Source organism: Corythoichthys intestinalis, chromosome 14, assembly GCF_030265065.1.
Source record: "Corythoichthys intestinalis isolate RoL2023-P3 chromosome 14, ASM3026506v1, whole genome shotgun sequence".
NCBI lineage: Eukaryota > Metazoa > Chordata > Actinopteri > Syngnathiformes > Syngnathidae > Corythoichthys > Corythoichthys intestinalis.
This window is the reverse complement of record NC_080408.1, coordinates 23,765,416-23,818,634: the sequence shown is the minus strand read 5'-3', so window position 1 is coordinate 23,818,634 and position 53,219 is coordinate 23,765,416. Positions and strand designations below refer to the sequence as shown.

General features: G+C 39.0%; 2 protein-coding genes across 3 annotated transcripts; both read right to left on the bottom strand.

The window, feature by feature from the left end:
• Positions 1-604: 604 nt before the first annotated feature.
• mmp14b (matrix metallopeptidase 14b (membrane-inserted)) lies at positions 605-33,431 on the bottom strand. Of its 2 annotated transcripts, XM_057857467.1 has the most exons (11): positions 33,375-33,430; positions 32,994-33,169; positions 11,233-11,381; positions 10,262-10,384; positions 8,803-9,110; positions 5,715-5,876; positions 5,419-5,576; positions 5,213-5,351; positions 4,972-5,122; positions 4,767-4,882; positions 605-1,976 (listed from the first exon to the last, which is right to left on the bottom strand). In XM_057857467.1, the coding sequence occupies exons 2-11, from the start codon at positions 33,099-33,101 to the stop codon at positions 1,507-1,509; spliced, it is 1,884 nt and encodes a 627-aa protein (XP_057713450.1). In that variant the 5' UTR covers positions 33,102-33,169; positions 33,375-33,430; the 3' UTR covers positions 605-1,506. The 2 variants fall into 2 exon arrangements, with proteins under 2 accessions (XP_057713450.1, XP_057713449.1); XM_057857466.1 differs by having other exon boundaries at positions 32,994-33,431.
• A 3,507-nt stretch (positions 33,432-36,938) lies between these two features.
• On the bottom strand, positions 36,939-52,557 carry sall2 (spalt-like transcription factor 2). The gene is made up of 3 exons (XM_057857465.1): positions 52,234-52,557; positions 38,523-42,249; positions 36,939-38,286 (listed from the first exon to the last, which is right to left on the bottom strand). Exons 2-3 carry the CDS (start codon positions 41,973-41,975, stop codon positions 38,002-38,004), a joined length of 3,738 nt encoding a protein of 1,245 aa, XP_057713448.1. The 5' UTR covers positions 41,976-42,249; positions 52,234-52,557; the 3' UTR covers positions 36,939-38,001.
• Positions 52,558-53,219: the final 662 nt, after the last annotated feature.

The window sequence follows — 53,219 nt, the reverse complement described above, 5'->3', positions numbered from 1 at the left end:
AGGTCTTTGGAGATGGACTTGTAGCCTTGAGATTACCCATGCTTCCTCACAATTTTGCTTCTCAAGTCCTCAGACAGTTCTTTGGTCTTCATTCTTTTCTCCATGCTCAATGTGGTATACACAAGGACACAGGACAGAAGTTGAGTCAACTTTAATCCATTTTAACTGGCTGCAAGTGTGATTTAGTTATTGCCACCAACTGTTACGTGCCACAGGTAAGTAACAGGTGCTGTTAATTACACAAATTAGAGAAGCATCACATGATTTTTCAAAGCGTGCCAATACTTTTGTCCAGCCCATTTTTGGAGTTTTGTGGAAAATGATCATGATTTCCCCCCCATTCTCTTTTGTGTTTTTTCATTGCAAGCAAAATCAATAAAGATATTCCTACCAAACCATTGGTAATCTCAATCATTTTCTGGGAGAAATTGAGCAGTATCTTACAGAATTGTTGGGGTGCCAATACTTTAGGCCAGCAGTGTACTGTATGTTCTGCAATGTGGTTTCTGTATAATAGTTTCTATAATTGCAATTGATGTTAAAAAGCATTATTCGAAGTGCCTAGTGAAACTCACACCACATAAATACTTTTGAAATGTCTTTATTTTGTAGGGAAATGTCCAAAAATGTCAAGGAAACAAATACAATCTGTTCGAGAAAAATAGATGATCATTATCATCATCATCACTAGTATCATCATCATTGCTGTGAACCCTGACTAGGAAAGCAAGCACCATATTGTAAAGTGGTAAACGAGTACAATGAAAAATGGAAGCCATTTTTTCAAATTTCAGATTTATTTTCATTTGAAGATAAAATAAAAACATTCAATTTTCAATAACAAAAGAAAATAACCCGTGTTCACTATTCCCACATATAAAATTAAGGCCAACTTTCAAAACTGTATGTCACTGTCCAGCAGGACTTTTTAATGACAATGTACAAAAACACATTCATTACACAGTCAACAACAATAATAGTAATAGTCATAATAATAATGACAACATCTTTTATATAAAAAGGGGGAAACACACAGTTTATTGCTCATGCTGATGGTTTCTTTCCCTTTTCTGGTTCACACTGGCTCGGTTATGTTTTACTGGAATGTTAAACCAACACAATGACTGCGGTTTAAAAAAAATGTGCTTTTGCATGAGAGTGTGTGTGTGCAAAGGAACTGTGCGTGCGTTACAGTAAGTACTGTATACTGGTAGTTTGGGCGAAGGGAGAGAGGGGGTTGAACACATAATTTGCTTACACCAAGAACAAGCTCTGTGAAGAGGCCGCAAACGCTGACAGAAGATGTCAACTTGACAACAACGCATTGAAAAAAGGCTAAAACAAACAAACAGCCGTGAGCTGGCGTCAGTGACCGCAAGGGCAGAGAAGCAGATGGAAGGCCGGAGTGGTTGAGCGACAGAGCAAAATGAATTGATCTCCGCATTTGATGAGATAGCGGAGAAAGTCGCCTTCCATTTGTTTCTCTTTCTTCCTCGCTTGTTCCAACTACACCTTGTCCAGTAAGGAACGTTGGCAGTAGAGGAGCCGGCGAGGAGTACCGTAACGACGGAGAAAGACCAGAGCCGCTAGCGTTGCGATCACGCACACCAACAGGAACAACGGAATGACCACAGCGGCCGCCCCGCCGCCGCTTCCCCCCCTTCCTTCTTCGTCCACCTCGATGATGATCACCTCTGTATCCTCGACTTCCTTTTCCCGCTCCACCTTGGTCTCGGTTTCTCTGTCCCTCTCCCTGTCCTTGTCCGTCTCCCTGTCTCGGGTTCTGTCCTTGTCGTCGTCATTGTGGTCCCTTTCCTTGTCTTTGTCGTGGCCGCCTCTTCCCCCGTCTGTCTTGGGGTCTTCGTTTGGACAGCCCATCCAATCTCGCAAGGCGGACTTCGGGTATCCGGGCTCCACGCGCATCATCTGATTGTTGAACTTCCAATATTTGTTGGCTTTGTAAAAGTAGGTGTACGCTGAGAAGGAGAAGAAAAGTCATTAATCATCGGTATATCTTCAATTGATTTAGGTTTGCTTCGTTTTTGCGATTCATTATTGTGTTTATTTAAACTTTTAACCTTTTAGGGAAAGAATCACATCCCCCAAAATGCTAAGCATCAAAATAACGATGATTCCACTACAATGAGCCCACCCCTGACATTTTTGAGTCATATTAGGGGAAAGATCTTATCTTGAATGGGAGGTTGTAATTCGACAAAATAATATAAAATTAGGGCTGCAGCTATCGCATATTTTACTAGTCGATTAATTGATGAATTATTTTGTTCGAAAAATCAAGTAATCGGATAAGGAACATTAAAAACAAAAAAAAAATACCCGAGCTGAACCTCAAACGGTATAAAAAAATTAATAAATGAGGATCTCAGTACAACAAAAGAACAATTGGCTAACTTACATAGCAAAAGTCCGCTAGCTTAAATGCTATAAAATGCTAACTCCCCCCCCAAGGCTCTTAACAAATGGTTCAAACACATACACCCCCCCCACCCACAAAAAAAGGGCTAAATATACCTATAAACTAAATTACGAATGCATTAAAAAAGAACATTAGCTCAAACAAAACTTATATTGGTCTTAACAGGGAGCAGCTGGATTCAGCCATGTGAAATGTCCCAGTTATGTTAAATTCACTGTTGCCACTAGAGGGCAGTGTATCCACCCAAATCAATAAAATTAAATGCAAACACTTTAAAAAAAAAAGTGCCACACGGTTACTAACTGTCATATCCTATTGCTTAGCCACAACTGGATCCACTACCTTATTGCTTTTCATCTTTCACACAGCCGCTGGAAACAGGAATATTTAATTCATCTGCAGGCGACCGTCATGATTTTACGACCTTATGCCGGTGTGCACTGGTCCTTATGGGAAATGCAGTCTTCCTTAAGGCAAACACTACCGCTTTTGTCCACCGGCGTTGCAAAAATCGACTAAAACTGAAAAGTTACCAAGTGTTGCTTTAAAGCTATTATTTAAAACTCAGTTAAAAATATTGTATTTATAAGAAGATTAAAAGGATTCAGAGGCTATAGTCACTGTACAGGGCGAAAATGTTTTCCATCTTTGGGATGATTTATGATTTATGTGTTATTTATGAAAAAGTAATACAAAATTCGAGCAGAATAATCTGTTCATCTGTTTTATCGTCAAACATGGTGGGATGATTTTAGTATTTCGCATGTGGATTATTTACATTTTAAAGAGTGGACCTAAAATGTCCTGTAACTGCGTAAAACAGTTCAACACATATTCTAGATTAGGGTTCACTAAATCCGGACCTCGGTGCCACTTTTCCTGCCGTGTTTTCCATGTCTCTCTCCTCCAACACACTGAATCAAAATAATCAGGATCAAGGGTGTAGGTTTGGTCTCAACATTGGTAGGGACGATATGGCATAACCTGCACGTACACTTTTTGCTGGGGACATTCTTAATGATCAATGCAAAATAAATCTGTATTGTCTTGTACTAACTTTTATGTGTATTAGTTCAGCCTACAGCGTTCAATTCAAACCTTTGTTTTCAAAAATTACTAATGAAACATTTTGAAAAAGTTCCAGAAAAAATGTCCGGATTTTATGAGCAAATTTAAATTGCATTATTTGAACATAAATTATATTAACATACTGTACACAATGTATACAAGCTTGTTAATCATCTCTTAACTATCCAGGAATGCCAAAAAAATAACAACATTTGTCTGAAGACCACTCAACATTGTCTACATAAAGAAATTAAATATAACTGAAAAAAACTTCATTGTCAGGGAATAACAAAAAAAAAAAAAAAAATGGAGCCGTCCTTCATGTAAAACACTACTGCTTTTGTTCACAAGCACAGCCAAACTCAAAAAAAAATGAAAGCTCCAGTCAGCGGCTTTAAGACCACATAAATCAAATAATAAGTAAAATTGGGGTAAAACTCGGTTCACTACATTTCTCACAGTTTAATTAACGTTAACAGTAATGGTAAATGGTGTTACACTTGTATAGCGCCTTTCCAGAAAACACATAAAGGAGGACACTTCTCTCTAAGCAGCTATCTATACTCGAGTTTTGCAGGTTAGCAAGTTCACACAGTTTAATGTTATGCTGACTCTGATGCAGGTCAGACTTTCAATAGCAAAATTAGGGGTGTGTTCCCCACTTCCACAACATTGGTGTCTTTTACATTTCTTACAGTGGCTGCTGCTGGCTGGGAAAAAAAATCTTACCTAAGTTTGTGTGTGTGTGTGTGTGTGTGTGGGGGGGGGGGGGGGGGTCAGTCATCAGCCAATCAAATGTGCATTTAGGAGGAAAAAAATGGACCGGCACATTCAGCAAGGGAAAAGAGTTACATGTAAGTCTGAACATAAATCACTTAATAATGGTGGGGTTAATTACAACAATTAAAACATATGGGAAGACAATCTAAAGGACCTATATAACTTAAGTCATTATATAACACAAATAAAGTTGCTTAAAAGTTGGTGGGGACAATTTGAGCATCCTGAAAAGTTGGTAGTGTTTTGTCCCTACCGTCCCTATGTAAACCTACGCCCTTGATCAGGATCATTATCAGGCTTCTGGTGAGGTTGCTGATGACATAATAATTTGATTCAGGTGTGTTAGGGGAGAGAGACGTGGAAAACACGACAGGAAAAGTGGCACGGAGGTCCGGATTTCGTGAACCCTGTAATCTAGATGATTTAATTTGCATGTCAAAATTGCTAATGTCTGAATTTTGGCTGCAAGAACTCCACTTACCTTGATCTTTGCTCATGAAAGCTGCCTTGATATTGTCAGGCACTCCTTGCCAAACACTTACAGGCCTTGGGTAACCACTGTCAACACTTCGCGATGCTTCGTTAAAACGGTAATACCTACACAAACGAAAAAAAGTAAAAGGACGTTATGGTATGCGTCCGTCTATTGTTGTCCCATTGATCTGAAACACAAAGTTAAGACTGACTTGTCTCCTCTGAAGTAGTACGTCTGTCCAGTAGGGGTGTAATAAAGTGCGGCGTCTATTCGATCTTTGGGGAGACCAGTCCCCATTTCCTTCAGCTTTTTGGGGTAACCACCATCGAGAACAGATTCAGTAAAGACCCAGTATCTGTCACCTATCCAGAGAGAGGCGATACAAATAATGATGATACTGTATTTCCTTGAAACTAGAAACCACTAGATTTAAGGGCTAAAGCTGAATTCACCTTTAAAGAAAGCAAAAGTTCCATCCTCCCGTTCAAAAGCAGCATTGATGAGAGGAGGCAATCCCCTCCAGAAGTGACCAATAGGCATGGGGTATCCATCCATCACGTGATTGTTTCGCACTCGCCAGAACCAGTTATCCTGAGTGGGCAAAAACAGATTTTGAATCCTCTGAACCCCAAATGTCATAAAACAAGATCTGCTTTACCTTAAAGACAAACATTTCTCCTCTGAGGATGGCGATGGTGTCGAAGTGTCCCTCGCAGATGTTCGGCCCAAAACGAGTCTTGTCTGGTACATAGCTGGGAGTTGTGTCTTCTGGCGTGCTGGGTGTCACAAATGGCGGCTGAGGGCCTGATCCAGAGCCTAAAAATGAGGGAAAACATAGCAGTGAGTAATGCTTCTTCTGTGGCATTTCTTCATTTTTATACCTGATCTCACAAAGTGGTTGCGGTATTGTGTTTTATGTGAGGGATAGTTTCAAGATGAACATCCATTACCCACCGTAAAGTTGCTGTATGCCTCTGAGGTCATCTTCAGGAAGTTGAAAGTTCTCAGTGTCCATCCACTGGTAGAAGGGAGCCATGATGGCTGAGGGGTCACTGGAGTGCTCCATACCGAGAGCGTGACCCAGCTCGTGCACAGCAACCAGGAATACATCATTGCCTGTAGGCAACAAACCATTACAGAAGGTGACTGAGTAGGAATAGGAAAAAAAGGGAAACATTTTATGTACCATACTACAATTGAATTTGTACAAACAAACACACTGTAAATGTATTTGTGTACAAATACAAACACTGCAAGCTGTGTAGAATATGAGTGTGACAATATCTCGATATAGCGATACATCGCGATATTTTGCAACCCGATCGATTATCGGTATGCTCCCGCCAAATATCGATACTTTTATTTGACATATTGGCGATACAATGGGAGTATGGATGCTGTAAAGTGCTCAATGTTTGTTGAGCAATTCCTTGGTGGTCCACTAGTGGCGCTCAAGAGTGGCGGTGAAGGTAAAGTGCGCACAAGTCGCCTAAAGAAGAAGAGAGGAAGCTCCAAGTAGTTTGAAAAAAAATAAAAAAGCTGAGAAAAATATTGCTACAAATCACACGTGTGGACACACTTTAGATTTTACACCAACAAGAAAGGAAGTAAGGTGAACAAAGACTTTGCTGTATGCAAGAATTGTCTAAAAAAATAAGGTTCACCGGCAGCTGGTGACGAAGTGGACACCGGATTTCTTCACTGCTTCGCTTTCATCACTTGAGGTAAGAAAGTTTTTGCAATGTAATTGATTTTTTTATTTACGTGTATTATTTTGATGACATTTGGTGTTGAATGATATAAAATAGGGCTTCAGCTATCAAATATTTTAGTAATCGAGTAATCGACTGAAAATTCTATCGATTAATCGAGTAATCGGATAAAACATTTTTTTTTTAGGTAAAGAGCAATTATAAATATACATGAGAAAAAAAGACATTTAATCCAATATTGAACCATTTTCAGTCAATCAATGTCTTTATTTTCGATGTACATTGTTGAAAACAGCCAACAATTGCATCTCGGATGTGACTAGAATTTTTTTTTTACTGCTTTCACTCAAAAAAACTTCAAGATCTTATAAAAAAAAAAACATATTTCTTACCTAAAAATGTAATTACGCTTGATAACACACATCACTTGAAAGCTACGTGTTTTTTCCCTACATGTTTCAATTTAATTTCCATTTGTGTCAAGCTATTTTTAAGTTTTAGTTAAGTTTTAAGTTAGTCTAAACTGTAAGTACTGATAGGATTTTGAGTTTTTGCAGTGTTCAAAATAAATGTATGATACCTGCTGTATTGGAGCACATTAGGGACCAGTGCTACTTGGTGTTTTATTCAGCAGTGACTACTGAGCTAAAATTGACAGTTAGCATTTTTATTTTACACACCCATCACTCTACAGCGCTATGTTTTCACAGATTAAATAAAGCCTGCATGTAGGACACGTTAGCCACGCATCGACAGTGGTCATAATCAATAGAAACCTAGCCCTCAGAAGGCCTAACGTTATGTGAGTGAGTGAGAGTAACGTTAAATTTATTAGTGCTGAGAAGTCTACTGCTTTAAGATGGCGGCTGTTTACTAACGCCGCCCAGACGCGGCAGAGTGTCATTTCACATCTAGTTCTAAATGCATGCGATATCTAAGAGACGCATCAGATACTACCAGCTACCACACTAGCATCATGCGGGCGTAGTTTTTAGCAAAGTCGGCGTAGTTTGTAGCGGCTGTCGGCTGCAGTAACTTTTTTTAAAAAATTATTATTGCTTCTTCCTCTACGCACGTGACGTCAGCGCGTTGTCCAGCATTAAAAGTAGTCCGGGCAAAACGTGATGCTTAGAGCTGGCAAAATTAAACGATTCCTCAAGGTGAATAAAATTACTCGGATCAGTTTTTAAACTCCAGTTGCTCGAGTACTCATTTCAGCTCTAAAGTTGACTGCACAATAATCAACAACACATAAATGAATTTCAATGTGCAATAAACACATAGGTGGGGGCGGGCGCAAATGCGCGCGCGCAACCTGGTAGTACACCGTACACACAAAACGTGGCAGCAACTTAGCACTTTACACAAGAAGATGCTAAACAAACATGTCACCTCACGGCATAAATGTGCAACACGATTATGATGTAAAAAATGCCTGCCGACTTGGCGCAATAATTACCCGCCGTTGCAACGGCAAAGCTGCTCAACGGCTGGGCATGTAGCGGCTACAACCTATCGCTGGGACCCTCCAGAATGAAGCTATACTCACTTTCATTCATGGACGCATACAGATCAACATTCCCTCGCACATCTTAACAGGTGGCTGCACTCTGCTCAATTGTGCACCCGCGCTGGTACACGCCTTCCTCAGTCCCAAAATACTTAGCGCGTGTTACTTGAAACCAAAACAGGAAGTAACTCTGAGCGGTTACAATGGAAACGAACACGTAGTAAGTAGATGGGAACCTTTCTAACAAACTCTTCTTACATTACTACAATATTCTTCATTCTACATAGATTATGAGGCAATAACAAAATAGTATCGCACAGACATTAAAGAAACTAATCAGATTACTGGTTTGGCACGATGAATGAGTTAGATTGCTTGTTACTGAAAGAAAGTGATCAGATTAGTAACGCATTACTGACAACCATGGTCTTGAACGCAGCCAATATTGTCGCAGCTGAGGCGGTGTGAATTACCCTTAAAGAATCCTGGAACAAATTGTCAAATGACCTCCATCAGAGAGACTTTTTTATGGGCAAATTGTATTGACTAACATGTGACGCACACGCATACCTGAATTTTCCATAATTCAAAATTGAGGAAATGAAGGCAAATGTTTGCATGTCGTGTGAATGCTAAATTTAGGACGTGTCTGTCAATCCCCAAAATAGTGTTTCCTCATTTCTATAGCATGACTGTGTAAATGAGCTACTTCATACCAAGCAGAGACAGGACATGCCAACACTTGTTCAATGCATGCACTAGCAAAACAGTAACAGTCACATTTCCAAGAATTTAAACTCTCAGCAAACAACACCCTTACCTAGCAAATCCCGGTTTCCAATAGTCCAAGGCTCGGCTGCATCAAAGTGGGTGTCACCCCCGATGCCATGGGCCGGGAAATAAGCATGAGCCAGGAAGCCTCCCTCGCCATCAAAGGGGCTGCTGTCACCGTGGAAACCCTCAGCGAAGAATATCATGATATCCGCAAACTCCTCCACCTTATCCCGTATGTAATGGTAGGGGATCTCCCGGAATCGCAGCGGGGTAACGCCTTCCCACACCTTGAAGGCCTTCCTGATGGCCTCGTGGGTTTCGTACTCGCCCACCTTTGGTGTGTAGTTCTGTATTCTGAGGAGGGTCAAACATTAGGTTATTAAAGTTAGGAAATTATACACTAGGTAGAAGCACTGTGGAAAGACAGTTACCATTTTAAAGGGAACTTCGGACTTAAAGTCTTATAAGCTCTAAAAGCCACAATTGTCCTCTTTTACTAAAATATGTCATTAGAAACATAAAATATTGCCGTTGATTTAAAAATCTATATTTCGTACCCGCTTTGACCTATGGCGAGCGCCATGTTTTCTGCGTCCAATGGACGTTCGAGGTGATGACGTTTTTTGTCACTGTCACTGGACAAACACTAACGGTGGTCTGCAATTCCTTCCTACGCTGCGAGAATTCCAACACATGCGCACATTGATTAAAAGCGGCGAGTACTAACCATTTGTGTTTTTATTGAGTCTTTTATTACCATTTTTAGTGCCTCAAAATACTTTTTGCATGTGTTTCCCTCTCACACTTTTAAGCATAGTGTTTTCTTGTGGTAGCTTTCTAGCAGATTGTTGATATGTTGACCACATTAGTCATGTAGCGTATTTAAACCATCCTTATTTGATATTACAACGTCTAGGTATTTCCTTAAGGCATCTTTAATATATTCTGTCTGTATGCATCTAAACAAAAGAAGCTGAAAGTGCACGGTAGTACTTTAGGTGTCAAATTTGCCTTTTGTAGGACATTTCGCCGTTGTAACACATTTTGGCAGGACACAGGTTTTGTCCTACTCTCGTCTCGTCTCATCCTGTCTTTCCTGTTAATTTTGCTTTTGCTGCTCATTTTGTGACAGCCCTGTCATGCTCATTAATATTCCTCTCAGGTTCAAATTGAAAGGGCTGAACAGATGACATGTTAATGTCGCTAGAGTCATACTATGGAAGCCCGACAGCATAACCCAGTGACGTCAACGCCCTGCGACGTCAACAGCAATGGCGACCTGCTAGTTAAACTAATTTTACAAATTGTATAAAAACAAAAACTTCAAGAGTTTTAAAAATTATTTTAACTCATAATAACATTTATCTTTTAAGAACTACAAGTCTTTCTATCCATGGGTCCCTTTAAGAGACTGATGTTAAAAATGATCCACAACTGACAGATAGATTTGTGCTTTAACAAATGCAGGGTCATACCAGTCCAAAAAATACATGTGGATAACTTACGAAAACGTGATTTCGTTCTTGGGCCACTTCAGGCCCTGGATGGCGTAACGCTTTCTCCTCAGGTTGGTCTTCAATTCAGCGCCAAACTTGTCTGGTACGCCACAGCGAGGTCGCTGCATTGCCCTGTTAGACGACACACAATTTTATGGCAAGTATTCTCATTGTGTATTAGGGCTGCCACGATTCATCGACTGATCGGCAGCTAATCGACTATCTATTTAATCGATGACTATTTGATATTCAATTAATTGTTTGGAGACATTTTTGACCTAAAAATGCAACACTGCTCTTTAGGCTCTTAATAGTAAATGCACTTATTTATTGTATTTTTTAAATAAACCTAAAAACAAAAAGGGGAAAAAACTTTTTAATTTAATTAAAAAATACCAAGAAAATAACAGTAAATATCTTTTTTTTTTTTTTTTTTTAACTATGACAAAAGACTAAAAAGGAAAAATTAAACACATTTTTAATTCACATTTTGAATTAGTTCATTTGTTAAAACAAGATCAAATAATAAAATGAAAACTGTAAATATTTTTTAAAATTTTATATTCAAAACAAACAGTAGCTCTAGTCTGATTTCTCTAGTTAGCAATGAAAGCAGATAGTAATCCTCATTATAAATACAAGTTAAATATTTTAAGACATCTGAATTTGCTTTAGAAAAATATCAGATTAATATAACATGATTTCCCCACGAGCTAATTTGTTGAGTAATTGCAAAAACAACTGGTGATTACTCAACTATTAACTCTTCAATGCCATTGACAATGATAGACGTCAAATCATGTGGCTCTTTTCATCCTGCTGTAAATTAAAATTAGTTAGCCACTAGTAGACATGCAACCCAATCGACGTCTACAGCCGTCAACAACAGCCAATGACTTCAAATAATCGTTTATGGCAGCCCTATTGTGTATGTAAATGAACTGAAAATCAACTTTGATATGCAATTGAAGGCTTCTCACTCGATAGTGTTTGTGTCAAATGAGCCGGTGACAGTGAGGCCGTAGAACCTCTGCATGGCGGCGATGGCTGACGAGACAGAATGTGGGGAACGCTGGGTGTGCGTCCGCATGTCTCCTGGGGGAAGGTAACCATATTGTTGCAGCCATGACTGCGGGAAAAAGAATCACACGAGACAATATGTTATGTTACTTGTTAAAACTATTACAAAACCAACAGAGAAAATTGCTCAACTCCAAACAGACGGAAAACTTCTTAACAACACTGACACAACACGTTTTGAACTTTTTGAACCTTGACCAAGATAACAAAAAACAGAATGTTTTTGGACTCACGCAAACTCCATGTTTAAGTATTAAGTGCAGCTGTTATGGAAAAAAAAAATCCACACTGATGCACAAAATAAGCTGTTTTAGTGTCTTGGTGCCAACAAAAGCAACATCATCTGAAGCCCCTCTGGCAAATCGCCATTCAGTGACTTACTCCAAAAGCCATTCAACCATCAATAGTCAGTTTAGAACTATGATTCCCTGAAAGCAGAAACAATTCCAAAGAAATACTCCAACAACAAGGACAGCTCAGGTTTGGACAAAACCTCCGCAAGCCAGGATACGAATGAGGAAATTCCCTCTGTGGCTGCTCGGTACTGATTTGGTGTCAGTACTGCAATGGTCATTGAGTTCTTCAGTTCTCTCAGGCTGAACTTGACCTTACGTTCCCCTGGAAAACCCATTCCACCGTGGCGCTGGCTTGACATTCTGGACAGATGCCAGCAGCTTTGCTCAGCACCGCTCCTATGCAGCTTCTTTCCCTCTGTGACCCAAAGTCGGAAAAAATAAAGCAAAACACTGAGGCTATTAAAAAAAAACGACTCAAACTAAACCCACTTGGATATTCTGTTGGAAAAATTCACTCAGAGAGTAAAGTGACCCTTTTTATTACCGGTATTAGATGGTTGAAATGTAACATGACATGACCGTATACAATAAAATTAGACATTATTGGAATACAACATGAGGTTCTGCTTCACAGTATTGTCAGAGTTAATGCAACAATTCCTTAACAAGCATAAATTGCCACGGTTCTATAATAACTAACTTGTATTTGACAATATCTGAATGTAAGCATCTTTTAGATTGTTAGTTGTAACGCAGGATCAAAATATATGAACTGAGAACCACACTAAACAGATTAAAATGTAACCTCTTCATTGTGTAAAGGCAGATTTGTATGGGTTGTACACAAGGCCCAATGTCCCTTCTTTCAAAATAAAGTCCTGAAAGTATTTGAAAACCCTGCAGTACCTGACATTAGCCACTGGGTCCGGCTCTATCTGACAGAGTAGTTCATATTGACACTCCATTCTAAACAGCCTGATATCACCATCAAAATAAACCTATTTAAATCCTAGTGAAAATTTTGAATTTGGACTGCATGGTTGCATTAATACTTCACAACAACTATATATGGGGTTGGGGGGGGGGAGTTTGTACCATAATCTTTAAGTCGTAATCTATCTTTAAACAAATTTAATCAGAGTGCAGGGTTATTGCCACGTTTCTGGAATCTCTCGAGCAACCTTGGAACCTTTCGTGACCCTCCCCAAAAGCACGGCAACCATGCCTGACGAGCAGCTGTAATGTTTAATTAGAGTGAAATAGACTAAGTTCAGTTGACTATACTTGAAGAACTTCATAGACTTCTTGGACATCTTTATTCTAGTATCTTACACGTTGTTTTGGGTCATTTTTACGTTGGTGACTGCTATCAAAGCAAAGAGCTTAGCTTCGTTGTCTTATTAAGTTATTACTATTTGTATTTCCCCAGCAGCTGCCTGGCGATGACATCCATAGACTTTGCCTGTCTGCCTAAAACAAAACACCATAAAATAACATTTAGGGTGCTTTCACACTGGCAAAAACGGACCAGAGTTCTTTTTCTCATAAGCCACTTTCACACACTCTGAAACACCGGGAATATCACAGGATTTAACCGCGCAGCAGTTGTTTGTGAAAACAATTTCCCGGGTAGACTGACACGGAGATTTCACGGACATTTCATGGGTCGCGTATTAGTATAATGTCCGGGACTTTCCTGGGAAGCGGTGTGCGTAAAAGCAGGCGTTAAATTCCCGGGTCACAGCATGATGGCTGATGACGTAAATATCATGATCGTCACTTCCTCCCTCTTTGCAGTAAGACAAAAAGTGGTGAACAAACATCGCAATTATCAAGGTAGCAAGCAGGAAATAGCTGAATTAAACTGAAAACATAACGAAATTAAATTGCTCCGCTATCGTACAGCCAAGGAAGAAAGTCCATCTTCCATCTTTGGAAATGTGCGGTTTATTTTCTTGCAGATGGTAGAGTCCGCTACTGGGGAAACAAGGTTGTACTTCAAAGCAGAAAACAACGGAGGGGTGCGTTCAATTGTTTATTAAATACAAAAAATACACGCGATTGCTTCAAAGCGGGTATTACACAATGCATCCGTAACAGTAGAAACGAGGGAGGGAGTCCATCGTCCATCTTTGGAAATGTGTGGTTTTTTTGTTGCCGATGTTAGGGTCCGCTACTGCGGAAACAAGATTGTACTTCAAAGCAAAAAACAACAGAGGGATGCGTTCCAGGGTTTATTAAATACAAAAATACACGCGATCGCGGAAAAGGGGGAAAAACACAATGGGTCCGTGACAGTAGGTCGACGGGGATCAATAAAATACTAACCTAAGCGGTAAAACAGCCGGTTAGATAACAAAACAAAGCCAGCGGAATTCTTCCTTCCCAAGCCAGTGGGATTCTTCCTTCCACCCATCTCTTGGATCGCCTGGGCTTAAATATGATGAGCTTGAATTGGCTGCAGTTACGACATCGAGAACACTCCCTTTGGAACAAAACACGATTTGAACAACATTGTGACAGCCAATGCCGACCAAAAATGACATAATGGAAACTGCGCCAGCAGCCCTCCCCGCACAGAGAGCGCCAGTGGGCAACATGGGACAAGACTGTGAAAGTGTCCAACCAGCGTCATTCCCGGGACATCTATACATGCGTGAAAACAATGACGCGAGTAAATCCCACGTCACTTTACATGGGAATTTCCCTTGATATGTGTGTGAAAAGGGCAATATAGTCCACTAATGTGAATGCGCACCCAAACTCTAGTTTGGACCAGACAAACAAACTCTGATCCTCTCAAAAATCGTAATTCTCGGTCCGCTTTAAGCTTTCCAAATTGGATGCAAAAATATGTGATCGGGACTTTTCCAGTCCAAACTATCCTCAAACTTGTCCTCAACTAGAGTCAAATGTGACCTAAATTCTATCCCAGCTGACAGGTTTACAGCCGATTACAGGGCACAATCAAATAAACAACCATTCACGCTCTGTAACATTGTCTCGAATTCCCCTACCATGAACATTTTTAGAATGTGGGAGTAAAGGGGTAAAACCTAGTAAAAAGCAGACATAGAACAAAGGAGAATTGGCAGAAATTCGAAACCGAGACCTCAGAACTTTGAGGCGCATGTGTTAACAATGAGGCCACAGGAGCAAAAAGAGCGTCCGAGGGTGAGACTCGCGCCTCGGGCAGACCTCAGCAGATGGCTTAGTTCTAGCGTCAGCCAGTAATTTCACAAGGAATTCTTACTTGTCGCATCCAAACCTCAAAGTCACTGTCTTTGCCTCATCACTCCACCCTTTCTCCTCTCTGCCCTTTCTCATGGAAAACCCAGAGACTCAGGACCACACCCAGAGCCTATCAATCATTGTTCCAAAGCACATCTGCTGCTGATACTTACTAAATACTATATTCAAGGGACGACATGCTTATTGAAGGGCTTCACCTCTGAAAACATTCAGTATACACGATTTGTGCACATGGGTGTGCTTACGTTCATAAATATATGTTCGGCCCTTGTTGGTTTACAGTAGACTAGTATGAAAAAAACTGATTCTGATCCAACTTGACCGACATTGGCCTGAAGATTTAATTTCTGACTCTTGGACTGTCTGTCTGTGACTTGGAGGTTTCACTGTTTACACTACTTTACCTTTGAATGAGCTCTTTCTGGTTGTGACTCAGACATTGGGCAGCAGTGAAGATGCAGAGACTCAAAGTCTGACGGTTACGCTTTATTGCACATGAGCAGGGGAAAAAGAAGAGGATACATGGCAGACATTTTTAACGTAATTCTGGATGGAGTATAGTAAGGGTGTAACGGTACATGTATTTGTATTGAACTGTTTCGGTACGGGGTGCTCAGTTCGGAACGGAGGCGTACCGAACGAGTTTCTGACGTAATGTAACCCTTACTTTTCGAGGCTGTGAGTCGATCGGGTTACAGTTTCTTTGTGTTGATTATATTTACTCTGTCTTCTCTACTATAATGAGGACCAACACGGTAGGACAGTATAAAACCCAGAAACGTCAACGGCGCGAGAACGTGGCCGCCGCGAGAACGCAGTGAAACGTGGGCGTCAAAGTCAATCAGCCAATGCACACCAGTCGCAGTGCAGCCCTGTGTTAAACGCGTCCCAGAAGCAGCTCAACGTGATGCACACGAAAAGAACGGCAGAGTTTGTTATTTGACGCGAGACGCGGCCCTCCTGCATCAATACTACTAGCTAGGATCGGGCAGACCAGAAGTCACTCGTGTAAAAATACGGTGGATCCGGTCGATTTTCAAACTAATATGCAATCGTAACCCACTTTTTGAGTCCATCAGATCTCTTGAGTGGTAGATCTGGGCACAGTCAGTTGACTTGTCTTTGTTGATTTACAGCTGTCTTCTCTGCAATAATAATAACCAACACGGCCCGGTGTTCAATACAAAACCCTCCTACCAAAACAAAACAAGTAGGAACTAATATTCACAAAGGAACTAAAGTTATACAACATAAAATATACAATATAAATGAATACTAAATCACATTTGTAAAATATAAACACTTAATAAAATAAATAATAGCCCATTTAAATAATATAAATTGAAATGAGCTAAAACACCTGTAAATAAATAATAACACACAGATCCTGCTTACACAATTAAATTTATTAATTTCTGTGTGGCGCTTTAACTTGAGAAAATCCCCCAATAAAGCTTTTGAAAATCGTTCATATGAAAAAAAAAAAATATTCAGTGGGGCATTTCATTTGTAAAATACATCTTAAAATCTTTGTCATTGGGATTGCTTTTCTCTTTAGCACAGGATTTCTTTTTTCTTCTTTCTTTCAGAAAGAAAACTGACCAATACGCGGGGTCTGAAAGGCAAATTGTTGTTGGATTATTGTCTTTAAATACCCGCTACTTTTTGAGCAGAATTCTAGCTTTGTATAGGCTAATGTTCCTATTGTTGAAAGCACAAAAGTGTGTAATAAAGAAGTAGCACATTTATATTTTGCATTTTGTTTTCTTACTGTACCGAAAATGAACCAAACCGACACCTCAGAACCGAGGTACGTACCGAACCGAGATTTTTGTGTACCGTTACACCCCTAAAAGATAGTAATACAATCATCGATTAGCTGATCTTTAAGAATTCTGTCGATCGTGTGGAATTTTTTGTTAATTGAATCTGAAAGTCATGGAGGGAAAATAAACGGGAGTTCAGTCCTGTAGACTCCGTTTCAACGGATTTATGGTTAAACAAGAAACCAGTTTCAGCACTGTATTTATGCTAAAATGTGTTGTTTAAATCAAATGTGAATACATGAAAAACTATATTCTTGAAATAAAGCTACTTGTTTTTTCCCTATTATCTCAAATTGATGTAATACAAAATATATTTAAAATATATATTTAAAAATATAAAAGAAAAAATGCTCCAATACCAGTGACCGATAACAAAGGAGTAGGAGCCACGTCAGTCAGGTTATATGTCCTCAAGATGTTAAAATCATATGTAAAATAACTACAAATAACTTTTAAAAAAATATATGGAATATCACACCAGACTTTGCATCTCACGAAACCTGTTTTGCAAGGAATTGTGTGCGATCTGCTCTTTGCCTTTTTTTGCAACGTGAAATAGAATATTTAGAAAAAGAACAAAGCGAAAAGAGAATATTAATAGAGGAGCAGCTTTCACAATGTTGTATTCCCGGTAATTTGTCGCCTCAGAGGCAACAGTCGATCCGCGATTTATTTGTCTTTCTCTTTAACACAGAATTTTCCAAAGAGGGATATTACATAAACTCTCCTTCAAAAGTTTAGGGTTAACAAGACAGTTTCATATGTTCCAAGGAAACACCACTGTATATACAGTACAGTAAATACATAAATCACTACAAACAGGAAGACTGTTTTTTGCCCAGCATTACTATTCGTGCGGTCCTTTGCTTTATAATTTAACGTGAATTGTTTTTTTTTTTCAGATTTATAAATAAACTCCTTTTCCAATATTTTGACATGTAGGAATTTCTAAAAATTAGAATGTCACACAAGTTTTGATTGAAGTTTTGTATCCTGGTTTGAACAGTTTTCGTGTTTTTGATAGTACTTACCGTAACTTAATTTCACGACTAACAAACAATTAAGAATGTAAAGCAGTTTGTTAAAACATATGTACAATTAACACGGTTATCAATTTGACATTGAAAATAGTCAAAGTAAGCCCCTTTTCATCAGGAGAGGTTATTTACCAGTCCTACCCACAATAGGTAAAAAGCTGTGATACAGAGACAAATGCATTCCCTAAAAACTCATTTAGAACAATACGATTAAACACAGTGGCCATTTCCTGAAATAGACAGATATAACTGAAGAAAAATCAGCTATGAAGTGGGATTGCAGTAGTTGTTTCCATTATCCCTAGTAACATATTTTTTTCGGACTATAAATTGCACCTGAGTAAAAGTCGCACAAGCCAAAAAATACACAATGACGAGGAAACAAACATTAAAAAGTCCCACCCGAGTATAAGTCACATTTTGGGGGGAAATTTATCTAATAAAATACAACACCATGAACAGACATGACATCTTGAAATGCAATTTAAAATAAAGATAGAACAGAGCAGTGCTTTTCAACCGGTGTGCCGTGAGAAAGCGTCAGGTGTGCCACGAGAAATTATCCAACATCGAATTTTTTTTTTTTTTTCACGTCGTCGGGCAGAGTTGCAGTAGTATGAAGGAAGGAGTAGGTAGAAGGTTCTCGGTCGTGTGCGGATGGATGAGCCATCAGCAACCTTACTGTCCGTGACAATGTGGACAGCAGCACGTCTACTATACATCATTTGATTAGACTTGTCAAGTGTCAATACCCATGAAAGTCTTGCTTCCATTTTATCCGTATGTGAAGATCGTCAATCGTCCCCCTGTGTTTTATTCCAACACATTTTCAAGGAAAACAAGGTGGCTGATGGCTAGAAATACGAGCAGTTCCTGAATGCGACACGAGAAATGCCTAGCTCAACTGCACGCGACCGAGAACCAATTCCTTGTAATGCACACTGAGGTCGTGGTGGCAGTCATGGATAGAATTTTAAAATGACAACTTTGAAATCCAAACTGAGCCCAGGACAAGATTCTGACCCGGATGAAAGCCCTATAATGAGTGGTAGTAAAATAAAGGCGAAGACTGAGAGCTCATTGGCAAGGCAATACAGTGAAAGCTATGTTTCGTTCAGATTTGCGTTCATCGGGGATGAGACGAAACCTACTCCAATATGTCTGGTCTGTGGAGAGAAGCTATCCAACAGCGCCATGGTGCCAATTAAGCTTAAACGTCATCTCAAAACGAAACACCCATCGCTTCGCATCGAAACAAGCAGATGGACTATTTTTTTCGTCTTTGTGAAAACAGATAAACAGTAAAATTTTTTGATAAAAACTAAGAAGGTAAATGAGAAAGCCCTCAAAGCCATTTACCTTGTTGCTGAACTTGTTGCTAAATCCCAAAAGTCTTACATTGTGGAAAAGACATTAACACTACCTGCTTCCAAAGCCATTGTCACTGAGATGCCTGCCAGGATATCAGCTTTGTGTTTCACACTGAGTAAGTATAAATATTGAGAAATTATTTTATAATTAATAATTAAAAAGATATACAATCAACAATACAATACATAATTTTAAAACAATAAATAATTTTGGGTTTGTGGTGTGCCACAAGATTGTTTCCAATGCCGTGACTCAGAAAAGGATGAAAAACACTAGAATAGAGAACAACAGGTGGAATAAGTTTATGATATGCTAACGTTACATGATGCATAAACAACGAACTGAGTACCCATGTGCGAACTCCTTCCTCTAGCTGTGGCCACCTAGCTTTGAACCAACAATTGGCTTTTTTTGTGTTCTTCATTTCAGAAAGCGTAACCTCCGCATTTCGCCAGTCCCTTACAACTTTCTCGCCAACTCCAAACTTTCTTTCTGTTGCTCAATTACCGTTTTCGTTTTAATTGTTTTTATAAGTGAGCGCCAATGTTGAAACACACTTGAGCGCCCTATTGTGGTTTAGTGTGAAAATAACATGTGAAATGATATGATGTGTTAAAATTTCACACAAAAGTCGCTCCAGAGTTTAAGTTGTACCCCCGTTAAGTTGTATGAAAAAAAAAACTGGTAATTATAGACCGAAATATGGTAATTCAAAAAACTGAAATTTTGCAATAAGCAACTGGTAATGGAAACGCCTGCATTTTGGGAAAAAAAATACAGATTCATTCATTCATTCATTCTCCATGCCGCTTTTCCTCAAGAGGTTTTCATGGATAAAAAAGGTCACCCAAATATATCCAAAAACATTTTAGGCTTTAATGAAGAGGTTTTTCAGATGTTTTTGCATCAGCTTCTTTCAGTGAACTCCCACGAGATGAAACTTGATGAACAAGAATTATGGGGGCTTTTCAAAAAAAAAAAAAAAAGCCTTCAATGCAAACAAGCTTAAGTCACAACTGTATTTTGTCGAAGTGTTTGAAATATTACTTTTATTATGTAAAAAACTGAAGTGGAACACAAAATGACACGGAAATCATTTTGCATTGGGAAAAAGGGATCCCAATGTGAATCAGAAGCTGTTGTGTTCGACTTCATAGGTTCTAAAGCATAGGAGAAAGACTTGTTTCAAGTCCAGTTTGACCAATGTTTGAGATGCACTTCCCTTTTTTTAAATTATAAATTTCAACTCACTCAAAAGACTGCTGTTGCATGACACTGGGAACTTGTTTTAGCTTTTTGGCCCCTAGCATTCTTCCATCTATCCTTATAAAGGCGTCTGCAGGTGACATGACAAAGCCTTATTCACTTTAGAACGAGGCTGTTTTTACACTACTAATAAGCTGAGTAACTTAAGAGGTGGTAGGAAGTGGAAATGGTCAGTATTTACGCAGACGATGACTGTCAACGTAATGCGGCTTTTGAAGTACAATAAGTGAAACTGCTGCTTGGAAACTTTTTAACTCATTAACTCCCAGCCATTTTCACCGGAGCAACCCCGTTCGCTCTCGGCCATTTTACTGGGTTTTGACTGATTTTGCAAGGCCCACAGAAAATTCTATCTATTGCTATATCAACATGGAACCCACCAAAAGAAAGATTACACTCTCTTCTTTCAGCAGGAAAAAAAGGAAGTTCATATCTTTTTCCATTCTTTAGATATCATCATTAAAAAATAGCTTAGTTTGAGCAATTTTCTCATTTCTGATGAAAAAAACAGAGAAATTGAACTTTTTGTTAAAGCATACATTTCAAACATAACTTTGACTGTAATACAGCTATTTTTTGCTTTTGTGACATCCCAAACATCTGAATAATGTTTTCCTTCTACAAAATAACATAAACAACAAGACAAATAGAGCTTTTGACAGCAAAGTAACAATTTATTTACACATAGCTAAACCATTGAACTGAGAGATGACACTGTTGTGGCCGCGGCTGTATTGGCAGATGGGGTAATTTTTTCCCCTCATCAACGCCTGTCTGTCTCATCAAGATACATTTTTTTGAATCTTTCTTTTGTAGTGACCACTACCTCAACAGAATAAACCTAGGGAAATTGTGTGGGGCATGTGCCTTGTGTTTACATCGTTCTCCACATTTTTCTCACACTTCTTACTTCTTCCAACTTCTGTTTACTATTTCTCTTCATTCATTTCACAATATCCAAATTAGTCAGAAGTTTTAAATTTGTTGATTAAAATTAACTGTCATAGACACTCAAATGCTTAAAAGTATAGCTATAAGAGTATGAAAGAGGAGCATAGGAAGGGTTAACATGAGGGACAGTGTGTCAGTACTGGGAGAGAGTCAGTTGTTCCATTCAGGCCGAGCCAATGGGGAGAAAAATGGGTCCACACGCTGCTAACCCTCGGATGTCATAAACGGATTAAAATTCTTTATTACTCCCATCAATTGTCATAGTGTGTTATAGGCTGCCTGCAAGAGGCCAAAAAATTGCACATTTTTTGGGTGCATTAGCCTTCAAATGAAGTTAAATGAAGTTAATAAAACTTTTCCAATTCTAAAAAAAATGTGGAGATCATTGCAAAAGTAATTTTTATGGTAACAACTCCTATTATTGAGGTTAATCCTTTGGCTATTACCTCATTTCCTGTAACAACATCAATCGCTCCTCAGGGATAGTACCCTGAGGCCACCCACTGTTCGACTCGGGTGTGTCTTTGTCTAGCAGTAAAAAAAAAAAAAAAAAAAAAAAAAAAAAACTGCCGTCCTTCCTTTCTTCCTGTCTTTCTTTCTTTGTTCGTGCAAAGAATACAAACTGTGGACCACATACGTACATTTTACACACATGCATATACTGTAAACATTTGAGCCTATTTGTATGTATACTTAAAGGTTCGGTTTCCGCAAAAATAAAATAGCACAAAAGGAAAACTCGAGACTTACATTATTCTACACAAATGTGAAAAAGGGACTCACTTTCATATTTGGCTTTGTCATCAGGTTTGATTAGAACTTAAATTGTCAATTTAATATTTAACAGCTATGTTATTTAAAATCTGTCTAGAGCGTTATTAGGTTTTTTTTTTCATTGCCAAAGTTGCACTTTGCAGCGCTTTAATTCCTGTTAAGGTACTCTTATTGTTATGCAGTGTTTATGTTTAAAATGTATTATTTGAACTTAGCTTTTTTTTTCCAATAACCACGTGACAAAAAGTGTCTGTTATTTATTTATTTGATTTTGCCGCAGTACATAGAAATAGAAAATTTACTTGTATTTACTCAGTTACTTAAGAAACGTCATATTTGACTTTGATTAAATTGCATAAATAAATCTGGATAGTTCTTTTAGTCCATTTCGCCCAGCCCTAATACGAATGACCCCAAACAACTAGGGCTGCAACTAATGAAACTGATGGTTAATTAAATGATTAATTGGATAAATGTTAATTTTTTTCACCTAACTTTACAATTTAATTTGAAGTTGGTTAAGGCATGTTCTAAGTAACAATGTAGACAAAATGGATGACTATTTCATTCAAAAATAATACTTTATTAAAGTCTGTACTGTTGTAAGTACATAAAATAAGGGTTCTGAGTAGAAAGAATTTCTCAGTAGATAAATCAGACATAAGTCCTGTTCACTCAAATTAAAAAAACTGCTGCTGATTGGCATTTTTTTCTAATGGAGAAAGCGCAGATATAAATTGTGTCAATGACTTATTTATTTTCTTACAACAAACTAAACAAAATCGTATTAGGAGGAGGACGACTGTAATGAATCAGTTTTCTTTATCAAACAGTTGTTCATAAATACAATTCAAATCCAATTTCAAAGCACTCTCTTGTATTACAATTTACAGTTTGAATGGGAGTTTGTGTTGAAGGGAGACTAAGCTGTTATATGAATGGGTTTGTGTGTGTGGTTTCTTTATAAAAAGAAATTAGACACATTTACTATCTAACAAATAACTCAAGTACTTATATGTTTATCCAAAACACAATACAAATGGACACTTAAACCAACACTAGGTAACTTTTCAACCTTTATAAAATATTTTCTTGACATTTTTGATAATAAAGCGACTGGCAGCTATTTGAATGACACCTCTTTTATATCGTGAGGGGGTCTGTATCGTTTTCACCGGCACTAACCACATGGTTGCTAACCGCCATATGCTATTGTTTAGCCACAACTGGATTCATTACCTTATGACTATTCATCCTTAACACAGCCGCTGGAAACAGAAACTAATCCATTTACAGGCGACCAGGAGATTCATTTTAGATTGATTGATGATTTTGATTGATTGATTGAACATGTTTGTTTCGAATATTCAATACAAAGGTACCAATAATCAGTGACAATAATCAAAAGAAAAGAAGAAGAAAATATGAGTATTCGAAAAGTAGTGAGAAGTAAAACTTATTTACTCCCACTCCTTGTCCTTAAGTCCTGATATATCAGTTCCAGTCCTTACATTTAAACATATACATTCTTATTTAACACAAATACAATCCCACCATATAACTCTACATGTTACCCATACACAAATGTCGCAAAAGCCCAGTCCATAAATCAGCCCAGAAAACATAAATAAATAAATAAATAACCCCAATACCCCATATCATAATAATCACAACACACTGGTGGTTGTCCATATCTCCCTCATCCTTATATTTTTTTGAAAATCGTATCTTTATACAGTTTCTTAAATTGTCCCATATTTGTACATTCTATTTAAATCCCCACTAAATTTCTTAAGTAGTTTCACCCCACATACTGATACGCAAAAGCTTTTCCTTGTCAGCCGAAATCTGGGTTCTTTGAAGTCCCAATATCCCCGTAAATTGTAACTTTTTTCATAGTTTATAATAAACAACTGCTGAATATTCTGAGGTAATACATTTTTTATAGCTTTGAACATTATTTGTGCTGTTTGGTATTGTACGATATCAGAAAACTTGAGCAATTTTGGCTTCAAGTGATCCTCTACCTTAAATACATGTAGGCTCTAATAAACCACCATTGTTCTCTTGTACTAAAATATGTTGTTAGAAACACATAAAATGTTGAATCAAAGCCAATATTTTATCATATTTATTACATATTTTGACCGATAGTTGGTGCCATGTTTTGCGGGCTCGCAGTGATGACGTAAATGGGATGTTTCCAAATGTGTAGCATGTACAACAATTGTGTATTGCTGCCTAAACTCGCTTAGTAAAATGCCACGATGTGCTGCTTTTGGATGCAATTTCCAGTCAAATGGTAACACGTGGAGTGACGTGAGTGGTCAAGGTGGAATTATTATTTTTTGTGAATAAATGTGCACAAGTGGAAGCTTCTCCCCTTTTTGGTCCCTGTATGCTCGTATCCTACCTACCACGCGTTACAACTGGCGCCCGAACATTTTTCCTGGATCCTCTGTCAAGTAAGGGATCCGTCTAATTTCTGGATCAGACGGTCCCACCGCAGCTGCAATATTGGTTTCGGATCTGTCTAGTTTCTGGATTCGTCGGTCCATCAGTGGCCTTTGGGATCAGTCTATTGTGTGGATTACGGCCTAATCGCGGTTGCAACATTGCCATTAGATCGGTCTAATTGCTGGATCTTCGAGTGAGTGAAAAAACGCGGATTTGGATGACTTTTGCTATGTTTTTTGTTGACTATTCTTCGTGGAAGTTTTCCCCAAATCATACCCAATAATTAAAGCACTATGGCACGCTACAGTGATGACAGTGACTCTGACATGGACCTTACTTTTATGTTGGAGTTCGTCTGGGAACGCGTGTGTGCGTACTGCTGAGCTCCCGAGTGACAAGTGGTCAGGGTGAAAATATTATTTTTTGTGTGAATAAATGTGCATAAGTGGAAGCTTCTCCCCTTTTTGGTACTTTTATGCATGTATCCTACCTACCTCGCGTTACAATGTACAAGACATGGATTACACTCGATTCCAAGATTTGTTCCCGTCAAACGGTTGGCTTGTACTGTATGTAAAGCATACGACAGCTCTGGACACTTACAATCTACATAATTATACTGGGATAAGTTTGAGAACGCAATATCTTACCTTGAAGATCTGCCAACAAAAACCGGAGTTCTCAACAGCATACACTCTCTGCTCCGTTATCATTGAGACACACTTGCAGCGAGTACATCACCAGTTTTGCTCAATTGTTCTCTTATAAGGTACTGCATTTCCTGTTCTCATTTTGCCTTTGCTGCTCATCTTGTGAACGACCGGCAGTGCTGTCCTGCTCTTCACTTTTCCGATCTGGTTCAAATTGGAAGGGCAGAACCTACGACATGTTGGGGTAGCTAAGAATGACACGCTGAAAGTTCGGCCCGGTGACGTCACGCACTGCGACGTAACAAGAATGGCGACTTATCACTTAAAATAATTTTACAAATTTTATTAAAACGAAAACATTACGAGGGGTTTTAATATCAAATTATTATAACTCATACTAATATTTATCTTTAAAGAATTACTAGTCTTAAAGATCGAGGATCACTTTAAAAAATAGTGTGTCTGTATGATCCTGATAACCAGCTTTGTGAATGATTCGTAATGCCTTTTTCTGCAGTACATTTACTGAATACAGCGAAGTTTTCTAATTATTGCCCCATACCTCGGCACTGTATTGCAAGTAAGGAGAGACTAGTGAACCGTATAGAGTGTGGAGTGATTTGAAATCTAATACCCTCTTTGCTTTATTTACTATTGCAATGTTCCGTGAGATTTTGCCCTGTATATATTTGATATGTTGTTTCCAGTTATGTTTTTCATTAATAACTACCCCCAAAACCTGATTTCATGTACTCTCTGAATTTCTATCCCATCTATTATTATCTTCAACTGTGCATCCTTTTTTCTTCCCAAATAATATAATTTTTGTCTTCACTAAATTTAATGATAATTTATTATAACTGAACCATATTTTTAATTTGTTCATTTCTGTTATTATTTCCTCGTGCAATTGTAATATGTTATCCCTGAGTGAAAGTTATTCGTGTCATCAGTAAATAACACAAACTGCAATAGCTTGGAATCCTTGCACATATCATTTATATACAAAAGAAAGAATTTGGGGCCTAATACTGATCCCTGGGGGACACCACACACAACATCCAACACATGATGAGGAATTATCACCCAATTTGACAAACTGCTGCCTCCCCCTAAAATAACTTTTTACCTATTCAAGCACTATTCCTCTAATGCCATATCGTTAAATAATATGTCATGATTTTACGACACTGTGCGGGTGTGCGCTGGTCCTCATGGGAAAAGCAGCACTGGTCCTCATGGGAAATGCAGGCTTCCTTAAGGCAAAACACTACCGCTTTTATCCACTGGCGTCAATAAGATCGACCAAAACTAAGAAGTTACCAAGTGTTGCTTTAAGACACTATTTAGCATAATCGCTAACTAACCTAACGCTCAGTGCTAAGTAGTAACGTCTCATCAACAAAGAATACAAACAATACAATTGGCTTCATTTCAGGCACTCTGGGTCTAACAATACACGACTCAAGAAAAGCTAACTCTCGACACTTCGTAAAGTTATTGATTTAGCAGCCTAACCTGAGTGTAGCAGACTAGCAGTAAACACTCTTTCTCTTGTTCTAATCACTGTCACGCAGCCTCACATTACACACAAGCAAGGACCCACACGGGACTGCTCGTAGCTACCGGCAAAAAGCGATTATCAAATTAGTTGGCAACTCATTTATTCATAAATTCATCCATTCAAATCGATTAGTTGTTGCAGCCTCACAAACAACATTCACTTACTGGAACAAGAAAACCCTTGAAGTTTTGTTAGTGCAGTGAACTGAACACCAAATCAAATTTGCAAAGACTAAATCTTATAACACTAATTCAAGATTAGGATTTATCTTTGCATTTGACCACCCTGGATGCTAGATGTCAGGTTGGCACTATGGAAATTGTCAAAGGTGGCACAAATGAGTTGGGAAAACTCACTTGACCACAAACCAGCCCCCTTATGATTGTTTTTGGTTTGTTTTTAAATATAGATGATGACTTCAGGGTTTTTGCTGGAGAAAAAAATCATCCCTGTGCAATTGTCCTAAAGCAATTACATCGCCATATAGACCAGATTAATAGTTTACACCAGGCTATAAACAAGTTCATTTTGACATTAAAATAGAATTTTCTGAAGGTGAATTGCTCTTTTTTTAAGCCGGTCTGCATTGGAAATCTCTGGTACTGCAGGTTTTAAATAACTTCCTGGGACAAAAAAATAAAGATAATGGATTATTTCCTAAAGGAAATTTTAAAATGAATAATAATGAATTAGGTGTCAACATAGCAGATCTTGTTACACCTGGAAGGTTCAACTATATTTAATTAAATAATTAAATATCAAGCTTTATGAATAATATAACATGGGAGATACCGGAATGCTAATATGCTTCTGTTTAATTTAAGCATCCTAATACTATCTCAAAAAATATTTTATACAACCAAAAGAAAAGTTGGCTGCTGTTACATTATGTGTCATATTATATACAGGATGTACGCATGGACATTAAGACATCCGTTTCTATTCAACTTGGTAATTATTCCATTTCTCTCTTCCTTCAAAAATTGCATCATTCATATGGTCTCAATGCCTTCTTTTGTGGTCTGTAAATAGCCCACTCACTGGCTTCAACGGACATTCCTTATTTCCCGTCCATCAGTCTTTAATTATGTCATATTGCAGCCATTCTTCTAAATGTTTTATGTGTATAAGAACAGACAAGTGCTTATATCAGTGCATATACAGTATGTCACATACAAGCTTGTTGACACACCAGGGTGTTTTATTGGCCAAGTGTAAAACCAAATGCCCACTTCCTGTCTTACACTCAAAGGAAATGACTTCATCGTCTATATCCCGTGTCCATGACTGTTTATCTCACTGACACAAACTTGCTGACCACTCATAAAGGCATAAACATCCTCATTACAGAGTGCAACTAAGCAGTGTAACAGAGGTTACTGGAATTAATTCAATATTGCATATTCCCTTGTTGCATCCAGGTGTCTAAATTCCAAGGAAGGAGGTTTTCTTTAAGTTGTTCCATTACATCACAGGTGTCAAACTCAAGGCCAGTGGGCCAGATTTGGCCCACCAAAGTAAATCATGTAAATCGACTTCATGTTTTTCGCGAAAATAAAATTGCAATAAAATGTCTGTATTCTTTGATTGGAAACTGCGTAAATCAGAGAATGTTTGGAGCTTTTTTTTTTTTTCTTTTTAAATCCCAAACAAAAATCATAACAAATTCACCTGAATATTTACAGACCCCGTCTTTTATTTTATTCAAAGGAATTATTTAAAAAAATAAAAACAAATAAGTACAAATTAAAAACAAATACAAATATTTTTTAAAAAATCTTTTTTGTACAAATTATAAATTAATAAAAAACATTTAGCCTTTCCCTCCTTTTTGTATTATAATAAATACAAATGACAAATTTATACAAGAATATTTGCTATTAAGAGGCTCAAAAATGAGGATTCAGAGTTTTAGCCCAAAAAATGTCTTTAAACAATTAATCTAATTAATCTACTACCAAAATAGTTGCTGATTAATTGATTAATTGTCATTTAGTCAATCAAAAAACATATTCATTCTGTAAAAACAGCAAACATAATAATTACCGTATTTTACGGACTATAAGACGCAGTTTTTTTCATAGTTTGGCTGGGGGTGCGACTTATACTCAAGAGCGACTTATGTGTGAAATTATTAACACATTATGATATCATTTCACATGTTATTTTGGTGTTTTGGCGTGACACTGATGGTTTGGTAAACTTGTTAGCATGTTCTTTATGCTATAGTTATCTGAATAACTCTTAATAGCTATGGCCACATTCACGTTCTGCCTTTGGCAATGTGTGTTCAATTGTATTATTGACTTTTTTATATTGAAGTGCATGCTTTTAGTTTGTGGCATTTTCACGCCCACATGGGAGCACACTCGCACTTGTTTACGTGAAGAAGAGTGCTCACACGCCAGAAGAAGACCAACAGCTACGGAGCGCTGAGTGAGTGGGCGAGTTAGCGAGAGAGAAACACGGCTGCGAACCTAAGTTCATTGTTTATGCTTGTAGAATATCTCTACAGAGGCAACGCCTGTGTGTGTCATCTTTTCTGTTGTTGTTGTGTATTTTTCACCCGCGATCGGACACTTAGAGCCAGTTGTGTGGTTGTTTGAACGATGTGCTAATGCTAGCGAAAGCATGCTAACCATTTATGTCATTGCTGTAAGAGCATCTAATTATCATTTATTTACATTGATGTGAACCTGTTTGGTATCGAGGACGAAATTGATTCAGCAAATTATACAGACGTCCAGCATCGTCATTTGGGAGTTTAGCCCGCTGAATAGCCAGGACCGAGCCGTAGCGTCCTGGTGAGGACAGTATATTCGCATTTCGTTGTTCGTGCACTGTACATTCACTTATTCAGCATGTTGTTCTCTATTGTATTTTTATATTAAATTGCCTTTGAAGATGACATGTTCTATGTGTTGGATTTTATCAAGTAAAATTCCCCCCCAAATGCGACTTATACACCGGTGCGACTTATATATGTTTTTTTTTTTTTTCTCTTCGTTGGGCATTTTATGACTGGTGCGACTTATACTCAGGTGCGACTTGTAGTCCGAAAAATACGGTATGCTTTTTTTCTGGTTTGCTTGTTAGCAGGCAAAAACTCCAGAATTTAGAGTCATGTTTTGTAAGGGCACAACATTCAACGTAACATGTTTGTTGATACCTTCTGTCAGAGCTGGCTAGTAACGCGTTACATGTACTCCGTTAAATTTACTTGAGTAACTTTTTGAGAAAAATGTATTTCTAAGAGTAGTTTTACTAAGCCATACTTTTTAGTAGATTTGTGAAGAAAAAAAACGCTACTTACGCCGCTACTTTGGGGTACACAAGAGTCGTTATAATTTTCCTCTTTATTCTATATTTTAGATTGATTAATTTTTGCCATCAATGCTAAGAGTAACTCTACCAATTTCACGAATTACATGTCGCAACAATAATCAAATGACTCCATTATACCAATCAGACCCAAGCTTGGCGTTCTATGATCATGCCAGCCTGTTCAATCACGTGGCGTCTTTAAAGCTTCATAAAAAATGGAACTATTCGACATAGAGCGCTGCCCTCAACATGACTCAAGAGAGCGGATTTTAACCTCTCTCCGAGTTTTAATTTGATACTAATTGACCACGGAAAACCGGAGATATGATCCTTTTTAATTTCCTAATACTAACTACGAAAGAACTATTCACTATTCAAACAAGGAACTATTTTCTCCATGAGAGGGCACTCATGTTCTTTGGACAAATATTGCTTCATTTCTGTCATTTTTTCCCCCTCGGAATTCAGTGATTTTTTTTTTCTTCTTTAATTTGTATTTCTTTGGTTTAATGTGGTTTTATAATGGGTTATTGTACAGTATCATTATAACAACAGTTCATATAGATAACTTTGTGCTGAGTAAAAAAAATACCGTTGTTTAAAATAAAAACTCAAACAAAAATGTAAGCAGTTACTCATAATGTTACTCATTACTTGAGTATTCTTGTCACTAATTACTTTTTTTACTTGTACTTGAGTACATTTTTGGATGACTACTCTTACTTAAGTAATATTATTTTGAAGTAACGCTATTCTTACTTGACTATAATTTTTGGCTAATATACCCTTCTCTGCCTTCTGTGCTTTTCAACAGCATTTGTGGCCCCTTGTCATGTAATTAAAATGTCCAATATGATGACACATTCATCTAATCTCTTCTATTCAATAAGATTTTGCTTCTCTCATGTCGCTAACAAGTTAACCATGCCGGCTGACGGTCTAAACTCCTTGATGTGGCCATAACTGCACATCTTGCAAACATATGCAAACTCGGTCTTAACTGTTAAATCGTCTCTGGTTTCAATCCTGTATTTTGAATTTGGTGGTCAGCCCATTCCTGTGTTTGTTTGAATCATAAATTGTCCCTTTCGTTCGGCACTTGAATGTAGGTCAGTATAGCAAATGTATCCTTTTTCCGCAAAGACAGCTGGAATAACAATTAGAAGTTTGGCACAAGTGCGTGATCAAACCCGTCATGTATCTACAGAATGTACAGTACTTTATAATTACTCTGTAAAAAGACATTAAAAAAGTTGAAAAACTCCAGCTCCTTATCAGTGGGCAGTGTTTTTCCACAGCTGACTCTTTCTCAGAGAAGCTGAAGAAAGACTCTGCTGCGTCGTAACTTAAGACAGATGTCAACAATTACATTTCGCCATCCCCCCAAATATTAACCCGCAACTCTCAAAACCCCCCTCCCATGCCCACAAAAATTGCTTCGACTCTGCCCTGACCACAATACAAACTCAGATTTCTCCCCATTTGCGTACTCATGCTTCCTCATTTTTGCCTTCTCAGCACTCCTCTGCGTTTTCATGAGCGCTATCATCATTATGGGCTGCTTCCGCTAACCCGGGTCAAAGCCCTTCACCATGCTGCATTGGGCCAACAACAAGTAACTTTTGTTGACATTATCGTCCAATGCTTGTGTGGTGTTAACACAGATGAAAAGAATGATAGCTAACTATAAATTCTCATTTGTTAAAAACAACTTCCCATCTCTAACCCGCACTCATTCTCATTTTCAAGCAACGTGTTTCACAGCATAACATTTTCAATATATTCAAACTTGTCAATAGTAAAAACTAATTTCACACTAGTCTTTATTGAAGTTTGCTGAATTAATGGACAGAGAAGGAGAAACTCCGCCATAACATGTCCCGTGCAAAGACTCAGTCAATAAATGAAATGGTAAAACTTTTACAAGTTGGTTAACCCTTTATTGGGCACTCATTTAACTCAATGCCTGCCATTGACAGTGCTAGATGTCCAATCCATTTGTACACTCAGCCTTTCCAAGTCAAAATGGATTGGGCGTCTAGTGTCGTCAATGCCACTGAAAGATGAACATTCACAGCCAGGTCTCCCAATTTGAGTGAATTGGACATCTGTTTTTGAAAAAAGCAGGCCATGAGTTAAATATTATTAATACTAATTAATTAATTAATTAAATTTTTAAGGGGAGGGGGGGCTTTACAGTGTTATTGGGTGCCAATTTTGTTATGATTAACATTTTGTTAATTTAAGAATGTATTTATTTTTAATGAATAGAAAAATTTATACCAGTTGTATGCCAAATGTTAATTACCCAAAATGTGATGTCCTCCTATGTGGACGCCATGTCTTTATGAGGTTAAGTTTTGTTGAATTACCAAAAGTAGTCCCTTGCCCTGTAAAGGGTTAATACACTAATGTCACATTCAAAATACCTCCTTTAATACTGGACCCCCTAAGAATATTGGAATCAAACTAATGGACAGAAAAGCAATGATGCAATGAAATCACCTGAAGAGCGCAGTCGCAAAAGCATCATATCTCCAAGTCTTTTGATGCTCAAAGTGAATTTTAGAACCCTTTTCCAATGCCTTAATAAGGTAATAACTAAGGAGGTCTGTCTGTGGCATAACTAAATGTTACTTTAAATGACTGGACAGTTTGACACTGGAACTAATAATCCATATTTTCATTCTTTCCTATTGGGGAGGTACTGATATATCAGTAAGACTGTAACAACAGAATTTTCCCTTTTGGGGATGTTTTTCCCCATGTTGTAATGTTAGAAAAAAATTATTGTGTTTTTTTTTTTTTTTTTTGGCATGTGCCACCAACGTATGTGACAATTCTTATATTCAATTTTCGAGCAAAACCTCGTCTACTATGAGTAGAGACTCACCTCAGGGTTTATTTTTCTGTCAGTGCCAACTTGTGAACTCGCGTCCAACAGCACAGCCAGCAGCAGCAGACGGAGTAGCACTTTCAGCACTTTTTTCTTCGGTGCCATCTCTTTTCAATTTGTCCAAACTATTATGAACACGCCGTATAATCTTTCAATCTGATGCAGTATTCACGCTGTCAAAACATTAAAAAAAATAAATATAAAAAAGAGTCGGGAAAAAAAAAAGCTCGAAAGTTCCACAAGGCTACCAGCGCCTGTTACTCGTCCAAATATTTCGGCCGCTAAAGAAAGTTAACAACGACACGCATTCTTTTCGTATTTAGTTCACGCGTAAAAGACGACGAGCGAGCGGACTTTTTTTAGGTTAAATTGTTAAACCTGTGAGCTTTCTTTTAAGCCGCATCCCCTTTTGCTGTCTTGTGCATGTAGACGTGGTGGTAGTTTGCAACGCCCCCCACTGCCTGTTGAGAAAATGCCCGCCCCTCTTCTGCTCGCATAAATTTGTGTAAAATATATAAATATGATGATAAATAAACTTCATATTTATTAGTCTGTTAAACGATTTCCACACCCATTTCATCTCCAACATTTAATTCATCATGGTTTAGTTTTGTAAATGAGCATTAACCAAAATCAACATGCCTTAGCTGTCATTTCTTTAGATTTTACATAAATACTGAACAATGAATTTAAATATAGGGAGTAGGGACTAATATATATGTTGCGCATAAATGCAACGTGAAGTTGATCCAAAGAAAATATTGCGCCATCTAACGCTCACACTGCTAAAATCAGTTTTATGGCGGAAAACACTCAGGTGACTTGAAGTTCCTCTCTCAGACCCCCAATTTAGCCAACTTTCAAAATTGTCCGATATGCATGCGTGATACATCATTGGAAAGCTGAAAATCTCAATTATCTGGGGGAAGAAAATTTTTGAACAGGAGGGCATTTTAAAAAAATAAGAATAATAATTTTTTAAACACCAAAACCCTATCTGGAGGTGAGCGCACGCGAGAGCAGAATTACAGACGCCATGACTTTAACGAGACATTATCGCATACTTACCTTGTTTTGATCAAATAACTCCATGCAGCATGTATCACTGAGTGTCAAAACACAGTTGTGAATGGCCAAAGCGGGATTTTGGGGGGGATTTTATGGGTGAAACATGGTAATATAACAAGTGTCGCGATGCAGAAATCGCAGACATTAAGGAGTGGTCGAGATTTTCTTTTTCATATATTTACACTTTCAAACGTTTTTTTCCCCCCCAATTTTTCTTTGTTTAGATTGATTATTTATCATCTAACATATCGGGGAAAATGCGACAGTAACAAACAAACAAAAAAATACAATTAAGCGATAGTTATGAGGTAGATATCCATGACTTTTTTTTTACAGACGCCATTTTTTCTCATTGTGACATAATTTGTTTAAAAGTTTAAAATATGTGAGTGAATAATATTCTAAAAGATGTTGTTGGGTTTTTTTTAAACAAAACATGAGTCATCAGTGAGTGATTCTCAGCTAAAAACGACAGACATTTTGAATAATAAATATAATTAATTACCTTCGTTTTATGGCTGGTTGAAACAAAAGCGGTTGCCCGAAGTCTGTAAAGGGGGGTTTTCAGGGTAAAACGGACAAATTAAAAATAATTTGGGGGCTTCGTGCGCCATGAATATGCTATGGCAGCATATAGACATATCGTTCTATCAAACACAACAGTTCTTTTGGCTTAAAATACAGCAGTTTATTTTAGAGAGGGGTGCAAGAGCAGAAACGGCTTTTTCAGTCTTGTCTGTGTTTTCCGCCATATACACATTTTTTTTATTTGAAGCTTTTTGACGATCCAATATCCCTTTTAAAACAAAAAAAAAATTGCTGTAAGGAAATACATAGAGGTGATAAACGTAGTCACACGTTGTCCCAAAAATAAGATGTGTTAAGAAAAAAGTTAAAGTTAGAGTTGAAGATGTAAAACAAACACTGGATTTTTTTCAAGTGCATTAGAATACAAATGATGTTTTACAGCCAATTTTACTTAATACCCGTTTTCGTTAACTACTGAAAAATGAAAACAAAACTAAGGTCAATTTTCCCTCCTTTTTATGAATATGCATTATGCACAAAACAAGAAAATGACTGAACACAGCTTTTCTGGAAGTTTAATTGTGATTATAAAAATCTGCAAAAAATGAATAGTAAGGTCAAGTAGATATACTGTGCCTGAAAAGAATAATTACGCTACATTAAGTCTATTTGTGCTCCGTTACTTCCCATTATTAATGACGAGTAATTGCATCCATATGCATAACATTCAGAATGCCTGTAAAATCTTTTGACTAAATATTCAGTTTTCACCAAGACAATAATCCTTGGAAGTTCTCATTTATTAATGTGGCTATTGTGTTTTTAGTAGGGATGTCCCGATCACTTATTTTTTGCACCCGAGTCCCAAGTCACCTGATTTTGAGAATCTGCTGATACCGAGTCCCGATCCAATACCGAGAAAAAAAAATACCAAGCATGTTACTGTCGCACTTTCCCACCAGGCCGGCTTTATTATGTCAATTATTTTTAAAGTTGTATTTATTACAAGGGTGTAGGTTTGGTCTCAACATATAACAGCATAACCTGCATGTACACTTTTTGCTGGGGACGGGACATTAATAAGACCAAACAGATTATTGAACGGGGGTCAGGGCCACATTTCTCATGAATATGAACCTAATTATTTGATAGGTGAAATGATCAAGGCAAAATAAATCTGTATTTACTAATACTAATTTTTGTGTGAATTGGTTCATGTGATACAACATTCGATTCAAACCTTTGTTTTCAAAAACTACTAAAGAAACATATTGAAGTGAAAGTCCCTTCATTAAAAGATGGGGAGCTATCTAAGAATGGGTCCACTTCTGGGTGACACTGGAGCAACCATACTTTCAAACTAAAAGGGGGGGTCATGGAAAAAAAATCTGGGATATCCAAGGACCGATCTACATTTAAGGCATCCTAGACTACCCCAAGACTCGAACCAAAGTACTCTCATGATATTCTTATGTGTGATTTCATTTCACAGATTTTGTTTTTTCATGTCAGTTCATGTTCATGCTGCAATACGGTAATGCGCATAACGCAAACAATAATCCAAATGAGGGACGGCTAGCTTGACTTTATTGTTCCTTGTGGAGGCTGGTTTGACCGCAGTAGTTTTGCAAGTTAGCAAATACACACAGATTAATGCAGGTCATACTTTCAGTAGCACAAACATTCACGTCTTTTTACATTACTTACAGTGGCTTGTGCTGGCAGAAAATTTTTTGCTAATATCCCTCTTTTTCGAATGGTGTGGAGGAGGCGGCATGTCGTATTTCTATCGGCGGGTTGAGTGTGCGTCTGTGTAGCTAGAGGAGGGGACGGAGGGTCAAGTCATCAGCCAATCAAACGTGCGTTTGAGGGGGAAAAATGGACCGGCACATTCAGCAAGTGAAAAGGGATAAGTGTAAGTCCAAACATAATGAAAATAATTCACTTAATAATGATACGGTCTATGTTGTCCTTACAACTAACTTATTATATAATGCAAATAAGGTGGCTTAAAAGTTGGTGGGAACAATTTGAGCATTCTGAGAAGTTGGTAGCGTTATGTCCCTACCATCCCTATGCAAACCTACACCATTGGTTTATTAAGTGCTTTATTGAGTGAGTCCACTCAAATCCATTGTCGCTTTGATGCTCACGCTGCTGAGAACAGCCTCTCCCTTCCACAATGAGTTGCCACAGCACACTTATGCAAGTTTAACAATGAATGACATATGTGTGGCTTTGGTCGTAGAGCTACCAAGCTTCTCTGGCAAGATCAAAGCTACAAACCTGTCAATCATCATTAACTAAGCTAAGCTGCACTGCTTAGCAGGAGGGAGGTTGAGAGGCTGTGGCGCTGTATGAGCATGAAGCAGAAAACCATGAATATATATATAGTTTTAGTTAAAAACCCGATCCTTTTTACCCGATTGCGATCCTCTGAAAAATGGCGTGATCGGCCCAATTTCCGATCATGTGGTCGGATCGTGTCATCCCTAGTTTTTAGAGTATACTGGGAGGTGGGATGTCAATGGCTTCCGGTTTGGTGGCGTTTGTACTCCATCCCTGCTTTTTAAAGATGATGTGGTTCTCAACTCTCACTTGATTGGTTCACAGCCAAGTTTGAAACAGTTGGGATGAGAATTGGCACCTACAAATCTGAGAATAGGTAGGTAGGAGGTGACGTCCTTTCCCAAGTACTGGAGTTTAAGGATCTCAGGGTCTTGTTCATGAGAGTGAAATAATTAAAATAGGATTAATTTTTTATCATTTTGTCCCCATCTCATTTTTATTAGTGATAATTAATGTACATATCACAACAAACATAAACTTTATATACTTTTAGTAGCTTGTGCCACAGGTTACTTTTGCACCAAACAACATTCATATTGTTCTTATCCTCAGTAGATTCACAAAGACTGCAGCTGTGCTGTACTTCACAAGGCATTATTGTACTTCATATGAATCTGAACATGGGACAAGTGACAGAAAATTCCACAAAAATGCATTGATAATGTTGCTCTGGTTTGTTATTGCGAAGTGAAGTCCTTTTGAAGGAAGTCTATTTTGCACGAGCCTCTTAGTAATAGGTCATATTTGAATACCATTCCTGAGGTAGACAAGACCTTTCACTGTCCGGTAGAGAGCAAAACCAGATCTGACATACAACATTAATACGCTTAGTCAACAACAGTCTTGTCACAGCAATTACTGACAACAGATTTACTTGAATATTTTGATTCGTGTTGTACACAATATGTCTGTTTTTGTATTGAAACCATATTCATTGACTTACAACGTTCACGTACAAACATATAACTTACTGTGACTACCAAACTGAGGCTACATGAAATGCAGGAAGAAATCAGTATTCAGCTATTCGAACTGAATCGAGTTATGACCCCGAATTGAATTAATCTCCTGCTTCATTGGGAGCACCCTTATCCAGCGTAGACTGCAAGGCAGGTTTTGAAGACTCATTTATTTCTTGTCTGGCAAGAGAAGTGTCATCAGTTGACCCAGGACTGGTGTTGAGGAAGGTTTGGTATTGGTTCCAGAAACCCGCTGCACTTGTGGAGGCCGGAATAGTCAAGGAACTTTTTGATGTAGATGACTGACGTTGGTCAGCGCATGGACGACTACTGCGTGCTAAAGGGCGCGTTGCTTTGGCTACGACTCCATGGTGCTTCATGTGCCCCTGTGTATAATAAAACAATTGAATCAGCCTTACTCAAAGAGTGATACACCTGAAATGAAATATCCATCAAGGTTGCAGCATAGACATAAAAAAACAGTATAATGATTACCTTGATCTAACTTTTATGATTAAGAAATTCTTATGTTTTGCACAGATTTCACACTTTAAATGGAGGAGGCACCCCTTGAGGTTTACTAAGATACTGATAGCATTGATGGTGAAAAATAGTTTCATACCTTCAGTCCACTGCGACTAGCATACGCTTTTCCACATTCAGCACAGCAATAGGTCTTCTTCTCCGGCCGAGCTATTGGAGATGGAAGAGTTGGGGCTAGGCTGAGAGGAACAGAAAACTCTGGTGCCTCACTTGGAGATGATCCAATTTTCTTATTGACACCATCTATTTGGTTGTCTCCTTCATATGAGTTAAAATTAAAATTCTGGCCTGTCTCCTTTGTGAAAGTGGAAGCCCTATGTGGATCACTTCCTTGATGAGTATTGTCTGCAATATCTGAGGCTGACATCATTTTGGAATATTCCTCAGGCACTTTAGCTTGTGTTGGTGTTGTTGGAGAACAAAACTGTTCTCTGTCTACTTCCATGGGTTCGGGTGATTGCACCCTTGCGGAGACCAAGCTTGACTCTGGGTTTGGAGTGTCTACAACTGTAGTGTCGTCTTGCTTCTGTGTTATAGAAGAATTTGTACTTGAACAGTTGTAAGTAAAAGGGTCACATTTTGTAGATGTGCTTTGTAGATCTGGCTGGTTTGATTTGGGAACAATAGATGCATCAGATAAATAAGAGGTTTCCTCACAGTCCCTGGCCATAACGTCATGCAATGCAGTGTTTTGGGTAACAGGTGAAGTTGACTTGGAGGCTGAATCTGTGGCAGTTTGCTCAAGTCGATCATCTTTGTCAACGAGGGAAAAGTCATCAAATTCGGTATGCTGGGTAAATGGCAGAGGAGCATTTGCACAAAGGAAAGGAGGATCATCGGTGGTTGCAGGTGGAGTTTGAGTTGTGGTATTCATAAAGGGGTCGGGACTAAGATCAGCGGGGGATTTGAGGTCTGGGCTAGTGGGGACAGATTTGGTAGTAGTTGCAGTGCATTCAGCAGGTGTACTGTCAGCAACGGCGCATGAATCAGTTTCCACATTTTGTAATTTTGAACTCGGGGATAGGCTGTTTAAGTTGCTAGGTTGAGGTGTTTTATTTGGCACAGTGTTTTGTGCATTGGAGTTGGACTCAGATTGTGACAAAGATTTTGCATTAGAATCAGATGTTGGCTCACAGGTAGAATCGTCAGTGCCTACAGGCGGCAGGTGACCACCAAGGTGCATACGAATATGGTGTTGTAGTACAAGAGCATTTGTGAATTTACGCTGGCACAGTGGGCAAGAGTTGTGGACACGAGCATTATGGGGCCGAGCATGATGTGTCGCCAGATGGGACCGTAGACTGCCTTTGGTTGAAAAGGACCTTCCGCATAACTTGCATGGGAAAGGGCGCTCTCCAAGGTGCGTGGCCTGGTGTAAACGCAGTGCTCTGGGGCAGCTCAGAACCCGAAGACACACACCACATTGATTAGTTGCTAAATTATTCGCTGCACCTGTGATATTCAGTGCTGGTAGCAACCCCCCTGCAATGGCATTTACATTATTGACACCCATGCCGAGGGCAGCTACCATCTGACTGGCGAAATTTGAAACAGATGTTGTGACCAGCGTAGAGGATGGTGGAGCTGCCATGATATATGTTGTGGAAGTGCTAGTACTTGTGAAATTACTGTTAGCTGAACTGGCAGGCAAAGCTATGGTATTGCTTGATTGCACATCCATTGTAGAGGTGGAAATTGAGGAAGAGGACCATGGATAGGTTGACTGAGAAGGTGTCTTTTCCAGCTTCTCCACCAGTCTCTGGAGCTTGGAGGTTTCAGATGTAGGTGTAGAGACAGCTGTAGAGGACTGTACAGCAGTTGCAGGTTTATGGAAGGGCGTGAAAGGGAAAGTGATGTGTGACAAGCTGGAAGAGGCTGTTTGGTGGGAGCCAGGGTTTGAAGCTAATGGGTTGCAGAGAATGCCCAAAGCTGGATGCAGTGTTGAGTGTGTGACACTTGAGGTAGAGCTCGATGAGCCAGATGGGAAAAGAAGCTTTGGCAGGTGAGCTAATTGGGAGTAAGCTGCAGGAGAAAGCATTGGAGCTTGAGGAGGGGTGTTTTCATCAGAGTTATTTGAGTGCTCTGTACCCTTTAGCAATCCTGTAATGGTAGATGGTGAAGATGATATTGGATTTGAAAGTAATGAGGTTGCTAGTGAAGAGGAGGGGGCTGATGAGGTAGACGGGGATGAGTAAGATGAGCCAGAGGCAATTGAGACTGCTGCTGCTACAGCTGCTGCCCTGTTAAGTTGAAGCAAGGAATGAGAAATCAAGGCCAGATCAACACTTGGAGGAAGGGGTAGCGTGCAAGGGGTAGACCCCCCTGATACTCCAAGAGGAAACCCACCATTGGTACCGCTGACCTGCAAATCATTTCCATATATTTCATCTTCAGGCCTGCTTTTTGGCTTCTTTTCAGACATCTTCAAAGCACTAGTATTGCAACCACTGCTGCTAGTCTGACTCATATCTGTGGTTCCATTTGCCCGCAAAGCAACTCCAAACAAAGATGGTGGAAGGAGTGAAAGCGAGAGCTCTGGGTTTTGCTCACGGTGCCGTAAGAAATGCACTTTGAGGTTGCCCCTGGTGGTGAAGCGACTCAGGCACACAGGACATTGGTAGGGCCGCTCCCCAGTATGTGAACGCAGATGTATCTGTAGGGCTGAGTCCCCACTGAAAATCTTCCCGCAAAAACGGCAAGCATGCTGGAGCCGGTTAGAACTGCTAGAGGAAGGGTTTATCCCTCCGGGGAACGATTGCAGTGTATATTGTGCATTCGGAGATACTGACGAGAGGGCTGCATTTAGGTAGGACTTGCCACCGTGCTCACTCATTGAGATTTCATTTGGCAATTTTTCATTAAAATAATGGTTAGGTAAAGCCAAAGATAAAGCAAGTGGATAGGTTGAGGAAGTCATGGCAGCAGCTGAAGATGCAGAATGATCTGCGGAGTGTGTGCGCACCCTTGGGTAACTACTTGCCCCTGAATTGTCTTCTGTGCCCTCCATCTGGGGCTTGCATGTTTGGAGAATTTGACACAAGGCATTACTAGATTTTGAAGGTTTGTTAGCCACCTGAGAGGGAAGCAAGCTTGAAAAACATGCCAGGAGAGGAGTGACCGATGTGGAACCCTCTGTATCAGTGGTTTGGGTAGTTGGGCTGCTGGCCCTTTTGGCTTCCAGACAGAGTTGAGGTAGGGGCGAGAGAAGATGCTGAGAAGGTGAGTCTATAGAGTAAGATGCCCCACCCAGACGTAGTACTTGTCTGCAGATCTCCTCTGTTATTTGCATCTGGTTTATCTGTCTTTGCTGAAGCACCCGCAACTCTTCTAATATCAGAGCAAGACTCAACTGGGCCCTGGTGGGAGCAGCTCCGGCAGACGCCACACCTGGACTAGGTGTCGGAGTAACTGGACTTGGAGGACCCTCGGGCACACGGCTAGGGCTTCCAGGGTGTGGAGGACACATGGAGGCAGAAGATGATGAGGGCGAGGAGGTGGTAGTGGCTGAAAGGCCCAATTTGGGAGAAGCCATGGGTGACAGGGTGTAGGAGGGATACGCAAAAATCTTGGGTTTGAAAATCAACAGTCCAAGTATCAAGCAAAGAGAGTATGAGTAGTCAAGAGTAAGAGGGGAGTGGAGGGACTAATTTTAGAAATACTGAAGATTCTGGATCCTGTAGGCATAGAGAATCAGTATGGAAGGCCTTGGGAGGTGAGTGGGCAATGCGATCCAGTGATGAAGAGAAATGATGAGCACAAGGGAAAATCTGGCTTGAGTTGATGTTAATTCACAGCCAAATGGTCACCTGGAGAAAGTAAAAGATTTGAAACTAAATAAGTAACAGACAGACATTTGTGTTTGCATAGTAATCAGAAAAAACACACACATCTTTTCTTGCCAGTATGTCTCATGGGTTAAAAGGGGTCGCATCTTGGTATGTTTTAAGCACTATAGTGTTTTTGTTTTCTCATCCTTTGTTGCACTACCCTAAAGACCACAGTCATAAGCCTGATATAGTTTAGAAACTGGCAGATAGTCAAGGAAAAGGAGGTGGTATACAAAGACAACAACAACAACATCCCAGCAGACAAATGAGTCACAGACCATCAGGAATCTAACTTTGCCCAAAAGGATCAAGAGACAGATGTGAAGACACGTGCCCACATAAACAGCCTTAATCTAAAGTATGAATAAAAAGTACTTTGCATGCGAGCTGTAATGAGTAACACAATCTCATGCAACATACTTATGTTACTAGTGAAGCTGCCATATTTTGGACATATAATGGAGAATTCCCTTCGAATTGTTTTGACAAGAAACACAAAAAAACACACATTATACAGACATTGCATGATTGCAATCTTGTGCTTTGCGGCCCAGTCACACAAATGTCAAAGAATGCAATGACCTTTAAAAGGATAGCAGTTATAACACCACCTTAACCTTATATTACCATTTTAACTTTACATACTGCAATTGGCTGGCAACCAATTCAGGGTGTACTCTGCCTGCTGCCCATTGTTTGCTGGGATAGGCTAAGGAACCCGCTGAATGAATTTTTAATATACCTTTCCATACTTTGACAGATTGTTTAATTTGGTATATTTTACTGCATTTGTTACGTCATATTTCCACACGTGTTTGTTTTTGGATTTCAGTTCGACAATTCTGGGTGATCTGTGTCTTTCAACTAAGGCATTGAGCAAGAAGTGAAGCTGCTTCAGTTTTACAGGCTGTCTTAAGCAACTAATCACTACGGCAAGAGTACACCATAAACTATCTCACAAAATCTGCAGCACCCCTTTCAGGAAGAAAATAGTTTGGAATGCAAGTTTATTTAACCAGACACAATCCATTTAAAGCATTAGTTCAAATCCCCCTAATCTAAAATAGGAGATAGGCATTGTCATAAATTAATCTGTTACTGTTTTCCCTACCATAAGTGTCAACTGTGTGGAATTGCTTTGATTCATTTTCAGTCTAGTACTGAGTAAAAATATTACTAGGGTTGTTCCGATCATGTTTTTTTGCTCCCGATCCGATTGTTTTAGTTTGAGTATCTGCCGATCCCGATATTTCCCGATCCGATTTCTTTTTTTTGCTCCCGATTCAATTCCAATCATTCCCGATAATTTTTCCCAATCATATACATTTTGGCAACGCATTAAGAAAAAAATGAATAAAACTCGGACGAATATATACATTCAACATACAGTACATTAGTACTGTATTTGTTTATTATGACAATAAATCCTCAAGATGGCATTTACATTATTAACATTCTTTCTGTGAGAGGGATCCACGGATAGAAAGACTTGTGACTTTGTATATTGTGACTAAATATTGCCATGTAGTGTATTTGTTGAGCTTTCAGTAAATGATACTGTAGCCATGCCCAAAGGCATGAAGGGAAGTGGAATGACTGTGCCATGACCATGACTGTGCGTAGTGCTACCAATTGATATATCTTCTCTGCGTTGGGAAATAACATAAGGTGTTAAGAAAAAGATAAATTGCTACCTTCCTTCCCCACATTGCTTCCCATGATATTTCTAATCGTAGGGAGAGGGATTGTAAGGCTTTAGCCAATTAAAAAAAGGCTCCAAAGGCTGCCAAAATTCACCCTACTCATTTTATGCTGCCTTTTATCTCTCTATATTGGTAAAACGGCTCCATTACAGATTGAGCGCGACAATGCGTGAGTGGGTCGTGCAGCGTATGCATTAATTGCATTAAATATTGTAACGTGATACTTTTTTTTTTAATTAATTACCGCCGGTATCGGGATAAATTTGATAACCGTACCTTCAGCCTAAACTAAAGACTCGGGATGAAATACAATTAGAAAACTATTTTATTTAAAAAATATATATATTAAAAAAAGGCATGGCCGATCTTTTTTTGCCGATTCCGATACTTTGAAAATGACGTGATCGGACCCGATCGATCGGCAGATCGGGAGATCTCTATAGATTACCATATGTTTATTAGTATTCTGCAACCAGCAAAGATGCTGAAGGCGGGTATGTTTGACATATCTTACAGTTAATAAGGACAATCTAATCGCCTCATGAAGTAAATAGTTATACGATATTCAAAGTTTTGCGATATTACTGAAATATTTTAACATCTTATTTTTGCATTATTGTCAACAACTGTCACCAATTGGTTTGTCACCAAATAAATGTGCTTTTTTGAAGTTTCCCAGGCTTTGGCACACTCGAAATGCGGCTTTCAAACCTCTTCCTGCTAAGCCTAAGTGCTTTGAGTGGAACTGTAGTTCATGAACAACATTAAATTCTCCATATTCTCACTGCAATTAGTAAAGCCCTTTTCACGACTACTATTATCTCCCGCTTCTCTTGAAACTGTAAATACCTCTTGTGTAACAACAAAAGTGCATTCGTGCTTGGGACTAAAGTACTCGGCTCGCAGTTTTCTTCTTCAAATGCGGCTACGTCAGCACTTCCAAATGTGGATGGGGAGCCTTTCACACTGAACTGCCGTTAGTGTGAAAAGGCAGGAACATTCTTTTTTTTTTTTTTTTTTTTGCTTCCTTTGAAAGTGTTTCAACAAGAGAAAATGCTAATGCCTGTCTGAGAAAAGGTCAGACACGTAAAACGTATAGCAATTGCAAAAAAAAAAAAAAAGTAAACTGCCTATTTCGGGTTGTTATTAGAACCTAACTCGTACGATGAGCAGAGGACACGAATTATGTCACAGTTCCATTGTTACAACAGTCCTTTTAGAAGTACCAAATATTTTTCTACCATTGCAAAAAAAGTTACAAAGAAAGCATGACATCCTCCTTCCCGCTTTGGATGAGTAGTCACAAGGAAATTTCATCCGCTTGATGCCATTGTGGTGTTTCACTCAGCTGAGAAACCTTACACAACACACACAGCTTACTTGTTCACTAGCTACTTGGCATTCAAATGGCGAGTGGAGACGCTTCACCCCCTCTTTAGTAATTTCTCATCATGGACGATCTAGCCGGGGTGTCAAACTCATCTTTGTCGTGGGCCACATTGGTTTCTTTGGAGGGCCATTATGTCAGCCGACCCAAATAAATATTTAACTCATTCGTCTGCCATTGACGGCATGAGACATCCAATCCACCGTCAATGGCAGTGAAAATAGGGCTGCCACCATTAAACAAAAAACAACTAATCAGTTAGCAAATGACCTGACAATTATTTTGATTTTCGGTGAATAGTTTAAAGTTGTTGACCTTAAAATTGTTCCAATCCTCGTTTTGAACTTCTTAATAGCATTTAAAAAAATATATTTCTTCTTCAATTTTATTTTTTTTACCCTTTTTTTTAATTAAAAAGGGGTAAATGTGAATATACTTTTTTTTAAATTGATTTTTTTATGCTTTTTAACTTTTTTTTTTTTTTTTTTTTTAAATTTTTTTCTTTCATATAATATTTTAATATTTACATCATTAAAAATGGTAAACATTCTCTTATTTTATTATTACTATTTTGAAAAATAGCAATTATTGTATTGCAAAAAAAAATTGTTAAGAAAATGAAAAATTAAAATTAAATATTCTCCAATTTCTGAAGTCCTCGATATTCCATCGGGAACTATTGAAATTTGACATCAATTCTATTTTAGCGAGAAACATGATAATGATGCATATGAGTTACTTTTGCAGGCCACGCAAAATGATGTGTCATGCCAGATCTAGCGTCTGGACCTGGGGTGTCTAAACTTTTCTGTTTTTTTCAAAAGAATCAAAGGATGCAAGGGCCAACTTGAAATCCTTCCACTTTCATTTGTTAAACAGGATAGGAATCTGATGGACAAGAAAAAGGTTTTCAAATGCATCTTTTTTTTTTTTTTAATATTGTATTAATTCATTGGCTGCGATTGATGGCAAATGGCAATAGACGCCCAATCAATTTTGGTGGGAGAAGAGGCCCCCCACTCAATCAATAATACTAACCTAAGCGGTAGTCAGAGAGCAGATAAGACAATAAAACAAATACACTCAAATACCAGCACAACATAGTGGATTTCAAAACAAGGGCGGCAGACAAACAAGCTAGCAAATGCACGAGATTCGAGAGTGCAAGGTGCCGAATGGCGACCAGCAAGTTAATATCTCAGCACCCTTCTCTTGGATCGCATGGGCTTAAATACAGTCTTAGTGAGCTTGAATTGGCTGCAGGTGCAATGTCGGGAACGCTCCCACAACCCACAGCTCTGTAACCAAACACAATTTGAGCAACATTGTGACAGCCGATGCCAACCAAAAATGACGTACTGTCCGGGTTATAAAATCGCGCCAGCAGTCCTTCCCCGCACAGAGAGCGCCAGTGGGCAACATGGGACAAGTCTGTGAAAGTGTCCAAACCGTGTCATTCCCGGGGTATCTCTACATGCGTGAAAGCAATGGCGCGAGTAAATCCTGTGTCACCTTATACAGGAATTTAACGGGATATGTTTCTGAAAGGGGCTCAAGATAGCTCAATTTATCTAGTTGGATTATTTTTTAAAAAAAATTCATTCATTCATCATTAATTTTCTAAGCCGCTTATCCTCATGAGGGTCACAAAGGTGCTGGACCCAATCCCAGCTAACTATAGGCAGTAGGCAGGGGTTAATTTGTGCCGGATCCTGCCAGAACAAGATCCGGTACCTCTTGATTTTGGCCTCCCTGTGTTCCGGGACTTATTTGGGCAGATCCGGCACCTCTCGTGCATAGAAAAAAAAATTAACGTAATATGAAAGAGTAGGAGATTTGTTGATGCACTGAAAAGCTGAACCAACAAATCACGCCTCTGACAAAAAAAAAAAAAAAGAAAAAAGGAAATTTGCGGCATCTGGAGAGCAAGCAGCCAGGATGAAACGGTACTCCAACATGCCAAAAAGACAGTTGCATTTACTGTTTTTTGTTGGGGGTTTTTTTCCAAAAAGACGGAAGGTTCAAAATAAGTCAGAAAAGCAACAACTGGCGATGAGGGCAGCTGCAGCGATCATGCTAACGGGCAAGATGCAGCGGGAGGCTAGCGCCGCAGCAGCTAGCCAGGTTCACTGACAGCCAGCCAAGCCGGGGCAGGAGGCTGCTACCGTGGCAGCAACTGGTCAGGTTCAGCGCCACCCAGAGTGGGGGCCAGCTACAGCGCCAGCAGTCAGCCAGGTGGACCACCATCAGCCGCAGCAACAGGCCAGTACCCTTATGGGAAATTTCAGTTTGAGCTGCACAATTTGTAAGGCGGTGGGAACTTTGGGACCAGAGAAGACGGGGGGATGAAACTCCCAAAGAAGTATTAGTAATCTCAGATTTTTTTTTAATGTTTTACAAGTTAGACCTGTTGAGAAACTAATCGCTGACTATGTACTGTAGGTCCCACCTGTGGTTATGTGGGCAATTGCCCGTGCTGTGCAGAGTATAGCCTAAATAATTGTAAATTGTTGTTATAACATTTATACCATGGATATTATCTGAAATTGAGGCTTGTAGGTCCCACAGCATGGCAAATGGGCATTTGCGTGTTGTTTTCAGCACCATTTTCTGCATACAGTGGGGCAAATAAGTATTTAGTCAACCACTAATTGTGCAAGTTCTCCCACTTGAAAATATTAGCGAGGCCTGTAATTGTCTACATGGGTAAACCTCAACCATGAGAGACAGAATGTGGAAACCCCACCCCAGAAATTTTTTGATTTTTTTTTTTTTTTAGATTTTTAAAGAATGTATTTGTAAATCATGGAGGAAAATAAGTATTTGGTCAATACCAAAAGTTAAGCTCAATACTTTGTCATGTACCCTTTGTTGGCAATAACGGAGGCCAAACGTTTTCTGTTACTCTTCACAAGCTTTTCACACACTGTTGCTGGTATTTTGACCCATTCCTCGATGCAGATCTCCTCTAGAGCAGTAATATTTTGGGGCTGTCGTTGGGCCTGGACCTGCGTCCATCTCATCATCCCTGCGCTGTCATATATACTTTGCGTTCCGGCACCTTATAATTTACAAATTAAGCACTGGCAATAGGTGGGGTACACCCTGAATCGATTGCCAGCCAATCGCAGGACACAAGGAAATAAACTACCATTCGCGTACACACTCACATCAAGTTAGAGTTAGAGTGTTCGATCAGCCTGCCATTTTTAAATAGCTAACTTTATTTATGTAAATAAAAAACAAAAATACTGAAATTCTACTCCTTCCTATGTATATATGATTTGTCATTGAACATGTCAGGTTTACTCCTGAGCTAATGGAGAGCCACTGTTTAGGTGACAAACTTCATCTAGTGTTAAAGCTGAGAAGTGCAACAGAATATGGGATGAATAGCGTATCGCACGAATGCTATTTTTAGACCGTGACGTCGCATCGTAAAGCGGAAGTGGGACATTATAGACACGCCCTCGCATACAAACCATTATATTTCTGCTAGTTTTCTCCGGTAATCTTTCAAAAACGAACATGCCGATCAAGCACTGCTGATATGCAACTTGTAGAAACGACTCTAGACATTACGACATATGAAGGATGTTTTCTTCATACGTTTCCCGAAACCAAAAACTCAGAGGAAAAATGTGAAGAATGGATCAACTTCCGCGGACGTTTAACGCTAGCAAGGTGAAGTCAGTCACATTTCATATGCAGTAAACACTTTGTTGGGTTGGCATGGTCCTTCAGAGAACAAAGAGGTAAGCCATTCTGATATAAATATTTTTTACTTATTTTTTAGCGTGGCGTTTTGTCGTGCCGCTTCTGTCTGACAATGAATGACCTGAAAAGAATTAAAATGGTATCTGATTGCCACTGTTAGCGTTTACCTTTTCTGTTATAAAAAAAACAACTTTAGTAAGGGGGAAGTGTAAATAAATTATAGAATTAAGATTTGTTATTAAGGAAAAAATTAAAAGTGTTCGTTGGCTGTCAACAAGTAGCATTTCCGATCGCTACACAAAAATAGCAATGTAAATTGCCCAAAAGAACGGTCAGAGACGTAAGACATCCAGAGGATATGATACATAAGATAGACAGGATATATGGTGGTAAAGGATAGATTGTTGAATCAGGAGAATGTCATTGTCAGTGGCATAAGAAAAAGGTGTCAGTAAAAAAAGCAAAGGCTAAGCTTAGGTCGGCTCGTTTCTCTTTTCCCGTCTTTTTCAGCCCTCGACACTCAAGCCATAACTTTAACTGAACATTTGTATTTTCTTCCACATCTTTACCAGTAAATTTGGCGCCAGTTAATCATTCTCAGACATAATTGGTAGGTTTAGCGTTGTAAACATCTCCTTCGTACACTATTTCCATTCATTTACTATTGGGGACAAGCTTCCATTTGACAACCCCCCCCCCCCTTTAGCAACAGTAGCTAACGTCATGAATATTAACTCATTCACTCCCAGCCATTTTCATCGGAGCAACCCCCTTCGCTCCCGGACGTTTTACTGGATTTTGACTAATTTTGCAAGTCCCACAAAAAATTCTCTTCTATTGCTATATAAACATGGATTCCACCAAAAGAAAGATTAGACTCTCCTCTTTCAGCAGGAAAAAAAAGTAAGTTCATATATTTTTCCATTCTTTAGATATCAGCATTAGAAAATAGCTTCGTTTGAGCAATTTTCCAATGTCTGATGAAAAAAAACAGAGAAATTGAGCTTTTTGTAAAAGCATACATTTCAAACATAACTTTGACTGTAATACAGCTATTTTTTTGCTTTTGTGACATCCCAAACATCTGAATAATGTTTTCCTTCTGCAAAATAACATAAACAACAAGACAAATAGAGCTTTTGATAGCAAAGTAACAATTTATTTAGACATAACTAAACTATTGAACTGAGAGATGACACTGTTGTGGCTGCGGCTGTATCGGCAGACGGGGTAAATTTTTCCCTCATCACCGCCTGTCTGTCTCATCAATATAGATTTTTAAAAATCTTTCTTTTGTAATGGCCACTACCTCATAACAGAATTCACCTAGGGAACTTGTGTGTGGCATGTGCCTTGTGTTTACATCGTTCTCTACATTTTTCACACGCTTCTTACTTCCAACTTCCGTTTCCTGACTATTTCTCCTCATTCATTTCCTTTAATGGTCCGATATGAGTTCTTACCAAATGCGCTACTGCCCTCCAGTGGCCAGTTTTATTGCTTTAAAATGGATTTTGTGCGTTGTGCTTTGGAGCGAACTTGCATAAGAACCTAGAGATGTCTCTTGTGAAAAAAAACGTAAAAGACGTATAAATATGTTTTTGGGACACTGAAACAATTAAAAATAGAACCTATTTATACGTTTTTGGGAGCAAATGAATTAATGAGCGGAAGTGACGTGCAGCTTGCAATATTCCATTTAAGGCCGAGTTATGCTTCCGCGTCAGACCTGCGCCGTCAAGAAAGACCCGATTTACGACCCTGCGCCGTAGCCTGACGTGTGCCTATTGATTTTGAAACTCTAGCCTCAACATTTGTATGATCAACATTTATTCAATGTTGATGAGCTGAAGATCCACATTCAAGCGTTCCATCTTGCATTGTTTTTTTTTTTTCTCCGTTAAACTTGACAGGAGGAAGTCAACGAGCATGCCCCAAAACCGCACAAACATAACGCAACACCCCTCTAGTGGCTTGGCGGTGAATTACAGAGCAACACGTCACCTGGCCGGAGAACCATCGAATGTCGAATGACGCCGTAGTCGCTGCGCCGTCACCGCAACGCGGGAGCATAACTCAGACTTTAGGCTTCTTGTCCAGGCCATATCAAATGATTTTTTCCCCCATCATTTGTTGTAGGCAAATAAACACTGGGCAGCGGGCCGCAGATTGGACACCACTGCTTAAGACAGCTAACAGACAAAACATGCGAAATGGATGCACACCAGTAAAATGAGATGAGCCTGGAATTCCAACACAGTTTAAAAGAATATCATTTGCTCAGTCAGGTGTGTTCGATGACCTGAGCCTAAAATGCATGTTCATGCCAGTCCCATTTTAACATAAGCTCTTTTGGCAACAAAATTGAGAGAAGCTTGGTGGTGCGTTTGTGTGAATCTGACGAGTCAAAGCAATCAGTGTCCATGGGAGAACCTGGTAAACAAGACGCCTGAGACGAGGTGGAATTTGCAACAATGGCGTTGAGGAAGCACAGCTGAATGAGCATCGCCTCCTCCAACACATGATGCCAGTGAGGGGAGACACAATGCTCCCTTTTCACCCCGACGCCGACATGTTTAACACGTGAGGAAAGGTGAACTGGCGGAATAAAGAAAACATACATGACGACGGGTGACATTTTCACAAAAACGTTCTTGACACGGTTTGGACTAATAGAAAAGAAGTATTTTTTTTATTATTCCAACCGAGTCAGACCCGTTGAATTCGTCACTTAAAGCCAAATTAGCTGACCGCGGTGATGCATAAAAACGATTACTTGAATTAAAAAAATATATTAACGCGAGTCGCTCGCTGCAGTCCTTTTTCATCAAAAAGAAAATGAATCCGTCCATTATGCCAGCATTCCGTTTGTCCCTTCGTACTATCTAGCCAAGCCCACGACGACACTACAGCTGGCGTGTTATGTCCGTTTTGTAAACACGCACACAAATATGTATGGCAGTGAGATGCGCGCTCCCGCTACTGTACGAGCACCTGTTGCACGCCGCGCGCGCCCTCCACATCATAACAAGTTATGATTCATAAAATATTACGACTAGGAAAAAAATGTCCCGGATGTGCTTCCAAACCCCCTATAGGCCACAACAGGCGATACTGCTTCTTTATAATGGTTAGAAATAACAATAAACAACTTACCATGTTTGGAACGATGCTTTTGCTTGTGGAATAATAAAAAGAAGGAGAGGCTCCGGATCTCAGATTATCGACGCCTTCTCTCAGACGGGACACTGGCGCACTATTTCCCTATTCACCACCAGGGATGCGCAGTCGGATAGCCGCATTTCACCCCTCAATTATTTATCTCCATCGCAAATAGCTGCCCTTTATTTTACTGACAAGTCAACAATTATTCCTGAGCGTTTGCGGTGACACATGCACGGGCGGGCTTGGTGGCGCAGATGGACTCGATGAAGAGAGGGGAAGCTTGTTTTCTTGTTTGTCTTTGAACGTCTCAGGGCCTGTCTGCGCTCTCTGCGGTACCGTCTGTCTGTCCGTCTGGTATAATTAATGACCCTAACAGCCAGACGGTCCTCTGGGAAACAGTGACCACGGTTACCTTCTCATTGGCTCTCTGAGTGCGTCTCACGTTTGGAAAAAAAAAAAAAAAAATCCTCTCCTAAACAGCCGTGAGAGGTCAGTTATAAAAAGATTTGGACAGGGACAAAAACCCAAAACATAGCTGAATTTCGACATTTAACACTAGGGCTGTGACAAAATATCGAAATGGTGATATATCGTGATACTTTGTATCACAAAAGGTTATCGATCTGCTCCTGCCAAGAATCAAGATATTGTTTTAAAAACGTGTCAACAGTATTGTTACTAACGCCGTTATTTTCTTCAGTAGTGAGTAGAGATGTCCCGATCGATCGGGCCCGATCACGTCATTTTCAAAGTATCGGAATCGGCAAAAAAAAAAAAAAAAAATTTTTTAATTAAATCGTTTTCTAATTGTATTTAACGTTACAGACATAATGTGTTACACTCTTCCAGAGTCTTTAGTTTAAGCTTAAGGTGGGGTTATCAAATTTATCACGTTAACGGTGAGAATTAATATTTTTTACATTTATCACGTTACAATATTTAACACAATTAAGGCATGCGCTGCACGACCCACTCAC

What these genes read in the sequence shown, in the direction of transcription:
- mmp14b (XM_057857466.1), bottom strand. Translation starts at nt 33,101, where the DNA reads ATGGCACCGAAGAAAAAAGTGCTGAAAGTGCTACTCCGTCTGCTGCTG. An exon ending in AAGAACGAAATCACGTTTTC is followed by an intron (nt 9,111 to 10,261) that starts GTAAGTTATCCA and finishes GACCCTCCTCAG; the next exon opens with AATACAGAACTACACACCAA. An exon ending in AGGCATACAGCAACTTTACG is followed by an intron (nt 5,577 to 5,714) that starts GTGGGTAATGGA and finishes CCTCATTTTTAG; the next exon opens with GCTCTGGATCAGGCCCTCAG.
- sall2 (XM_057857465.1), bottom strand. Translation starts at nt 41,975, where the DNA reads ATGGCTTCTCCCAAATTGGGCCTTTCAGCCACTACCACCTCCTCGCCC. An exon ending in CTAGTCGCAGTGGACTGAAG is followed by an intron (nt 38,287 to 38,522) that starts GTATGAAACTAT and finishes TATTATACACAG; the next exon opens with GGGCACATGAAGCACCATGG.